The 72,089-nt window shown below is 39.2% G+C and overlaps 2 pseudogenes; both read left to right on the forward strand.

Moving 5' to 3' along the window:
- The first annotated feature begins 39,322 nt into the window (after positions 1–39,322).
- Positions 39,323–40,213, forward strand: LOC125410665 (nucleophosmin-like; annotated as a pseudogene).
- Positions 40,214–69,859: 29,646 nt separating this feature from the next.
- LOC125410666 (large ribosomal subunit protein eL33 pseudogene) lies at positions 69,860–70,221 on the forward strand (annotated as a pseudogene).
- Positions 70,222–72,089: the final 1,868 nt, after the last annotated feature.

Raw genomic sequence — 72,089 nt, forward strand, 5'->3', positions numbered from 1 at the left:
CTGGTTCCTACCATACTTTTCTTTAATGATGGACTACAATATCAAGTATAAACCAGATAAACCCTTTCCTGCCCAGTTTTTTTAGCCATCCTGAGTTTTTGTGTTTACACATGAAGCTAAAAATTGTCTTTTCAAGATCTTTGAAGAATTGTGTTAGAATTTTGATGGGGATTGCCTTGAATCTGTAGATTGCTTTTGGTAAGGTTGTCATTTTTTTATAGCAATAGAAACCCTAACTAGGACAGTGGGGCATGGTGACATATCCAGCAGTTCTTTTATTTTTCTTACAGAATCCAGGACCATCAGCTCAGGGAGAGCACCACCCACAATGGGCTGGCCCCTCCCTATCAATTACTAATTAAGGAAATACCCTTCAACCAAATCTTATTGAGACATTTTTCTCAATCAAGTTTCCCTCTTTTCAGAGGAATCTAGCCTGTGTGAATGAGTTGACAAAACTAGGCAGCATAATTAACCCCTTGTCACCTTGACACACAAACATATCACTGTTAAGCCATAATCCTTCTTTTCCTGTTCATGCCAGGATCACACATGAATATCAACATTAAGACATAATCATTCCAAATTTTAAAGTTCTACAATCTTTAAAAATTCAAACACATAAAAATTCAGCCTAACTAAAATATTCAGCTTCTTTTAAAATCCAAAGTCTTTACAAAATTCCAAAATCTCTCAACTGTGGTCCCTTGTAAATATCAAAATTAAGTTAAATACTTACTTCAAGAGGGAAGAACCATGGCAGAGTCACAATCCAAACAAGGGAATGTCAAACTCCACCAGTGTAAATTATTCACTATCCAGCATCAGGGATTCACTCGTGATTTTCTGGTCTTAGATCATTTCTTTGGCTCTGCCCTAAACTCAGGCCAGCTCCAGCTTCTGTTCTTGATGGTCATCTCCAAAATGCTGGGGTCTTTTACTGCAAATGAACTGCACATTCACCAAGAGCCTCTCAAAAGTTCTCTTCATGGTGTCATACCTCAACTTTTCTTCATGACCTCCTGGGCCTTCAAATGCTACTGAGGCTGCACCATCACTAGCAGCCTCTCTGTCCTCTCACAGTGCCAAACCTCAGCAGCTCTCCATGACCCCTTCATGTCTTCAAAAGCAGTACTACCTGGGTGACTCTTGCATTACCAAGTTTGGGTATCAGCACAAGGTACAACCTTGGCCACCTCTGGAACACAGAAGATTTTGCCTCAATGATGCTGGTTTCCTCTTAGTCACCACTAATTTCTTAGCTCCAGCTAATTAACGTCAATGGTACCAGAAAAGCAATAGTTACCCTTCAGTAGTATTGTTCTCTTATTAATAATGACTGACTCTTCAGCTAATCAGAACCACAGACTCTAATTTGAAAATAGCAAATACACAACAGCTCCGAAAGTCTTGAGTAACTCTCAAACTTCCCATTGGAACCTCACAAGCCAGGCCTCCATCACCTGCATATCTCTCAACATTCTATTCTTCCAAGCTCCCCCAGAACTACTTACCAACCTTTGAATACTCAATGGCTTTCCCAGCCCAAAGTTCTAAGATCCTTCCACGATCGTCTCAGAACAAATAGTGTGCTGTGTCATAGCAATACCTCACTATCGTTGTACCAATTTCTGTCCCAGTTGTGGTTTCTATTGCTGCTATGAAACATCATGGCCAAGGTGTGGTGAAAAGGGTTTGGCTGGCTTACACTTCCACATCATAGTCCAGTGTTGAAGGATCTGAGGGAAGGAATTCAAACAGGGCAGGAACCAGGAGGCAGGAGGTGATGCAGACACCATGGGTGGATGCTGATTACTGGCTTGCTCTTCATGGTTTGCTCAGCAAGCTTTTATATTTTTCTTTTTATTTATTTATTTATTATTTATTTTTATTTATTTAGTTGTTTGTTTGTTTTTTGAGGGAGGATTTCTCTGTGTAACACTTCCAACTGTCCCAGAACTAGGCTCTTATAGACCAGGTTGGCCTTGAATTTATGGAGATCTGCCTGCCTCTGCCTCCCAAGTGCTGGGATTAAAGGCATGCACCACCACCACCCTCTTGTACGTACTTATTTATTTACCTATTTAAAATACCCACCACAGTTCCTCCTCTCTCCTCTCTTTCCATCCCATCCACTCCTCCTCCATTCAGAAGGGGTAAGGACTCCCATGGGAGTCAGCCCATGACTCCCTTTGGAGTCAACAAAGCAAGAATCATGTTGAGGTAAGATAAAGCTCCTCCCTCTAACAACAAGGCTGGGCAAGGCATTCCACCATAGGGAATAGGTTCCAAAGAGTCAGTTCATTTGTCAACAACAGGTCCCGGTCCCACTATTAGGGGCCCCACAAACAGATCAAGCTACACAACTGTCAACCAGATGTTGAGGGCCTAGGTCAGTCCATGTCAACTCCCTTGCTGACAGTTCAGAGTCTGTAAGCTCCCACAAGCTCAGCTCAACCATCTCTGTGGGTTTCACTGTCATGATCTTGATGACTCTTGCTCATAAAATCCCTTCTCTCTTTAACTGGACTCCCAGAGTTCTCAGCCCAGTGTGTGGCTGTGGATCTCTGCATCTGCTTCCATCAGTTACTGTATGAAGGCTCTATGATGACAATTAAAGTAGTCACCAATCTGATAACAGGGAAGGTCAGTTGAGGCACCCTCTCCACTATTGCTAAGAGCCTTATCTGGTGTCATTCTTGTGGGTTATTGGGAGTTTCCCTGACATCAGGCTTTTCCCTAACCCCACAATGACTCTGTCTATCAAGATATCATTCATTACACTCCCCCTCTGTTCTGCCCCCAACTCAACCATTCTGATCCCTCATGTTCCCATCCCCCAACTTTCTCCCCTCCACCCCCACTCCCAGTTTACCCAGGAGATCTTACCTATTTCCTCTTCACATGGAGATCCATGTGTCCCTCTTAGGGTCATCCCTGTTACCTAGTTTCTCTGGGGCTGTGGATTGTAGCCTGGTTATATTTTGCTTGACATTTAATATCCACCTATGAATGAATACATATTATGTTTGTCTTTCTGGATCTGGGTTACCTCACTCAGGATAATTTTTTCTTAATACTCCATTGTGTAAATATATCACATTTTCTTTATCCATTCTTTGGTGGAGAGGCATCTAGGTTTGTTCAAGGTTCTGGCTATTATGTATAATGCTGTTATGTACATATTTGAGCTAGTGTCCTTGTGATATGACTGAGTGTCCTTAGGGTATATGCCCAAGAGTGGTATTGATTGGTCCTGAGGTAGATTGATTCCCAGTTTTTTTTTGAGAAACCATTGTATTGATTTCCAAAGTCACCATACAACTTTGCACTCCCACCAGCAATGGAGGAGTAGTAGCCTTTCTCCACATCATTTCCATCATAGGCTATCATTGGTGTTTTTGATCTTAGCACTCTGAGAAGTGTGAGATGGTATCTCAGAGTCATTCTCTTTGCATTTCCCTAAGAATGTTAAACAATTCTTTAAGTGTATCCTGGCCATTTGAGATTCTTTTGTTGAGAATTCTCTGTTTAGATATGTAACTCCTTTTAAATTGGATTATTTGGTATTTTGATATCTAGTTTCTTGAGTTCTTTATTTATTTTGGATATCACTCCCCTGTCTGATGTGGGGTTGGTGAAGATCTTTACCAATTTTGTAGGCTGCCATTTTGTCTTATTGACTGTGTCCTTTGCCTTACAGAAGCTTTTCCGTTTCAGGAGGTCCTATTTATTGATTGTCAATCTCAGTGTCTGTATTACTGCTGTTATATATAGGAAGTAGTCTCCTGTGCCAATGCTTTCAAGGCTACTTCCCACTTTCTCTTCTATCAGGTTCTGTGTAACTGGATCTATGTTGAGGTCTTTAATCTACTTGTACTTGAGTTTTGTGCAGGGAGATGGATATGAATTTATTTGCATTCTTCTACACACTGCCATCCAGTTATGCCAGCACAATTTGTTGAAGATGTTTTCTTTTTTCCATTGCATATTTTTGAATTCTTTGTCAAAAATCAGGTTTTCATAGGTGTGTGGATTAATGTCAAGGTCTTCAATTCTATTCCATTGGTCCATGTGTCTGTTTTTATGCCAATAACAAACTGTTTTTATTATGATGGCTCTAGAGTAGAGTATTAAGTCAGGGGTGGTGGTACCTCCAGAAGTTCTTTTATTGTACAGGATTGTTTTAGCTATCCTGGGGTTTTCGTTTTACTATATGAAGTTGATTATTGTTCTTTTGAGGTCTGTGAAGAATTGTGTTGGGATTTTTATTGGGATTGCATTGAATCTGTACATTGCTTTTGATGCAATTGTCTGTAACATGAGGGCCGGCTTGTTGGGGTTTCTGTCCTGCCCGGTACCCTACAGCCCGCATGCCCCAAAGAGAAAATCAATCACACAGAGATCTCTATAAGTTATAAAGCTTATTATTAGTACTAATAATACTACTAAAGCTACTTATTAGTTCTTATAACATATATTACCCCATTATCCTTATCTACGTTAGCCACAGGGCTCAGTACCTTTCTCAGCTGGGCAGGTTACATCCTTCCTCTCTGGTGGTTTGGGCAGAACTGGCAGAGGAAGCTTCCTGCTTCCCAGAATTCTCCTGTTCTCATTGCATCACCTCTACTTCCTGTCTGGTTTTCCCGCCTATACTTCCTGCCTGGCCAATCAGCGTTTTATTAAAATACATGATTGACAGAATACAGACAATTCTCCCACACCAATTGTCATTTTTTCCTCCGTTAATCCTACTGATCCATGAGCATGGGAGATCTTTGTTGGGTCCAGTAGGCGCGTAGGGTCACGTGTTCCTGTACTAGTCCCAAAGGGCTGCAAATTCACGGTCCAATGGTCAGAGGAGGAATAAGAGTGTCCCCTATTTTCCTCTGGCTCTGAGATTAGAAGCACGTCTGCTAGATCTCCTTGAGCCTCCAGACTGTCCGGACACCAGACACCAGAACCAGAAACTTACCAATTGGTAACCACAGAATAATAAAGTTTGCCAAAAACTAGAGACTAGGGTGCTCCCTCAAAACCAGGTTTGCGTTCCCTCGTACGGGACAACAAAATGTTGGGTCCAGTAAGGTCGCGCAAAGATGAGAATACCACCAAGTCTAGTAAACCAGAAGCAAACTTTATTCCAGAAACCAGATCCCAGGAAGACCAGAAGCAAGCTGAAAAAATAAAAAGTAAAAGAATAAAACACCGCAGGGTGCAGAAACTTATCACCTAGCTGAGACCACAGGCAGAGTTCAGGCTTCTGACACTGTAGCATGGACTAGTTTCTGACCCCACCTTTTATAGTTAAGACACCAAGCACTAGGTCTGGGTAAAGAAATTTTTACAACCTTGTCCTGACCCTTGGGTTGACCAGCGGAGACCCTAGGGAGGGGAGTGAGTGCTAATGTCAAGAGGGAATTGGGATTAACTGGTTCCTGGGCTGAGAATTTAGAAGAAAAACCTTTCACACTGTTTCTAGGTAAATCTTCAGATACTGACTGCCATACTTTACAGCCTCCATTATTAGAGCTCATTAATTAAACCTTTGTATTTATCCACTGTCTCCTGGTACCTCCAGGTGTAAACTAGGGTCTTATGCCTCTCCTCTGGTGGTGCCAGTTTCCCATAACAGAGACAGTGTCTCACCCAGAGGCCACATATCTCTGTCTCCTAAAGGTTAACTCAGTTCACATCTACTGTTTATTAAGGATGTTCAAGACACTACCCTCAGTTTACAGGGAGATGCTCTGGCCTTGTAATAACACAGTCAGTTGTAATATACCCAAGAGATGCCCTAACATACTACAAAAGCATTTGTTCAACTATGTTCATAGCAGCACTATTTGTAATAGCCAGAACCTGGAAACAACCTAGGTGCCCCTCAATAGAAGAATGGTTAAAAAAGTTGTGGAACATATACACATTAGAGTTTTACTCAGCGGTAAAAAACAATGACATCTTGAATTTTCCATGCAAATGGATGGAAATAGAAAACGCTTTACTGAGTGAGGTAAGCCAGACCCAAAAAGAGGAATATGGTATGTATTCACTCATAAGTGGATTCTAACCATAATTAAAGGTCTTTGAGCCTATTATTCGTGATCCTAGAGAAGCTAAATAAGAAGGTGAACCTGATGAAAATCATGTAGCTATCCTCCTGGAGATTGGAAATAGACAAGAGTCCCAGGTAACCTCGGGTGCTTGGGGGGGGGGGGGGTGGGAGGGTTGTTGGAAGGAGAGAGGGTTAGAGAGAAGGGAGTACGGGAGGAATGGGGAAAGCTTGGTGAACTGGGATGGGAGAAGGGAGGAAGGATGGATATGGGATCAGGGAAGAATATATTTCAACTAAGGGAGTCATTTTAGGGTTTATAGGAGACTTGATTATAAATGGGATCCCAGGTCCAAGGAGAGATCCCCAGATTGTTCTCTGGACAGAGGAGAGGGTGCCTGAACCGGCCTTGGCCCATAACCATACTGATGAATATTTTGCTTATTACCATAGAATCTTCATCTGGCAATGGATGGAGATAGAGACAGAAACCCACATCAGAACACTGGACTTAACTCCCTAGGTCCAAACGAGAAGCAGAAGGAAGGCAACGAGAGCAAAGAAGGCAAGATCAGAGAGAACCTTCATCCGACGATGGATGGCAATACAGACGGAGACCCACATTGGAGCACCGGACTGAGCCCCCCAAGGTCCAAATGAGGAACAGAAGGACGAAGAAAATGAAAAAGGAATTAAGGACTGCGAGGGATGTGATCACCCACTGATACAAGGGGATGGATCTAATGAGAGTTTACCAAGGCCAGTTGGACTGGGACTGAACGAGGACACAATCCAACCAGATTCTATGAATGTGGCCGGATTCTCTGAATGTGGCTGGCCCGGATTCTTTCTGAAAAGCCATTGACAATGGCACTGGGACTTGTTTCCTCTGCATATACTGGATTTTGCGGATCCAGTCTGTCTGGACACTCACCTTCCTGGACCTGGAGAGAGGGGGTAGGAACTTGAACTTCCCACAGGGCAGGAAACCCTGACTGCTCTTAGGGATGGTGAGGGAGGAGGAGAGGGAGTGGGTGGAGTGGGAGGGTGGTGGGAGGAGGGGCGGAAATGGAAACTTTTATAATTTAATAAAATTACTTAAAAAAAAACAGTCAGTTGTAAATAGCTAACGTGATGTAGATTTCCCAGGCATCCAAGAAAGTAAATTCCTGTGAATGATTGATCTGTGATCTGCTGAGAATGTCGTTGGTAGTTTACCTAGGTTCACAGCTTTATGTGTCCTTCTTCCTATATCCTAAACTTCTACATTCTAATCTTTAGTGTCTATATTTCTATTTCTATATTTTTGTTCTTGTTTTCAGACCCTTCAATCTTTGCATTTTCTGATCTCTTTTTTGATTTCTTTCTTCAAAGACTTAAAATTCTTGTCATATAGGTATTTCACTTGTTTAGTTGGAGTTACCCCAAGATATTTTATGTTATTTGTGGCTATTGTATGTTGCTCTGATTTCTTTCTCAGCACCTTTATAATTTGTATATATGAGGGCTACTCATTTTTTGAGCTAATATTCTATCCAACCACATTACTGAAGGCATTTGTTAGCTGTAGAAGTTTTCTGTTAAGATTTTGGGGATCTCTTATATATACTATCACATCATTTTCAAATAGCAGAAGTTTGACTTCTTCCTTTCCTATTTTTATCCCTTTGATCTCCTTTTGTTGCCTTATTGTTCTGGCTAGGACCTCAAATACTATATTGAATAGATATGAAGAGAGTGGGCAGCCTTGTCTTGTTCCTGATTTTAGTGGAAATACTTTGTATTTCTCTCCATTTAATTTGATGTTGGCTGTTGGCTTGCTATATATTGACTTTATTTTATTTAGCTATGTTCCTTGTATCCCTGATCTCTCCAAAACATTTAACATGAATGAGTGTTAGATTTTGACAAAGGCTTTTTCAGTATCTAATGAGATTATCATGTGTTTTTTTCTTTCAGTTTGTTTATATGGTCAATTACATTAACACATTTTTATATGTTGAATCGTCCCTGCACCTCTGGGATGAAGCCTACTTGATCATGGTGGATGTTTTAAATGTATTCTTAGATTCAGTTTGCCAGTATTTTATTGAGTATTTTTGCATCAATATTCATGAGGGAGATTTGTCTGTAATTCTGTTTCTTTGTTGTATCTTTGTATGGTTTGATTATTAGGGTAATGTGGCCTCATAAAAAGAGTTTGGCAATATTCTTTCTGTTTCTATTGTGCGGAGCAATTTGAGGAGTATTGGTATTAGTTCTTCTTTGGAATTCTGATAGAATCTGCATTGAAACCACCTGGCCCTGGGCTGTTTTTGCTTGGGAGACTTTTAATGATTGCTTCTATTTCCTTAAGGATTATAGGTCCATTTAAATTGTTTATCTGTTCTCGACTGTTGTTCAGTTTCCATGAGTTTGTAGGCTTTCTTCAGTTTTTGTTGTTGTTGAACTCTAACCCTTAGTGATCTGATAAGCTACAGGGGGTTATTCCATTTGTTTGTGTGTGTGTCTGTTTTGATTTGCTTTTTGACCGAGTGTGTGGTCAATTTTATAGAAGGTTCCATGAGGTGCTGAGAAAAAGGTATATACTTTTGTATTTGGGTGAAATGTTCTGTGAATGTCTACTAAGTCCATTTGAGTCATAACATCTGTAAGTTTTCTTGTTTCTCAAGTTTCTGTTGGGCAGACCTGACCATTGTTGAGAGTGGGGTGTTGAAGTCTCCCACTATTAATGTGTGGGGTTTGATATGTGATTTTTTTTAAGCTTTAGTAATGTTTCTTTTACCAATGTGGATGCCCTTGTTTTGGGGGCACAGATATTCAGAATTGAGGCTTCATCTTGATAGATTTTTCTTTTGATGAATATAAAATATCCTTCATCTATTTTGATTAATTTTAGTTTGAAGTCTATTTTGTTAGATATTAGGATTGCTACACCAGCTTGCTTCTTAGGTTCATTTTCGTTGGAGAAAACTTTTTCTCAACTCTTTACTTGGAAGTAATATCTGTCTTTGAACTAGAGAAGTGTTTCTTGTATGCAGCAGAATGATAATTCCTGTTTTCATACCCATTCTGTTAGCCTGTGTCTTTTTATTGGCAAATTGATTCCATTGATATTAAGAGATATTATTGACCAATGATCCTGTTATCTTTTGTTCTTAATGGTGGTGGTGGTAGTATGTGTGTTTCCCTTCTTTGGGTTTTGCTATTGTGAGATGATCTATTGCCTGTGCTCTTGTGGATGTAGGTGAGTTCCCTGGGTTGGGGGTTTCCTTCTAGTACTTTCTGTAGTGCTGAATTTGTGGATAGCTATTGTTTAAATTTGGTTTTGTCATTAAATATCTTATTTTATCCATCTATGGTGTTTGAAAGTTTTGTTAGGTTTAGTAATCTGGGCTGACATTCATGGTCCCTTGATGTCTGTAAATGTCTGTTTGGGACCTTCTGGCTTTTAGAGTCTCCATTAAGAAGCCGAGAATAATTCTGATAGGTCTGCTTTATACATTTCTTGGCCTTTTTCCTTTGAAGCTCTTAAAATTCTTCATTATATATGTTTAGTGTTTTAGTTTTGTGGTGAGGCGACTTTTTTTGGTTCAACCTATGTGATGTTCTGTAAGCTTTTGGTACCTTTGTAAGCATGCCCTTCTTCAGGTTGGGATAGTTTTCTTCTATGATTTTGCTGAATATGTTTTTTATGCCTTTGAGTTGGAATTCTTCTCCTTCTTCTATCCCTATTATTATTAGGTTTGGTCTTTTCATGGTATTTCAGATTTCCTGGCAGTTTTGGTAAAAATTTATTGGATTTAACATTTTCTTTAATGGATGAATCTATTTCCTCTATTGTATCTTCAATGCCTGAGATTCCTGCTTCCATCTATTGTATTCTGTCGGTGATGATTGTATCTGTAATTCCTTTTCACGTCCCAAGATTTTCCATTTCCATTTCCAGATGTTTGTGTTTTATTTATTAACTCTATTTTAATTTTCAAGTTTTGAACTGTTTAATTTTTTTCTTGGCTTTCTTTAAGAGACTTGATTTTATCCATTTTTGGTCTATCCTTCCATTTCTTTAAAAGATTTTTTCATTTTCTCTTTAAGGGTCTCTATCATCTTCATGAAGTTATTTTTTTCAAATGTGGAATCTCAAATGGCTGAGAAACAAAAGAAATGTTCTACATCCTTAGTTTTCAGGGAAAGGTAAATCAAAATTACTTTTCTTATACCTGTCAGAATGACAAAGATTGATAAAACAAATGACAGTGAGTTCAAGAACAGACTCCAAAGCTACAGAGAAATCCTATCTTGAAAAACAAAAACAAAACAAAAAACAAGTGACAGTCATGCTGGCAAGAATGTGAAGTAAGGAAACACTCATCCATTGTTGGTAGGAGCAAAAACTTGTACAGCCACTATGGACATCAATTTGGCAGTTCCTCAGGAAGCTGGGAATTGATTTACCTCAACACTCTTGAGCATATACCCCAAGGAAGCATCATCCTACTACCAAGGTGCTTTGCTCAGCTGTGTTCTTCATACACACTCTTTCTGTCTCTCATTAGAAAGCAGACTTCAAAGGGATAATAATATAATATAAAATATAAAACTAAAACATTAGGATAGGGCAAAACAATCCGAAGGAGAAGAGTGAAAGAAAAGGAACAAGAGACAGATACATATCAGAAACCCACTTGTTCAAATGCCAAGGAATCCCATAAAAGCACATGAAAGGGCTGGGCAGTGGTGACATATGCCTTTAACCCCAGCACTAAGGAGGCAGAGGCAGTCAGATTTCTGTCAGTTCGAGGTCAGGCTGGTCTATAAGAGTTAGTTCCAGGACAGGCTCCAAAGCTACAGAGAAATCTCGTCTCAAAAACAGAAACAAAAACAAAAAAACAACCACAAAAACACATAAAGGGAACCTATAAATAACACCCCACCCACACTGACATAAAACAAAATTTAAAAACCAACAGGAAAAAGCTCTGACATGACATAAGAAACCTCCAAAGTTGTCATTGAGTTCATTTTTGTTGGCCATTTACTGTTGGTCATGCAGTCTACCCTTAAGAATAATTTGTTTCCCCAGTGAAACTCCTTTGGCAAAAACCAAATATTCATTTGCAAGTGGTTATCAACTGAAGAAAACTTCTGGGTTAAGGATGGAGGCATATGTCTACCTTAGTTCTAGGATCCATCTGGTGCAGAGCTGCAGGTTTTATGTATGCTGCTTCAGTCTCTGTGAACTCCTAAGTACATCAATCCTGTTGATTCAGAGGACCTGTTTCCTTGGTTTTCCCCATCCACTTTGTCTCTTATACTCTTTCTGTCTTCTCTTCCATGAACTCTGAAGGGAGAGATTAGGGCTGAGTGACCAAGATTTTTCACTCTCTTGATGTCCAGCTGTGGGTTCCTGTATTTGTTCCAATCTACTGCAAGAAGCTTCCCTGGTGATGGCTAGTGTCAAGCTAAAAGAGATCTACCTACCTCTGACTCTCAAGTGCTAGGATTAAAGACATGTGCCACCACACTCAGCCAAGTTCTTCTTCTTTACAGGTTTTTTTTAAAAAAATATACAATATATTTTGATCATATTCTTTCCATTTCCAAAACTCATTGCATAACCTCTTCCTTTCTACCTACTGAATTTTATGCTCTGCTCTCAACAAACAAACAAAACAAAAATGCACCAAGAAAAATGGAGTTCATTTTTTGGTCAACTGTTCTGAGAATGAAGTCTGCTCAGCGGTATTGGTTTTTTGATACATCTGATGCTACTCCGTGGGAGAAAATGGATTTTTCCTCTCTCAGTATATGTCAATTACAAATAGCTTCTTGGCTACTGGTGGGACATTATGCCCACTTTCCGAGATTTTTTTTTCTGGTTTGAGTTTATTCAGGTCTTGTGCACTCTGAGTTCATATATGTACCAAACCTGTGGTGATGACTCCAAGGCAGCACCTCAGTAAATAGTAAGTATGAGAGCTAACCATCAGACTAACTGCAGTGAACAATAGCCAAATAAACATCTGTGAGGGCAGCCAAAACTGAGAGAGAGAGAGAGAGAGAGAGAGAGAGAGAGAGAGAGAGAGAGAGAGAGAGAGAGCGCACAATAGTGGTGGTTTTCACACAGAGAAATATCTATAATTATAACTCAGGAAAAGATGGTAGCATTATGATAACACTCAATCACTCAATTTTTAAGACAAAAATCCATGCACTCTGAGCAAATAATAATGATCGTCTGTCTATATTACTCTACCATATGAATATATAATCCCTACTTTCCTCCAGACTATTTATATGAAAACAGCAGAGGCAATATGGCATAAGGCAAAAATTACAGACATTGAATCAGACCTTGCTTCCTATCTCAGACTTTCCACTTTCTAAATGGGTGGCAATGGACAAGTTACTTAAACTCTATGAACCTGTTTCTTTAGCTACAAAGAAGTTAATGCTACTACTTTGCCAGGTTGTAGTGAAACGTAGAGACAATAATCTGAAACTCAGTACTAAAACCATCTATTAAATGCCTGGCACATAAAAGACATTTAGTAAATGGAATTATTAATGAAAAATCTTTCTACTGAAGTGCCACCATTAAAAATTCACTCCCATGGGTTAATGAGCTACTCACTTAAACAGTCATTTCCAGCCAAAGCTATAAAATACATAATTTGCCTTTATCTATATTTAGAATCTACCGTTTATGCCCTTCTGTCCTAAAATTGGTATTTAGTTAGAAAGAGATATCAGACAATGCTTTGGAAAATTAGACCAAAGAAAAGTTCCCATCTTTTTTGTTTTCTTTTTCAAGACAGGGTTTTTCTGAGTAGCCCTGGCTATCCTGGAACTCACTCTGTAGACCAAGCAGGCCTTGAACTCTGAGATCTGCCTGTCTCTGCCTCCTGAGTGCTGGGATTAAAGGCATGTGTCACCACCACCCAGATAAAAGTTTCCATATTTAAGTCTAGATGTGCGACTGTAGCAGTTGGGTGATAGATGTGACACATAGAAGAACTTATTTTTCCAAAAAATATATAGCTGGATCTGGCAATACAAATTTTCCTACTGTTATGATAGAGTTAGTGCATTCATTTCAGCAGCACTGTTCAAATCTGACTTTTAAAAATGTGTGTGCATCTTCTTTGCGACTCCATGCATCTCCGATTCCCTTAATCATCCATTGCTTTCTCAGACATTGTTACACAAGAGTGAGGAGCGACTTGTTAAGAAAATTTGCAAAATAGACCATAATCACGTGGAGCAACATCAGCTACAAATTTGAAGAATGCTTTGTGAGGAAAGAACATTAAATTGCAAAATAGGGTCACAGATAAACTCTGCAATGCTTCATTCTGCATAGAAATTTCATTACATTTATCTATATAGGATCAGATAAACATGAAATAACTCTCCTCGATTCTTAAAATTGATTTATGTATTTTCATGTGTACCGTGTGTGATCTCATGCCCTGGGAGGCCAGAGGAGGGCAATGACATCAGATATCCTACGATGGGAATTGCAAACAGTTGTGAACTACCTTGTGGGTGCTGAGAATTGAACCTGGGTCCTCTGCAGGAGCAACAAATGCTATGAACTACTGAGCCATCTCTCCAACCCTACTTTGTTTCGTCTTTACTGAGTACAGGCTGCTACCTCCATCATCATCTAATCATTTCCATCACCAGCATTACTGAGGTTCTCATGTGTGAAGAAAGGAATGTGCATGTATGTGCCAGGTATAGCAGAGACTGTTAATCTCAGCAGATGAAGAGAGAGAGGAGGATCTCTGTGAATATAAGACCATCCTGGTCTACATAATGAGTTCTAGGCCAGCCAAGGAGATATAATGAGACTCTTTCTTCTCTAACCAAACCTGTAACCTACTCATTAGTTTTGGAGCATGAGATATACACATTCTGAATATTTTTTCCAGGTCAAACTTTTAAAACCATTCTCAACAAGACAAATGACGTCTACGAATAAATGCCTCATACCACATACAGTTTTCACTTACTCCTTTATTTTTTTCCATTTTAAAATTTATGTTTCATTTTATGTTACACCTTTTCTTACAATATTCAGATATCTGTGATGATAAATTCATTTCAATACTATAATTACTGTGAGAGTTCAATTTAGACTTGGGAATTCTACTTCTTTGTTAGGCCCTACCACTCCCTTTTGGTTTTTGACACCATCTTACCTACTGCCTTTCCATGAGGTCTATATAGGCACTTTTGTTTGTGGCCTATAATGCACGCACACTCTGAGACGCAGGATGAAATTTCACTGCGGCTAAAACATTCATGTCAATTTAGCCCCTATTCTTCCCCTACATCCTTTAATTCAGTAATCCGCTAGCACTGGCAAGTCCTGCATTCTGCCGACTTTTGACTTCTTGTTAGTGCTTTCATCTGAAAGATGCTTCTTTTTGAAAGCTATATCCACAAATATGACTCCCATCCTATTTCTAGTCACTAATGGCTATAGCTTTATCAACTGCTACTGGGCTAGTGAAACTCAAGGGCAGTATGAAGCCATGGCTTCATTGGCTGATTTGGTTAAACAGAAAAACTAACCAGATGCAACAGGTCCATTAGCCTCTGAATCAAGCAAAGCTTTATCGAAACCAACACTACCCTTCAAAATATGTAAGAGTAGACAACAATTAGAACTCCATTAAGATCACTGATTTGAGCAGGAACCTTCATAGCGAATGACCACATAGGGAGATGCAGAGTTCATATTTACTTAGTGTCAAAGTGTTATCCTTATGGATGACTTCTTATCTGAAAGTGGAAGAAGAGTTAACTTTTCAATAGTAAAGCTGACAGTCAACATTATAGCCAAGGCATTCATTAACCCAGTGGCTCATTCACTGAAATAGGAGTCAACCCCATTTTACATCCTTCTCAGTGTGATGCAATATCCAATGTACATGACCTCATCTTCGAATTTATTACACCCATGAAAAACACTTAAGCCGAATTCCTTAAGCTTTAGCTCTAACTTCAAGGTTTTAGAAATATAAAGATCAGAGGAGGCGACATAACAACACCACAAGGAAAATCAGGCAAATCCAATAGTTGATTTCATTTGTATATTTTTAATTTTTTCTTTTATATGTGAGGGTGTTTTTCCTGTATATATATGTTCACCATGTATATGCTTGGTGCCTGAAAAGGCAAGAAGGAGGTATCAGATAATGCTGGAATTGGAGTTATTGATGGTTGTGAGCCACTGAACCCTGATTCAGGTCCTCTGCAAGAGCAACAAGGGTTATTTATGCTGTGCCACCTCTATAGCCCTTAGCTGATTTATTTTATTAGACAGTATTTTCAATTCCTTCAAGAGTCAAAAAGTCATAGAAAGAAAATAATTGCATATTGTGTAAGAAAAGATATTAACACGTATAACGAGCAAATGTATTTTGAAATCAATGAGAAAATTAAAATATAAACTCTATGTGAAATTATATTATGTGGATCCCTGTAATTTGGGGTATAGTCATGGAATTTTAATTATGAGACTAGGAGACTTCCATTATTAGAAACCACATGTCAGGATATCTCTAATGTTCAAATGTCTCAGCCTTAATATTACAAGTATAAATGTAGACACAAGCATGTGGGGACACACAGAATGGTTAGATTTTAACAAAAAAAAATATAGGACTCAGTTTGAAATAAAAGAAGTTTTTCATGTAAGCCAAGAAATGATAATTCACAGAAATAGAAATGATTGGCATACAGTTTAAGTATTTGGGAGTGTAAATATAGGTGACAACTGGTGCAGTGTTCCAACTGGGCAACGTCACCCAGGAACCAATGATAAGTCAAGTCCTCCAGGCCTGTGGAGGGCCCTGACCGACCTGCACATGATCTCACCATGTTCAGCCCTATCAAGGAGCAATTCGGCAATTCCCTTTTTTTCATGTCATTCCTACATGTTTCCACAGGATTCTGTTGTGTCAAAGTATTTTTGTATTAAATTATTTTTTCTTTCTCTCTACAGGACACTATTCTCCCATTCATTTTCTCCCATTTAGAGTACTATTTTCCCATTTATTTTCAAGTTCTAGTATACTTCTGGCACAATATAGGCAGTTATGACATGCCTTGGCATTTAAAATGGAATTTCTCTAGCTCCTGTCAAGAGATTTGGATTCTCATTCATTTTTAAAGATGTATTTATTGATGTATTTTTTTGTAGGTATGTGTGCCTGTGTGAGCATGTGTATGTAGGTACCACCAGAGGCCAGAAAGTGTTGGATCTCCTAGAACTCTAGTTATGGGCAGTTATGAACCACCTGATGTGGGGGCTGGAAACTCAGTCTGGGTCCTTTGCAACAACAGTAAGTTCTCTTAACTTCTAATGCATTTCTTCAACTCCTTGGATCCCAAACCATAATCCTCCTCAATAATTAGGGCCTAGTTACCTAATAAGATTATCTAGGAAGTTGGGCCTTGTGCTGTACACCTTTAATACCAGCACTAAGAAGGCAGAGGCAGGAGGATCTCTGTTAGTTCAAGGCCATCCTGGTCTACAAAGAAAGTTCCAGAAAAGTCAGGACTGCAACACATATAAACCCTGCCTCTGGGGTGTGAGTGGGTGGGAGACTGTCTAGCTATTGGTAAGTCTGCCTTAAAGCTTGCCTCTGAGTAGAATCTCAATAGGCTGCTATGTTCATGTATCAATTCTTGATGATTACTTTATTTTCCAAAAGAGTAAACTCAGTGTCACTATTCTTTTTTATTGCAACAAAATGCTGAAGTTTCCAATGGAAAAAAAATAAATATCAGAGATGCACATTGAAAGGCAGTTCAGTGACACCTTAACCCTCAAGGGCCGTTATCTGAATGGGAGTTAAGTATGAGAGGAGTGGTTCAGTTGAGCTGTGTCAACTGAGACTCTGATGTAGGTAATCATTTATCGTCATTGTCACTGAGCTTTAACTGTCAACATTCTCCTTCTGCAAAAACCCCAGAGAGGCTATCAAATGCAAGCCTACTTTTCAATTGTGACTGGAACTACTTCTGGCCTCATGAACCTCTCTTTGATACAAAGGGGAATTTATTTTAGACCCTCTCATCAAAGGCAGAAATGAGTCGACCTAAGTAAATCAAAAGTAGACTATATTTAGTAATCAGGCTTCCTTTGAGTACATGAATTAAAAACTATTGCTAAAATTAGAGGCCAGTTACCTTCAAATCTACCACTTTTCCAGAAGCATTACAATGTAAGAATTTTTATTGCCTGGCTATTGCATTTCTGAAAGCATCATTAGCATGTCTTTTACGTGGACTAAATGAGGTCCTATAAAGACCTACACATTTCAGGAAATCTCTAAAAGGCAATCTCATACTTATTCTAATGACTAATAAAGGGCAATAACTATTTCATGGGGTTTGAAATGTGAATATTCAGAATGTTTTTTCCAGGACAGGAAAAGATTTTAGGGAGTTTAATCATCCTCAGACTTTCACAAAGAAAACGTATTATTGCTCTTCACCTCACTGGTCCCTGTGGATAATTGTTAATGGGGTTTGCTGCCAAATGATGCTGCAGTTGGCCATGCTGTCGTCAGTATGCTCCAGACTCTTGAACACCTGCCATTCTAGTCTTTAAAGGCAGCACTCAGCATGAATGATCAATCCTGGAACCTGTCAAGCCGGTCCTTTCTGTGTCCCTTCATCAATATACTCAATGTCATATTCAACCAAGGTCTTTGACAGTCACTTAGCTAACCATAGCAATTGTCACTACATCTGTACTTTCTACTGTAATGAAAGCCCCATGTTGTTAAGTTTAATATTAAATTGATTTTACCTTTCAGCTCTTTCCGTCATGTACAACATTGTCAAACATGAAGAAGCCACGAATACATATTTGTGACTGAATAAAGAATCATAAGAACAATATACATAAACTACATTACCATAGTATATACTGCTAAGTACTTAATTTAATCCCTATGCATATTATTATAAAGGAGACACTATAATTATTGTCAGTTTATGAATGAGAAAATATAGGATCAGAAAACTCATTTGTGGGTTGAGATGTATAGACTGTAGTGGTAAAGCAATTGTTTAACATGTATGAGGCCATGGATTCAATCCGAGCACAAGGAGATGGAGGTGGGGAGATCTAGGGATGTAGCTGAGTTGGTAGGGTGCTTGTTATGCATGCATGAAGCCCTAGGTTTGATTCACAGCCCCCAATAAAACTGAGTATTTTTGTTATTGCCTGTAACCTAAGTACTTGGGAGACAGAATGAAAAAGATTAGAAGTTCAAGTCCATCCTTGGTCACCCTAGAATACATGATAGCCTATTGAGAAGAAAGGCTAAAGAATATAAGGGGAGAGGGCAGGGCAAAATGAGCAGAGAAAAAAAAGCTTGAATTACATTCAAAAAGTTTGTATTTGTAATTTTTGTTAATACACCAGTTTTCTATAATGAACAAAATGGAAATAGGGACTTATAGGAATTTAATTTAACCAGAATGCAGAGTGCTTGTGTAAACTTATAATACTTAAAATTCTACAGGAAACATTCTATGGACCAAGCAATATTGGAAAAATCACAGCTATACACAGCTCAGTGTGAAAAGGGGGTATTGCTCTGCTGAGCAAGTGGGAGACCCTAGGACAAGGTCTCACAGCTACTAATAGATCTTAAGTTCAAATTCTGTAGTATGACTCCTGAGACAAACTTCTGTAGACTGCTAAGCCTGGTTAAGCAGAATCACTAAAGTAGAGTAGAGCAGAAAAAAGAGGGAAATGAATATTTGATAATACTAAAAAAATGTAAATATCTTTTGCATAGTTTTAGGTAATTGTCCAAATAAGCAACTATGTTCCACCATCTTCTCTTTATATAAGAGACAAGTCATAAAAGAAGTTCCAGGCACAAAGATAAAGGGCTTGGGAGTGTTTTGATTTCAAGACATCTCTCATTTCTGTTACCCCCTTTCTGCCTAAAGAACTCAGAGAGACATTTTTGCAATGTCTTTCCTAAATGATAGCTTCTAGTATAGCAATACTTACCCACTTACTGAATATAATTTTAATTTTTTATTTAAATTTATACTTTGATAGCTTTATACACACATATAATAAATTTTAAAAGTTGTAATCGGGGCATGAGTCTGGGACCTCTGAGAGGGTAGGCCAGAGGCAGACATCTCTGTTGGACTGGGCCCAAACCAGGGACCTCTGTGGTACCAGGCCCAGGCCAGAGACATCTATAGAAACAAGCCTGAGTTAGCAACCTCCCCCAGAGCAGACCTGAGGCACCGAACTCCCACAGAAGCAGGTGCAAGGGAGCTGCCCCTGCAGGAGCAGGTTTAAGTCAGAGAAATATGGAGGACCAGAAGCAGGCACAAGGAAATCACTGCTGAGGGAGCAGGCCTGAACTAGAGACCTCTGCTGGACAGAGCATGAATCTGTTACCTCTGAGGTAACAGACCTGAGCCAACACCATCTGCTGGAGCAGGCCTGAGCCCATGACCTCTGCCAGAGCAAAAGGCAGCAAGCTCAGCAGAAAGAGCCCCAAGCAAGCAATCTCCATGGTAGCAGGCCAGAATAACAACTGGTATTGCAGAGCTAACCTCGGGAGCACCGAGAAACCTTTAGGAACACAGAGTGACCAACAGGGTGACTGGAAACGTGGCCCTGACTCCACCACAAGGAGCAATGATCTGAGCCTTGGATCCACTAGAACCTGAAAAATTGATCGTCAGAGTCACAAACAGCCCCAACTACACCAATCAGAGGAAAAGATGGGTAGACAAGGTAACAGCACATGCAACACCACAAAGAGCAACATGACACCAGTAAAAAACTAGTGGCCTTACAACAGCAAGACTTGAGCAACCAAATATAGATGAAGCAGAAGAAAATGACCCCACAACATGAGGAACTGTATTACAGTGTTGCAAGCATTAGAAAGGCAGAGAAGCGCTGCTTTATGTATCGTCTCCTAAAAGTATTCAGATCATCCAAGGCAGTGACAGGTATCAGTGACTCCATGTCTTGGATGATAAAGAATTTGTCAGTAAGAGCTTGAATTTCATGGCTTTTTAATCGTCCGTTCCTCTGTTTTAGATGCCTACTGATAAGAAGTTTGAGTCCCTTTCATCTTTTACGTGGGACCTGAGAAATACTCTAAAGTCTGTAATGGGAAAAACACTGGCCTTTCAGCAGGTGAATGTGTTTTTCCTCCAGGATTTCAGAAGTCCCTATAATGTAGGGAGTTTGCCTGAATAAGGGATATCTTTTGCTCCCATTCTTTCACTGTATATTGTGATTGTGTTTATCTATGAAGAGATACACATACATCTAAAAATGAGTACAATGCAATGGCTTCTAGGTACCACTAAGGGTGATCAATATTTTCATCTTAGCTTAGTTTCATTATCTGATTTTTCTGCAATTCTCAGTTTCACTTGTGGAATTAAAGTTTATAAGCTAAATGAAATTCTTTCCCCTTAAATGTTTTTATTAATCTCTAGAAGGTAGATAATGAATAAAAGGAGAGATGAAAGGAGAGATAATGATTGCAATACATGTTTTTAACAATTTTTTAACCTCATAGAGGTACTGTAGAGATGGCTCGGCAGTTAAAAGCACTTATATTCTTCTGGAGGACTTGAATTCAGCCCCTAGCACCATTGTTGGGTTGTTCACAATTGCCTGTAACTCCATGTCCTGAAGACCCGATACCCTCTTCTAGTCTCTGTAGGCACCTACATACACATGGCTTACAAACAACGAGAGAGAGAGAGAGAGAGAGAGAGAGAGAGAGAGAGAGAGAGAGACTGGGAAGAGAGAGAAGGAATAAGATGGAGAGATAGAAATAATTCTTAGGGGAAAACTAGTACATTGGAGAGAACTGGTTGCTCTTCCAGATGACCCAGCTTTTGAGTCCCAGCACTACATGGCAGGTAGTGTCTATAACTCTCTTGAAAACAGAAGAGCTCTGACTCCTGGCCTGTGCAGACACCAGGCACACACATGGTATTCAGCCATAAATTCAAGCAAAACACTCACACACATAAAAATGTATCATTTTCAAAAGCAGTAGTAGGGTAAGTTTCTTTCGCTAGGTGTGTAGAATAAACCTTTGGTCCCAGCACTTGGGAAGCACATGCAGATAAATGGCTTTCTGTGACTCTGAAGCCAGCCTGGTGTAGCCATCCAGGCTACACAGTTAAAGCATATCTCAAAACAATTATTAGTATTCAAAAGCAAACTTCATAACTACTCTTATGAGAAAGATAAACTTGCACACACACCTGCATGCATACCCTTTATTAAAACGTATAGATAAATTATACATTTCAAAATTGAGATCAGTATTTCATAAAATTTTAGGGAGATGCTTTAAAAAATCAATATTCTTCCTTTTCCCTAAGTCTGCCTGCTACCTCAAATGATACCCTAGATCACAGCCTTCGCTCTCATTCACTGTCAAAACTGTAAACACCCTGTGGCTTGACTGTTCAGGTCAACCGTAATCTTCATCTCCTCTATGATTAGGGCAAGCTGGAAGTTCACAGCCAGCATTTAGAATTCACAGCAGGTGAGCACAGCAGACAGGCCAATCAAAGATGTGCTTACACAGTGAATTTCTATGAGGCCCTTCATATGAGGTGAGCTGCTGGTGGTAGGAATCCAACAATGGCAATTCAGCTTTCATAGATTAAAACACAAAGCTTGCAGTGTGACATATTTGGTGATTTCCATGTAACTATGATTGATTTTCTTTACTGAGACTCTTTATTGCTATTTCAGTTCTATAATTACTTCTCAAAAATCTCCTGTCATGCTGATGCCTCCATTCTCCCCTTCTCATCTCAGGCTATTAACAAGACAGCAATAAACTTTATGTTTTAAAAAAAAAAACCGGTTGCTTTCCACTTTCTTTCATTTTGACTTCTAAACTAGGTCAGCCCAAAGTCTGAGATATTTCTTTTATTCCAGGAATTAACATCACTTATTAATAAGCCTTGTATTTTTAAAAGGTTTAGCAAAATGTCAACCCTATCTCTAGTCTATAAAGATAAGAGCTATATTTAGCTGGTTCTAATTAAAAATAGCGAACATGCTGCTTGCTATGGGAGTGCAAGAATCTGTTCAATTCACGTCTCATTTCAGAAACTTTGACATTTGGATTTCTTGAGTGCTGTTTATAGCTTGAATTGATATTTTTCCATTTAGTTTGAAATACAGCTAGCCTCTGGATTGTACTATTGATCCTCATAAAGCATGTCAAGTTCACCAGTCCCACATGCTTTAAATCCCAGGCATGTAAAAAAGGTTTGTGACTCTCATCATTAGGTAAAGTATCCTTACCAGAGAGATGAATTCCAGAGAAATTAAAAAAAAATGCTCCCAAAGGCAAACTTGTCTGTCAGCTTGATATGCAATCATTGCCATTTAACAAAATCTATAAAGTAAAACCTCAGACCCTGAACCAACTGAAGACATGAAGTTCAGTTTTCTATGGGACATTAAAAAACAAAACAAAGATTAGCATGTTAATAAAACAGTATCAGTATATTAATGCCACCCCCATTTGTCTCTTTTAAACATTTCCTCATGACAGAACAAAAAATATGCTTCATGTAAAAGAATTGACACAGTACTAAAGAAGTAAAAGGGTCAAGTTTGTATCTGATTCTCCTTGTGATGAGTGCTCAAACTCCAGAAACTGTATCCTTAGGGTACACTGACATTTCCAAATCTTCAAAACAGTGTCAGTGAAGGATAGAGTTGGGAGACTAGAATGTGGACAACTGCACTCACTTCACATAATAACTAGGCCTCTTAGCTCCACTGAAAATAGAAACCATGAGGAGCCAGTAGCTGAATTCAGGGCTTTCCAATATATAAATGGATGTGCATATTTATATATGCATGAGCTTTTGGCATGGCATATACATCAGTGTCTAGGTATCAGAATGTATGTGAAAGAGGAGCATGAATGTGGATATAGTCACACAAAGCTCTATACTCCTGCTCATGTATGTATATGTCAAGGAAAGCTTCCATGATAAGAAATGGAATTAAGGCATGTGTGGTGGAGCACACCTTTAGTCCCATGACTGTCAAGGTGGAGGCAGGGGGATCTCTATGAATTCAAGATCAGCTTGGTCCACATTGTGAAATCCAGAACAGCCATGGCTATACAGAGATACTCTGTCTCAACAAAAGAAAGAAGGAAAAAAAGAGGGAGGGGAGGAAAGAGAGGGAGGGAGGGAGGGAGAGAGGGAGGAAAGGAAGGAGGGAAGGAAGGAAGGAAGGAAGGAAGGAAGGAAGGAAGGAAGGAAGGAAGGAAGAAAGAAAGAAAGAAAGAAAGAAAGAAAGAAGGAAGGAAAGGGAAAAAACAAACGAAAAAAACAAAAGAGGAAAAGGAAATAAGCTCTGGACATCATCCTTCCTACTGTCTCTGCCGTGTATATGCCTTACCTCTTCTTTGACTGTTAGCCATATTCTTAACATTACTCTAGTTAGTGGAGAGAAATATAAAGGCATAAGGAGATTGAAAAGCATTCCTTTCCTGTCTAGAAGGCCAATTTAATTGACAATCCCTAGCCTGTATGTGCCTGTTGAGTTATCATAAGCAGTAAAGAATATGTAACAGGGAGGTAGAAAAGGATCTGCTTACATATTACATGTTCCCAGGGTCTTGATGTGGGATTTCCCTCTGTATGCTGTGATTACCATTAATGAATAAAGAAACTGCTTTTGACCTATAGCAAGGCAGAACTTAGGTAAGCAGGGAAAGCTAGGATGAATGCTGGGAGAAAGAAGGGCGGAGCCAGGAGAAGCCAGGGAGTCACTGGAGACAGATGCCAGCTGGAATCTTGCCAGTAAGCCACTGCCACATGGTCATACACAGATTAATAGAAATGAGTTAAATTAATATGTAAGAGTTAGCCAAGAAGCTGCTAGAGCTAATGGACCAAGCAGAGATATAATTAATACAGTTTCTGCATGATTATTTTATTTTGGGGACTGGAGATTGAGCACAGAGTCCCACACATAGACAAGTATTGTACCTCTGAGCCATATCATCTGCAGACATTTTTTAAAGCTTTTTTTTGGGGGGGGGGTCCAAGACAAGGTGCCTTAATATAGCAGTCCTGACTGTCCTGGAACTTGCTTTGTAAACCAGGCTGGCCTTAAACTTACAGAGATCCACCTGCCTCTGCTTTTCAAGTGCTGGGATTAAAGGCATGTGTCACCACCGCCGGGCTCTTATTTTTATTTTGAGACAGTCTTAACAAATTACCAGGGTTATCTTTCACTTGTCCTGTAGTCCTGGCAGCCATAGAACTTGGCACCCTCATGCCTCAGTCTTCCAAAAAGTACTGTATATGTCTTCTAAGAGGTCAAAACTTCTTTCAATTTAGATGAAGAAAATATGTCAGCTTCTGGAGCACAGCTTCATATTTTGTGCTTTACTAACCAGACAGAGAGAGAACAGGCTATTTCCTAGAGTGGTATAAATCCCCCAGTGAGCTGGCCACAAAATGAGTTGTTCTGGGTAAGTTTGTATCTTTTCCTTTGAACCATATGTCATCACTTGTTTCATAGACAACTGCATTTTAAAGAGAATAGGATGGAATGAGAAGAGGAAAAGGTGAATTCTCAGCAGTTTCTTGACAATAATACATTTGTACCAACATTGAAAAAGCCCACAGGGAACTACCAATGGAAATTTTCTTCATCATGAATAGAAATAGCCAGAAATACCTAAATGGTGCTTCAAAACTTGTTGATTTTCCCCCATGTAAAACAAGAGAGTGACATAGTGTGGATGCAGCCATTCTCTGCTGCCGGGTGGCCATATCATTGTGTAGCTTCCCCATCAGAACACCAATCACTTCTGCTTGAGGTTTGAATGCTCCACTAATTTTGAATAGGAAACGGGTGCTGTAGTGTGGATCAGAATTTCAGTAAGAGTTATTCACCTAACTTGCCCTCAATTTGCTGCTAGTTATCTTCACAACAATTTAAAGACGCTGTTCACGCTTAACTGAGCCATTTAAAGAAGGATCGTATCTTGCTGAAAAATTTGACACCAAGTGCACAATGGTCCTAACTTTTCATTAGAATATTTTACGTAGTGCAGTTAATGCTTCAAATATTTAAAGCAGATTAAGAATAGAACAAAGAAATGAAGAGCAACTGTGACTATGACAGGGTATGAATATTAATGATGCTTTCCCCCATTCCTTTCCCCATCTAGTTCAAGCCTCTGTATTTTTTGATTCAAAATCTTCAACTTGTATTGAGACACTAAATACTGGCCCCTTGGTGCTCTGTGATATGATACATATATAAAGATGCAATTAATCTTTAGTCTAATATCTGTCTAAGGGATAAGGTGCTAAACCTCGTTATTATGGCTCCCCACTGCCTTGGGGATAGAGTCCAATCTCCTTAGCTTGACATATAAGACTCTGTAATCAATTTTTTGAAAAGTCATCTCTCATCATTTTACATAAATCCTTTAGTAGGGCCACTGGAGTCTCTTCATTGTCCCCTAAAATGTCATGCTCGGGCTTCTCTTTGCATATTTACTCAAACTGTGTTCCTTATTTTCTCACATTTTCCAACTTCTATTTCTTCCTCTAGCTCAGCACATGTTCTTAAATACTGGGTCAGTCATTCCAAATCACAAGGTAACCCCGTTTTCAAATTACAGCAGCTTTGTGATTTACAATCCTGTAAAAAGAATATATACCTCTAGCTGTAAGCCTAGGGATAATGATGGTGCGAAAGAGAAAGGCTCCCATAGGTTCATTTATTTGGATGCTTGAACCCTAACTGGTAGAACTATTCTAAGAAGGATTATGAGGTATGACCTGGTGGGAGGTCACTGGGGTTGGGCTTTGAGGTTTCAAAAGCCCATGCTAGCCCCATTCCCCATTGCTCCCTCAGGCTTGTGGGAGCTACTGCACCAATGCCATGCCTGCCTGGCGGCTGCCTTCTTCCACATCATAATGGTAATGGACACACCCTCTGAAGCAATAAGCAATCCCCCAATTAAATGCTTCCTTTTATAAGCATCTTTACACAATCGAAAAGTAACTAAGACAGATGGAATACAGGGTATGTTTGATCTGGTTTCTATACTGCTTACTAAATTAGCATCGAGATAGACTACCTGAACCATTTACAGTGTGAGCAAATGGAAAATTAATAGTTGTAAGGAGCTCTGTCATTCCTTCTTGGGTTTTTTTCCCATTGAAGAAGCCCATAGTTTTTGACCTCTATTGTAAATGTATTTCAGCAGTCCAACTCGAAACATAAGTCAAATAATCTAGACACCCTACATCTTTATCTTGTGATTCCTATACAGTAATGCCAATTGATTTCCAAGGACACTGTGGTGATGGATACTAGGTGAACTTGATATATAACCTTACTTTCAATAAAAAGGTTCTAAATCTTAGAATCTCTAAGGTAGTTCAGTTACTAAAGAAAATGAAGGCAACTATGAAAACAGAGATACTTAGCGTTCAACAAAAAGTAGGTAAACTGAGTAAGAACTTCAAGCTCCTGGCTTTGAAATTTGCCAGTGACACACAGCCTACATTTAGCACATCATCTGTCACTCAATTTTCCACAACACCTAGAAAAGAACATAATGAAAAATGTTCACATCTTTAAATTCTCAATAGCAAATTAATGAAATGCTTGTATTTGCCATGAAAAAAACCTTAATTCTTAAAATACGGTATTGGAACTCCCCAACTGATGTTTCCTAGATGCCACCTAGCCTTAAATTTTTGTCTGAATTCAGAGAATATTGCTATCCATTTGTGCTTACAGGATACCAAACTTTGTATCTACTAGCCCAACTTTATTTCAAACCAGTTAGTTCTGTTTGTTCTTGACCCTCCCCTTGTACATGGTTCTAAAGACACCATTTATGTTTCCATGTATGACTTTCATAATGCTTATCATATTTCAAACGAGCATTTTCAATAGTGAGCTCATAAGCTCTTTAAAGCCAAAGAATCCTCAACCAAAGGAATCTTGGGTACAGAGAATACTGGCTAGCACCTAAATAAACACAAATGGCTCACGTGCTGACTGCCTGTCATTTTCTCATCTCTATGACAAGTGATGTAACATGTCACTCTAAAACTGCATCTTTCTCTCAATCTCAAGACAATTCATTATATAGCATTTGCAACCTGTCTTCCACTATCCCACTTGACACCTCAGCTTGTTCCAGCCAGGTGGGACCATGTCCTACAAATGAAGTCCCACTTCCTACTCCTTCCGTGTCTTCTACATGCCATTTTCTTCTCTGATCATTCAGTTCTCTTATTCTTTTCCTTTTGAAAACATATTAAGCTGTCTTTCCTTGTCTAAGACTCCCCTCCATAATCTAGGGCATAAATTACTTCAAGTACCCATTGAATTCACTATTACTCACTCTGGTACTAGATTCTCTTTATAACCAGCTATACTACCACTGCCCTCTCTTGGCTTCTTAGAGAGAGTAGACTGAATAGTAGTATCCGATCAAATTGTACTTCTTTGAATCAAAAATGTTTATTAGGTATTGAGGAGCCAACAAATAAAATCTAAAATACCTTTATTTTCTGAAAAAAAGAAAGCATTTCATTGGTGCTCACTTACAATTTCAGAGTTAGCCTATAATCATCATGGTAGAAGCAGACAGGCATGGTGTTGGAGCCAGAGCTGAAAGTTTTATATCCTCATTCTCAGACAGCAGGCAGAAAAGACTGGACCTGTCAAGGGTTTTGGAAACCTCAAAGCCCACCCTCAGTGACACACTTGCAACAAGGCCACACCCGCTAATTCCTCTCTAATAGTTTCACTAACTGGAGACCAAGCACTGAAACATAGGAGCCCATGGGAGCCATTTTCTTTCAACCACTACAGCAGGTTTAATCCATGAATTGTTTTCTATGCTTGAGTTAGCCAGGGAGGAAATTCTAGGAATTGCCCAGCACCTGCCCAGGCCTGTGGGGCCTCTACTACCCCTGTGCCCTGTTAACTCCCTGAAGAGAAAATTTGGGAACTCAGTCAGAAGAGTGTGAGAAGAGCATTCTGGTAACCTCCCTCTGAAAAACTCACAACTTTGAATTTTCAGGTCTTTCTTCAAAGCTATGGATGGGTTTGTAGGTCATCCCAGCCCCTTTGCCTCAGTCAAGGTACCCTGGGTAGAGATACTTATCCAAGTTATTGAGCTCATAATCCCCAGGCAAGGCATATATTTTCACTAAGCTATCTATGTCAAAGGACACAGATGACCAGGGAAGCTGGGCCAGTCCCAGGCTGGTTTGGTAGATGTCCAAAAGCTCATGATGCTCCATGGACCTCCCTGCAGAGGTCACTGTTGTCTAAATAGTTGAGCATAGTCAGTCTTTGCTGCGAAGATCTCATCATCTTTCACGGATTTTGCCTGATTGCATGGGCTCCTCTCACTGGCTTGGCCTAGTTAGATGATGCACTTCTCACTCTCTTGGCCTGACCAGATGATGCACCAATCTCTCTCATTGTCTGGCTGGATGATGCACACATCTCTATCATTGCCTGGATGAATGATGCACCTATCTCTATAGTTTCCTGGTTAAATGATGCACCCATCTCTATTGTTGCCTGGTTGAATGATGCACCCATCATATCATTGCCTGGTTAAATGATGCACCCATCTCTATCATTGCCTGGTTGGATGATGTGCCAATATCCATCGTTGCCTGGCTGGATGATGTAGCCATCTCTATCATTGTCTTGTTGAATGATGCACCCATCTCTATCATTGTCTGGTTAAATGATGCACCCATCTCTATCATTGCCTGGTTGGATGATGCGCCCATCTCTCTTGTTGGCTGGTTGGATGATGTAGCCATCTCTATCATTACCTGATTAAATGATGCACCCATCTCTATCATTACCTGGTTGAATGATGCACCCACCCATATCATTGCCTGGTTGCGTGATGCACCCATCTCTCTTGTTCTCTGGCTGGGTGATGCACCCATCTTTATCATTGCCAGGTTGAATGATATACTCATCTCTCTTATTACCTGGTTGAATGATGCACCCATCTCTTCCGTTGCCTAGTTGAATGATGCACCCATCTCTATTATTGTTTGGCTGAATAATGTATCCATCACTATCATTGCATGGTTGAATGATGCACCCATCTCCCTCATTGCCTGGTTAAATGATGCACCCATCTCTCTCATTGCCTGGTTGGATGATGTATCCATCTCTATCATTGCCTGGTTGGATGATGCACCCATCTCTATCATTGCCTGGTTGGGTGATGCACCCATCTCTATCATTGTCAGGTTGAATAATATACCTATATTTCTCATTACCTGGTTTAATGATGCACTCATCTCTATCATTGCCTGGTTGAATGATGCACCCATCTCTATTATTGCTTGGTTGAATAATGTACCCATCTCTATCATTGCCTGATTGGATGATGCATCCATCTCTCTTGTTGCCTGGTTGGATGATGTGCCCATCTCTCTTGTTGTCTGGCTGGATGCTGCCAAAGGTGAACACTGATGGGTACCCTGTTGTGTCTGCACTTGGTCTTGCTGGCTTATAAACCACATCTCTACCACCATGACCATAAGCTGGAGCCTAGAAGCCAGTTCCTAAATTTCCTGCTCTGTTGGAAACATGTTGCTGTTGAAGGCCTCTTGCAATACCCTGATTTGTTCCAGACTGATTATGGTGCAGTACTGATGATCTTGCTGGGACTGTTCTGACATTGAATCCCTCCTCTGGGCTGCAGATTCTGCCCAAGACTTTGACCGAAGCAATACAGAGCGTGGAAATGTAAACACAACCATCTTCTCAAACCTTTTCTAATCTCAGAAGGATAATATTTTCCAGTGCAAGCTCTGAAGAACTCGTTCTGACTTGCTTTGTTCCTTAGGAGGCAGGTCAAAAAATGTAAACTCTAGATTTGTTGAAACTGTGGAAGAACCAAGAATGGTAGTTACATAAGCAGAAGAAAGCTACAGTCCTGTGTGGTACCCTATAATTACTATGCTGGGGATGCCAAGGCAAGAAACATAAGGTCAAGGCCCAACTGAGCTACAGAGTGAGGTAGCCTGAGCTCTTATGTTGTCAAAAATCCAAAACTTTCAACAAAGCATTAAAAGCCCTCCAACAGTGCAGTCTAGTGAACCTTACCAGCTTTGTCTTTTCTTTAGTCTCTTTAGGATGGCCTAATATGCTTCCAATGGTTGAGTGACTTAAAAAATTAGTTTAAGAGTATATTAACCATACAATGAGAACTAGACTCCTGGCTTGTGGACAGCTTCCTTCTCACTGTGCCCAAAGAGAAAATGAGCTCCCTGAATTTCTCTGTCTATAACGCTTCTAATTCTATCATGGGGCTCTCATCTTTATGATCCTATCTAAAATATCCCCTAAAGATTTTGCCACCAAATATTATCATTTAGGGGTTTCAGATTCAATATATGAATTGGGAGGGAGGATAATCTTTGATTATCTGATATGCCTCTGTTGAGTGGATAAATAGTGGATAAATAGAAAGTAGACTATGTAGCTTTCAGATCCTGCCACTTTTAAGCTACATAATCTTGGATGTAAAATATTATTTTGAGTTCTCATTTTTTTTCCTACAACGTGAGTCAGAAAGATGACTTGGGATGAAAAAACGTGGCTACCTGTCCTCAATCCCCAAAACCCACAGACAGGTTGTCCTCTGATCTCATTAAATGCATTGTGACACATATGCCACACATTAGGTCCATGCACACATGCTGCACACACACACACACAAAATCACAATACATTAAAATGAGGTTAAAAGTCAGCCACTCTGGAGGCAGAGACAGGTGGAGCTATGTGAGTTTGAGGCCAAGCTAGTCTTCATAGAAATTTCCAGGCCAGCTTAAGTTAAATGAAATAAAATGAAGATAAACATACTAGAATTTCTGTGATTTCATAGGATTACTCTGAAGAATAATTTGCCCCAGATGTAAATATTCAAAAACTAGGCACTGAGCTGATGATTTCTTTACCTAGAATGTTTTCTCCCCAGCCATGTTTATCCCATAGCTTATAATCAATTCTACATAGCCCCACAAAAATTGTTATCTTGTCTTCCACAAACCTTTTTATTCTCCTGAGTAACAATTCTAGTATCCTTCCAATATATTGAGTTCATACCTCTAGTATAGATAGCACTTACCACAGGTTTCCTTTATTCTACTAACATGAGACATTTAAAATCCAAAGCAATGAACAAATAACAACACTCATGGATTGAGAGTGTCCAAGATATTTCATTGCCTGCAGTGGTCATTCATGTAGTAGACCATATTTGGCTAAGAGTCTGCATACCATGGCTTTAATTCTACTGGTCTTATCCATTTACTGGTGCTATTTTAAAAGACTCATTCATATACTGTTGCCTCAATTTATTTACCAAGAAAATGAGAAGTTATTCTTGAATATAAATTTCTTTCTAGTAAAATATGTGTATTATGGTGCTTGATAGACAGCTCAGCAGTCAAGAACTTGTGTTGCGAAGGACCTAGGTTTGGGTTCCATTATGCCACACAATGGTTTACAGTCACCCTTAATGACAGCTCCAGGGTATACAGTGTCCTTCTCTGAACTTGCACTAGGCATTCATGCAATGCACATATACGCATGTAGGCAAAAACTCATGCATATAAAATAAAAATATGTTTTTGTTTATTGAGGCAGAGTTTCTCTGTGTATCCCTGGCTGTGCTGGAACTCACTATGAAGACAAAACAGGCCTTGAACTCACAAAGATCCACTTGCCTCTGCCTCCCAAATGTTGGTAGTTGGTGTGGAACAATTCTGTATTCTGTCAATTACATTTTAAATAAATGCTAATTGGCCAATAGCCAGGAAAGAAGTATAGGTGGGACAACCAGACAGGAATTAGAGGCGGGGCAATAAGAACAGGAATATTCTGGAAAGAAGGAAGTTCTCTCCCCAGTCCTGCCCAAGACCACCGAAGAAGCAAGATGTGACCTCCCCCACTGAAAAAGGTACCAAGCCATGTGGCTAACATACACTAGAATAATAGGCTGGTATACATTATAAGAACTAATAGGAAGCCTGAACTAATGGGCCAATCAGTTTATAACTGATGGAGAACTCTGTGAGATTTTCTTTGGGACTTGCTGGTTGTGGGGTACCGGGCAGGACATAAACCCCAAGAAGCAGGCTATACATGTTACAGGTATTAAAGGCATGTGCCACCATTATTGACCTAAATGAATTTTTTAACTAAAACACATACATACAAACATACATACATACACACACACACACACACACACACGCACACACACACACACGTACATTGCAGCAACTTCATGGGATTTGAATACAAATCCTGTGTCTATTAGTTACTAGTTGTAGTACCTTGGACAAGTCTTTTAACTTCTTTGCATCTCAGTTTTTTTTCCCATGAAAAGATGAAAAATTTGCCAAGTGGTGGTGGCACAAGCCTTTAATCCCAGCATTCAGGAGGCAGAGGTCGAATTATCTCTGTGAGTTCAAGGACAGCCTGTTCTACAAATAGATTTCCCAGATAGCTAGGCTACAGAAAGAAACCTTGTATTAGAAAAAAACTAAAAAAAGACGAAAATTTTGTTTAAGAACTAAAAATGTGTATTATAAGACATGTAAGGACTCAGTAAAATTTACTAGGTGCTGATTTCTTCTGTCATTCCTTATTCTAAACTTGGGCAAGAATAAAGTCTCCCAGCCATGCTGTCATACCAGTCTCCATTGTCTCTGGTGGGGAATATTCCTGTGTATGCCATTGGCTACTTCCTTGCCTCTGTTTCTTCTCTATACCTTTTGGTATTCTGCTGTAATGCCTATTTGTATCCCTCCATTTCATATCTTCTTTGCATTCCTATAATCACTTGCAATAGCCTGGAGCCATGAAAGCCCTAGACTCTGCTAGATTACTACTTGGAGGGGTAATAAAGTAAGGCTTTCTCCTGTACTATGGAAGTTTTAGAAGGAAGGAGGGTGCTTCTAGACTCTCTAAGTAAACACGGGAATCAGAATCATGGCTTTTTATGGTCATTAGTGTCTTTAGTGCAATTAAGACAGCATATTTCAAATGATGGTTTTCATAGACTTTAATGGGTGGCCTGGTAAAATCATTACCATGGATACCATTGATTTCTACAGGAAAAAAATGAATCCCATCTTCTAACTGACTAACACAAAAATAAAACGTGGAACATGAGGCACACAGGACTTAAAACTTTCTGTATTGCCTTTATGCTTTTAGGAGGTTTGTTTCTTTTTTAAATTATGTGTAGATTTGTGTGTGTGTGTGTGTGTGTGTGTGAGCGCGCACGCACACGTGCATGTGCATGTAAGTATATACACACAAGTGCAGGTTCTTGCAGAGGCCAGAAACATCAGATCCCCCAGAACAAGAATTAGACAATTATGAGTTGCCCTAGGTTCTGGGAATTGAACTTGAGTCCTTGAGTAAAACAGGAAGTGCTCTTAACTACTGAACCATCTTTCTAACACCTCCAGCTTCCTTTATACCTTATAAAACATCAAAACCAGAGCTAGCCATTCCCAATTGCTTACTACTTACAGAAACTGGGTACCTAACACAACCACAGGTCACCACCTACCCACAGCATGTTCTCTTTCCACCATTCGAAATACCCATTATCAGGATCACTTTCCCTCAGCTCTCATAGCCTTTACCTTCCCAACCTCCCAAGTTCACCTCAGGCTTCAGCCTTTTCTCAGTCTTAAACTACCCCCCCCATTCACATGTGTTTACATAGTTAGACACTCTTCATTGCCTTCAAGAATCCACATTTACACCATTCCCAGAACTCCTATCCATATCACAGTGCCAATACCCAGATACTTGTTGAGCTGTTTTGTCCACTCAAAGACAGGGACTTTTGTATTGTCAGTGTATAGGACAGGACTAGACATTTAGTAGACAGAGAGGTAGTTTGCGAAAATCACTGTGGTTAAAAAAAAAAACAGAAACAAGAGATGTAATAGAAAACACAAAGGAATTAGCCCTCATAAGAATGAGGAGAAGGGCCAGGCAGTGGTGGGGCATGCCTTTAATCCAGCACTTGGGAGGCAGAAGCAGGTGGATCTCTGTGAGCACAAGGCAAGCCTGGTCTAAAAGTGAGTTCCAGGACAGTCAGGGCTACACAGAGAAACCATGTCTTGAGAAACAAAGAAAGAGTGACTGGAGAAATTGAATACGGCTGTGCTCAAAAGCAAGGAGTTGAAGCACATGCACTATGTGGTTTAACTGCTCAAATGTCTTCCAAATACTCCTACTGGCCAAGTGTTCAGTGTAAGAGGATGTGCTCATAAGTTAAAGAATCTGTTTTATGATGAGAGAACTATCAAAGAAGCAAGAGATAAACTTATTCTCAATTATTTTTCAAAGGTAAAAAATAGGAGCAAGGATTTGCCATTTATGATTCAAAACAAGTATCTGAGTGCTCTCCTGCACCCAATAGCTCCCTTCTTGACCTACAAGCCAACCAAGCTCAGAAAACCATTAAGTTCAAAGAGCACACCAGATTCTTAATTGTTCTAGCTGGATTTTTTTTTATGACCATCTCTGCATCAGCATCAATAGACAACCAGGTTTATAGAATCTAAGAAAGACAACATCTCTCTAAGATGTAAAGAGTACCTCATAAGCATCCATCTCAAATGCATGTATCAGTGCAACTACACCATGATATTTCCAACAAGTTCCAATTATATGCTGTAAAATAATTATATTCATGCTATTTTCTTTTTCTTACAAGTATTGACAAATACACCCTTTATGATGATAACATTCTATAAGTATGCTCATATTGGTACATTTTAGAGAGCATGGGTATAATTGCCAATACATGGTTCTGGTGTTGGTTGTTTGAACACAAATGGTTAGATTGTCAGAAGTCAAACTTTTCTTTGGGGCATTGATAGAAATTTCCAACAGCAAAAGTAATCCCGACCATTGTTTTTTGTTTTGTTTTGATTTTACAAAAGAAGTACTTGAACCAGGTGATGGGAATTTTCTAGTCAAAGTTGTCAATGAGTGACTTGCAGCAATCACTTAATGGCTGTATCAGTTTGTGGGTCCATTCCATTTCACTAATAGTGAATGGTAGAGCAAAAATAGCACTAGACTAGGAGTCAAATGATCTATCTTTTAATATTAGGTCTGCCACTGACCAGCTGTCCTATTCTGGGCACATCACTCTCCCAACAATAGTATCAGTTCTCCTGTGAGTAAAATGAGCAAACAAAAACGGGCCAGTGTTCCTTTGGAGCTCTGTGCTAACAATTTTATATATTCTAAGTATGATTTCATTTGCCAGAAAAAGCTCCAATGCTTAAAAAATGTTCTCTAATTCCTGAACTGGAACTTTTCATGGTTACTTCCTGCTTAATTCATGGCCCTGCATTTTGTTTTTAACTGTGCAAAGACCTAATGGTATACCAACTTCAATACATGGTGAGTTTCTGTAAACTGGCTATCAAACAAGAACAGGATTCATTCTGAGTCTAAAACAAAATAATGAATAGGACAGTCCACCTTACAGAATTCTCATGATATTAAAAGATAGTTTGTTAATGTACTGCTGAAGAATTTCCAGTATCAATCCATTTTGTGTCTGGACACATTGTAATTATATATAAGCTACACTCTATGACAAGTAATATCATAATAAAGAAGGGTGGAAGAGTATTTTAGGGATTCTAGAAAAAAACTCATATGTGACAATGTGTCAGGTGAATCAATGTTCTGATTCTAAAAACAAATTCAAGTTCTCTAGGCAGGAATATTTCTTTAGAAGAGAATAACAACATGTTATGTATGCTAAATTGGCTTGGAGGGCATGTCTCCTGAGAACATCATGTTCCCTTAGACATACCTCTGCACCCACAAAGTCATGTGCTGATATGTCATTTCATTTCTGGAAACAGTTCTTACAAACTGAGAACCTGGGTCTGGTTAGATCAATGGTGTCTGAATTTGATGAGGATGGGCATATTGAGAATATTCATTTTGTATCTGAGAAACCGAAATCCGACCCCAGGGTCTGAAATGACCGCACCAATAAGGATCTTCCTGAAATGGCCATTACCTGAGGAACTCCTCCCTTGTCCCACCCCTCACCAAAACTGCAATATAGCAGAGTTATATAGTTTCTTCGAGTTCAGCATCAGTAACATGTGGACGCTTTCCAATTCTGACACATTAACCCTAAAATCCTTGTTCCATTTAAGGCCCAGTAGTTTACTTAACTAACCTGTCCAGTAGTGATTCAACATCAATGATTAATTGATAAGTACCTTCTTTGTAAATGGCAACAGCTATAGGGGAAACACTATGGAAACAAAGAGCCTTCATTAGCATTAATCAACAAATAAACTACTGAAAAGAGAATGCAAAGTTCTTTCTCCTAAGGATAGGTCCAGGACTTATTTCAAACTTCCAAGAACATTACTTATGATTTTGCATGCTATCGCTGATCCCTGCATACCTACCTGACCTTCTCTAGCCAGCCCCTCAACTGCTCTATTACTCCATGATATTTTAGCAGTGACCTGTGTGCATACTGTAATGAATTAAGCAAAAATGCTGCAGATCCCCAAGTGGCTGCAGCAGCAGAAACGCCACAGGTGAGGTTGGATATTTATTTAGTGGGTTATGGAAGAGAAGGGGAGAAGGGAGAAGAGGGGAGAGGGAAAGAGAGAGAGAGAGAGAGAGAGAGAGAGAGAGAGAGAGAGAGAAAGAGAGAGGGGAGGGGAAAGGGGAGAAGTGGGGAGAGAAAGAAGCTGCCTCTTGGAGAGGGAGACAGAAAAAGGAAGAGTCTTGGGCTATAAGCAGGAGGGAAGATCTGCCTGCCTCAGTGAATGGGGAAGGGAGTGGGTGGGGCTTGGCTCTTAAAAGGACAGAACAGATTATTACACACATAGCATGTTCTTTTATACACTTCTGCTTTTATATACATAGTTTCTTATATGTATTAATAGCCTCATTACTTCTTTAATTTTTTTGATATAGCACAACTATTCTTATCTCTCAAACTTTCACTGATAATGGTTACATTGTTCTGTGTGTCTTCATAAAGTCTGGCTAAGAATGGCATTAAAACAGTTGTTACTGCACTATAGTTACTGATTTTCTTGTCTCCCTTCATTTTCACAATATCACAACTTGAGGGATAAGGTGTAACTATGAGGAGCTATCAACTCAAGTATTAGAAATTTTACGTGATTACACACTGAACTTTCTAGAGTAGGTTTTTCATATCTCAAGCTTCGTCTTTACCATTGAGTACTGTATTAAGTCAGTAGTAATCTGAAATTTTGTTATAAACCATTGGTCACTTTCTTAATAAAACTCAAAACAAGTCATTTTACTAGGAGCATGATGAGGCTTAAAAGAAGTAAGTTAAAAGAAAGAAGAGAAAATTAATATCAAACCAATACAAAAAAAATGTTACAATGCCTTCTCATTCTTTCATATCCCATATTCATCTTTCCTACTGGACATTTGAAATAAAGTCAGACTAAGTAATAAGTGTCAGGTGAGCTGAAATATATCTTGGTAAGAAAACAGCATTTCCTATACAACTTTAAAAAGTCTATTGGAAACTTCCAACATAAATGTGACTTTGGAACATTTATAGACCTCAGGCAATGTTACATTTTCTGTGGAGGATAGAGAGCTTTTCTTTTCTTGTTCTTTCTCCAGTTTTTCAGCAAATATCCCTTCCTCCTTTCAGTGATAGCATTGTGTTTCAGCTTATATTTTGAGAAAGAGGGGGGTGGGGAGAGATAGCTCAGCTGTTCAGAACATTAGCTGCACTTCAGGAGGTCTCAGCTTTGTGTCTCAGTTCCCATGTGGGGGCCATTCTCAGCTGTAAGTCCTGTTTCAGGAGATCTGTCTGTCTTCAGGTCTGTAAGGGCACTCCATACATATGGGGTGCGGACAAAACACTTACACACAGAAAATAAGCAATTTTTGAAAGACAATAAAACAGGAGAGAAAAAATCAATTTAAAATAGCCAGATAGTTATTGTTTTATGTGGTCCCAGGGAGCCACTATCATCTGGTCTATGGCAAACTGTATGTCTCCTTTTTTTGAACAAATATCTTTTTCCATCCAGCTCACTATTCTTCTCTCTCCTTCCTATGCTTTCTCCTCCATCTTCTCTCTTACTTGTCTCTGTTGTTGTTTTCCAGTGTCCTTAAATACTCTGCAACATGACTTCTGTTAAAATTATTGAATTGACTTTTGGTGCTACTTATAATTTTTGACATATAATGACTTAAGTTGTAGGTGCTTAATTCCATACTATTATAGATAGTTTCATTTTAAACTTTAAAATCAAAGCCACATGTTTTGGCTATAGTGTAGATTATTTATTATTTGCCTATTATTTCATTTTTATTACCCTTAAGCACACACTGTGTTTAAAGTAAAATAGCATGAGTGATGAACATATACCTTGGGTAGTCTCATAGCCTTAGAAGAAATTTTCTACAAAAAGCAGTAGAAACTTCTACAATTTGAAAGTCTTTCAGAGGCCAGGTATAATAGTATAATTCCAGCCCTTGAGAGCAGAGGTAGGAGGATATCTGTGAATTCAAGGCCAATCTAGTCTGCTTTGCTGAGTTTCAGGACAGTCAGGGCTGTGTAGAGAGACTTTGTCTCAAGAAACAAAGAACAAACAAAAGAGTCTTTTAGAATCACAGCATTGGATTAGATACCAAAAGGTTTTCAACATACTAAGGCACTTCCTTTCACTTAGTCCTAACAAAAGCAGAAATCCCTCCTGACTGTATCTGGGATGTCAGTTACCTGTTTCAGGTAGATCTCGTGCGGAAAAAGGGCATGTATTTTCCTTACTTAACATGGATCTGAAGACTAAAAGGACAACCCCATGTACACCTTTTCAAGCCTCGAAGTATCCTCCTGCATTTGTCGTAATTTTTCAAGAGTGAGAAGCATAAGCAGAAAAAAAATTATTGTTGGAAATTAACAAAATTGGCTGTTAAGCACGGCTCTATACTTTGGGGGCACACATTCAATTCCCCAGAGCAGTGATTCTCAACCTGGTACCAGATAGCCTGCCTATCAGACATTTACGCTACAACTCTTAACAGTAGCGAAATTACTGAAGTCTGCACGCCTCCACCTCATGGAAGACTCGATGGACATGTACCCTCTTAGGCCTCAGAACTTCCTTTCCATTTGTGAACTAAAGGCTGACAAAGATCATCACTTTAAGGTGGATAATGATGAGAATAAGCACCAGTTATCAGGAAGAATGGCTAGTTAAGGGGTGGGGGCAAAAGACATTCATTACACATCGCAGAGGCAGAAGGAATGAACTATGAAGGCAGTCCAATTAAAGTAACACGGGCAACTTTGAAAATGTCAGTACAACCAATAATTTCTCTTCAGGACTTTGAAATGACACAAGCTGTGGTCTTAAGGCTGAAGTGTGGTTCAGGGTCTGTGCACATTAGTGTACAGCATCTAGTAGCTGTTGTGGAAGATGCAGGGTCAGAAGCTGAAGATCAGGAAGATGTGAAACTCTTAAGTATATCTGAAAAGATATCTGCTCCTGGAGGTAGTACAAGGAAAAACTAAAACTTGATGAAGATGATGAGAATGACAACAAAGATGATGAGGATGATAAGGTTGATGAAGACGATGATTTTGATGAGGAGGAAGCTGAAGAAAAAAAAGTTCCAGTGAAGAAATCTGCATGAGATACCCCATTCAAAAATGCACAAAAATCAAACCAAAATGGAAAAGACTTTAAACCATCAACACCAAGATCAAAGGGTAAACAGTCCTCCAGAAAACAGAACAAAACTCCTAAAACACCAAAAGGACCTAGTTCTGCAGAATACATTAAGGCAAAAATGCAAGGAAGTATAGAAAAAGGTGGTTCTCGACCCAAAGTGGAAGCCAAGTTCATTAATTATGTGAAGATTTGCTTCCAGATGACTGACCAGGAGGCTATTCAAGATCTCTGACAGTGGAAGAAGTCTCTTTAAGAAAATGGTTTAAACAGTTTGAAATATTCTGTCTTACTTAGTAATTTCTGTAACAGCTGATATATATGGCTGTCCTTTACATAATACAAAGTGAGAACTTTCTCTACTGTGTTTGGTAAATGTTGTCCAGGTTCCATTGCCAAGAATGTATTGTCTAAATGCCTGTTTAGTTTTCAAGGATGGAACTCCACCCTTTACTTGGTTCTAAGCATGTCTGGAATGTTATGATAGGACATAGTAATTGTGGTGGTCAGATGTGGAAATGGTAGGGGAGACAAAAAGATAGATGTGAAATAAGTTCGGCATTTTAATAAAGTAAAAAAAAAGATGGTGCAGTCACAAATATAAATACAGCCCTACTGCTGGCCATTAAAAGATAGACATCAGAATAATTCACTGGATCCTCATTGAATATTTTTTTATGTTGCAGGAACTTCCTAAGTACTGGGGAAACAACCAAGGACACGATACATCCCTTTTCTTTGTGGAGCTCATATTTCAGTGGGAATAAAAATGCAGTTAGTCATTTCTAAAGCATATCTGATTGAAAGTAGTAAGTACCATGAAAATAACAGAGCAGGGAAATTATCTCAAAACTTTGAAAAGTTCAAGGAGAAATACATTTTTCTTTGTACGATGATGACTTCAAGCCTTAAACACTCCTTGAAGTCCAATTTGTAAGCCTTCTGATTCTGCAAATTTGTCTAAAAATTGATGTTCTTAGCATTAGTGATGGTTGCTGCAACCCTTATGACCATTGTGCTAAGGTCAGCAGCATGGCTATATGGGGGAGGTCACTGGAAAGAGACAGACAGTAGGAAACAAAGGGAAGACAGTATAATTAACTGTAAATTAACTAAATATAATTAAATAATAATATTATTTAATATTTAATTAATTAATTAATATTATTAATTATTTAATAATAACTAAAGTATAATTAACATTTCCCTCCAATTTGATTTTGGTTTTAAAATACCCATCATCGGGCTGCTGTATAGGGAAGGCATCCTTTACAGCAAAATCCTGTGGGCCCTGTGGTACCTAAACAGGGATGGCCCTAGTTCATACTGGCATCTACACAGAGATAAATATTTGAGCACAACCCAAGTTGTACCAATTCTTCTGTACTTCTAGTTCTTATCACTACAGGTGTCTTCCATTTCCTTGCTTATCTCCAACTATCTGGGCCTCCCTGGCAGTAGCAATTATGTTTCTATGAAGCTCTCATTTCCTGAGAAGTAATGCAAATCTGCCTTTAAAGCAGATGCCAAAGTGCTCGAACATTTTTTTTTTTGTGGTATTTCTGGAAAATGAAATAGTGTAGTTGTATGTTTTAATGAAGGAATGTGTGGCACTGTTATTATAGGCTTAGTTCTACGCCTCAAATCTTCACAAAGACATCAATAGACTGCTAAATCCTCAGTGACAAAGGAGATGTGTGTTTTGAGCAGACTACAGTCAAATTGTCATGCTGATTGTTTTTACATAAATATTCTGATATTAAAGTCAGATTTTCATATCTTCAGGGGGAAAAGAAAGAGAGGCATTTGTTACAAGGGGAAAAAACAAAGAGGCTCTGGATACCTGAGAACAGTTTTTGCTTTTAAAATCACGGTGTGGTTTTTAAATCAGACAAATAATGTTTCTAAATTACCTCATAATATGCGTCTGAACATTTCTCCACATAGTTCTTTGTGTTCTTATTAGGTTTTATTTATTCAAAATGGAAAGCAAGGTCCCATTTCCATGTCAATCTCTTTAAGATGGGAAAACTGGGAGGACCTCTGTGGCTGTCTTTAAAATTCAGTTCCTCATTTGCACTTCAGTGGCTTGGGGCTGAGCCCTCAAGGGTAGAATTAGCATGAAAGTGTTAAGAAGTAGTTTGTAATTATTCATTTCCTCCAGCATTTCTTTACCTTCCCTACATTCATTTAGAAACACATTTAACACAAGGACTGAACATTCATTTCAGAAAATGGAAAGCTTACTACTTATCAGAGAAAAGAAAAACTACACCACCTTATATAAATATTCTTAATATTTCAGTGTACAGACACAGAGGGCTATAACAAAAATGGAATTGTCCTATTTTGTAAACTATTTCTTCACTCAGGTCTATAGGGAATATTCTTGTATTAAGAATTTTTCTATATGCTATCATGAATGGATATTAGATGTACAGAAAAGGATAACCAGGCAACAATCCACAACCCTTGAGAAGTTAGGTAACAAGGAGGCCCATAAGAGAGACATATCCCTTGGGAAAGGGGAAATAGACAACATCTCCTGAGAAAATTGGGAGTGGGCAGGAGTGGTGAAGATGAGCAGGGCGGGGGAGATGAGGGGATGGGATCTTTTTTAATTGATATTTATGGAGCTCTACATTTTTCTCTGCCCCCTCCCTGCCTCTCCCCTCCCCCCTTCAACCCTCCCCCAAGGTCCCCATGCTCCCAATTTACTCAGGAGATCTTGTCTTTTTCTACTTTCTACTTCCCATGTAGATTAGATCTATGTAAGTCTCTCTTGGTGTTCGCAGTTGTTGTCTAAATTCTCTGGGATTGTGGTTTGTAGGCTGGCTTTCTTTGCTTTATGTTTAAAAACCACCTATGAGTCAGTACATGTGATAATTGGAAAAGATATCTTGATAGAGAGAACCATTATGGGTTAGGGAGAAATCTGGTGGTAGGAAAACTCCCAGGAATACACAAGAATGACCCCAGCTAAAACTCCTAAGCACTGGGCCAAGCTCCTAGATTCTAGTCAAAGAAAGGGAAGAGAGATCACATGAGCAAAAGGGTCTGTTTAAGAATCAATGAATAGCTGGCAGTGGTGGCACACACCTTTAATCCCAGCACTCTGAAGGTAGAGGTAGGCAGATCCCTGTGAGTTTGAGGCCAGCCTGGTCTACAAGAGCTAGTTCAGGACAGGAACCAAAAGCTTTGGAGAAACCCTGTCTCGAAAATCAAAACAAAAAAAAAATCAATGAATAGAGAGCCAGGTGGTGGTGCCCAGGCCTTTAATCCCAGCACTGGGGAGGCAGAGGCAGGCAGATCTCTGTGAGTTTGAGGCCAGCCTGGTCTACAAGAGCCTTGTAGGACAGGCTCCAAAGCTACAGTGAAACCTTGTCTCAAAAACAAAACAAAACAAAGATAGGGTCTCTCAATTGCCTAAAGATCAGCTGACTGACCTCCAGGATCTGCCTTTCTCTGCCTTCACTCACTTTGGGATTACTTTCAGGCCTGGAGCACTTTTTATTTTAAGGTCAAGGAAGGACAATTTTGCAAGTGGTAAATCTCCTGGGCAGCTGCCCAGATGAAGAGGTAAGAGATAAGAAGAAAGAAAGCCACAGCCTTAGAGAGGAAGGAGCAGGTGAAGTTTCAAAGAATGAATAAGAAAGCTCAGTTGTTAAGACTAGCACATTCAGAGATAGAAGAAAAGGAACTTTTATTGTTGTTTTAGATAGGGTCTCTCTACATAGCCCTGGCTATCATGGAATTTACTATATGGACCAAGCTGGCCTCAAACTCCCACAGATGTGCCTGTTACCCTCCAGGAAAGATGCTCATTTGGAAGAGAATAACAAACTAGAGCTCCTTCTACCATCCCCAGCTGATAAATCAACAATATTCTTGGAACTGTTGCCTTCAGGCCTTCTTTTTTCTAAATCTGCCTCACCCATTCTCAGCATGCCCTCTCTGAAGAGGTAACCTACCAATCATTTAGGAAGTTTGGAAGGGGTGGGGCAGATGGTAATTTGCGCAGTTTTTTTTTTTTTTTAATTGAGCTGTGTCAACCCATCTGAGTTTCATATGGATGCTGGGGATTGGAATCAGGTTCTCATGATAGCACCGCAAGCACTTTTAACAACAGAATGGTCTTCTGTGGTAACTAAAGTTATGTTTTGTTTAAATTATTGTGCTTAAGAAATCTATAAAACAAACACGCCTCAAACCTGTAAGTCCTACTTCCATTTACCCAAGGGCCAGTAACTTCCTGAAATGCTGGGGGGCTGCAGGTCATATAAGATAACAGGCCAATTGCTTCCACCTCCATAAACAAGCATGGTTGCCCCAACTGCAGGACGTGCTTGATCAAATGTAAACTGGAGGTATTTAGGCAGGAAGTGCATTGGAATCTTTGCTTGCTCCAACTGGACAAAGGCGGGAAGTATGTAGCCTTGTGGGTTTTGTCTTTATAAACACCTGACTAAAGTATTTTGGGGCCAATATGCTGGTAATTCTGGGTATGAATGGGGCCAGTGTCCTGGGCGGTATTTAAGAAAGCTTGCTTCAAATTTGACTCAAAAATTGTGGTAGTGGTCTTATTCTCTTGTAGTTGGCATTAATATTCCCCAGCGCCAAAACAATGCTTTAAATATCTACTATGTATTAAGCATGTTGTTAGGCTCCTAAGGTTACAAAACTTAGTAAGGTTATGATCACAAAATATTACTGTTTTGTGGACTTTTGGGGGATGAGCAAAAGTGTCCAATGACAGACCGAAGTATGATTTCTCCAGAGTCCAATTTGAGGAACCAGTGAGCTCATTGAACTTATTTCCAGAGCACAGGTGAAGCATTACTTATGGGAATATGGGTGATATGGAAGCAGCGGTATGACCCCCCAAAATCTCACTTCAGCATGGATGATAGCTTTGCCATAGCTGCACAGATGGAATTCTTCCCTCGGTAAACTGTTCACACTCCATATACTCTTTCCTGAAACCACATGAAGTAAGGGAAGAATTACAAACAAGTTAGCAGAGGAGTACAAAAGGGAATGGATGCGCTCTCAGGTGACACTATGATGGCTGTCCCCAGCCCTTCCTCCAAAAAAGGAATGTCAACTATTTCAAGGATGGCTCACGACTAGTCACAGCTACTTAGATGCAGATGGTCATATGTGTTATGTTTGGAATGTTCTACAAACTAGTGTATTATTCAACCATGTTCTCAAATGATTAGGACCTGAGACTTGCTCCTGTAAGACCCATAATGAAGTATAAATTGGGACTGGAGAGACAGCTAAGCAGTTAAGAGTACTTTTTGCTCTTTCAGAGGATCCCAGTTTGATTCCAATAGCCCATATGGTGACTCACAACCATCTGTAACTCTAGTTCTGGGGAATCCTAGACACTCTTCTTGCCTCCATTGGCACTAGGCATGCATACAGCACATATACATATGTGCAGGTAAAACACCCAGACACATAAACTAAACAGTTTCATTTTAAAGAGTATAAAGTCTATGAGGGATGCACCAGGGGAGTGCTTCCCCAGTCCATTTCAGCACACACATACATAGTTTTACTTTCCGTAATCTGATAGAATCCCATATTTCAAAAATCTAAGTCTTTCAGTACAAATTAATTAAAAAGTTCCTAGGAGAAAAGCAAAGAAGTGCCACCAAATTAGATCTGCCAGAAAAGAAGGATTAAGAACGCCTGGCTAGACCGGGAAATGCACCTGCCTACCTTGCAGAGGAAACCAAATGAGCTTCCAAATTGCAGGATCTGTTACGGAGGAAAGAGTAAATGGCAGGGCTTCTACAGGAAAGCTTCCTTCTCATTTATTTGCTTACTTGTTTAATTTTAACTCCGATCTTTTCTTCACTATGTCCGTACCATTTCAGTACACAGAGAAAGGAAACTGTCTCGGACCAAGGAGAAAGTGTTTCTAAACCTAAGTTTGTTCTTTCTCCCTACCACTCTTAGGGATAGACAAGAGCAGTATCACTTCCTGAATAATACCAGTGCCAAAGTTTCTCTGCACATTATGTCATTACGTCTTCCATGTTGTCTATAACATTAAATGTCCATATACAAATTGTGAATATTAAATTCGGAGAGGTTAGGATATCTTATTGTGTGAAATGGAACTTCTGAATTTTCTTTTTTCAGGGACAAACACTATTTGGTTGTATTTTTTTAGAATAATTTCTAGTGCAAGAAACAGCCTACAGACCATTTCTATGAAAATAAATCTTTCAAGAATCTTAACTATTTTGGAGTCATTAGCATTTTCTCTTTGGAGTTACAATTTTTGTCACTTATTTTATTTGGTATGTGTGTGTGTATGCGTGTACGGTATATTTGTGGTGGTGATGGTGATGGTGATGGTGGTGTGTGTGTGTGTGTGTGTGTGTGTTGCATGCATTGATGGTTGTGCATCACATGCATGTCTGGTGCCTGGGGTCAGAAGCCAAGGCTAGATTTCCCTGGGACTATAGTTTTAGATGGTTATGAAACACCAAGTGCATGCTAGCAGTTGAGCCCAGGTCTGCTGCAAGAGCAACTAGTACTTTTAACCACTGAGCCATCTCTCTAGTCCCTGTAGTTATTGACAGCATATTACTACAAAATCAGGTGACATTTTATGAAAAAAAAATCACAAATTTGTATTCCAAGTCTACTAATAGTTCCAGTAAGGCGTTTTGCATAGGTGACTTGGACTACGTATGTACACATACTGAATTAGAAAATTGAAACATTAATATTATACTAATTGAAATATTTTTGCACATTTCTCAAAATTCATATGACTCACTTGGGGGCCGAAATAATCCAAAATTTCCTCAACTTTTGAACTGCATGGAGGTATAGACAATTGTAGAGCATGAATTCCGCACCTAAAAATCTGTAGGTTAATGGAGAATTAACTGTTCTTGCTCCTTATGCCTGTAGTCAAAACCGCACATTTGTTATATAACTTTGCCACAAACATTGTCAAATAAAACTAGGCCATCTTTAGAGCTCCTTAAAAAGCCTTCGCTTTATAGTAAGGTCTTTTTGTTCAGCTTCATTTAAAAAAGTCGGTGATTCATTTTATTTACAATGGAATCCTCTTGCATACGTTTTTTTCTCTCCAACGGAATCACTGTGAGTTAAAAGTCATTAGACCCAGATTTTCCATTTGTATACTGATAAGCAGTGAAGACACTTGAGGACTCCGCCTTATTCTTTATGACCGCAAACCGGTTTATGGCTATTATCAAGCCATGTGGGCACTGCTCAGCATTCTCTTCTTCTAGAGCTTGCAAGCCCTTTCAGAGCCTTATATTTGCATTGAAAAATTCAAATTCAAGTGACCATCCCCTTATCTATTATGTCTTGTGAATCAGAGCCAACTTGTGCAAATGGCAAGGTTGTTTGCCAGGTGCAAGAATTAATTGACCTGACAAGCTGGGCAAATGTTACCAGCTACTCCATTGACTGGGCTGGAAGAACCTGGTTGTCTCTTCCTCCGAACAAATCCCATGTAGGATTGTTATCAATGTGACTGAATAAAAAGGAGGAAAGAAAATGAAGATATTTGGGTTGAAAGCAGACCTTACATGTTCAATGAGAAGACATTATCTGTAAATGTTTGTAGCATTCAATTAGTTAGAAATATTAAAGCAAACAAAGTTAAATGAAATAGAGATCTTCAAAACTGTCGCTTACAGGCACCGGGTGTGTTCCTTCCACAGTTGTTTGTATGTTTTGGGGAAAGATCCATATAGCTTATACCACAGAGAACTCTTCAACACTCATGTGCTAACAAGAATGGATGAACTAACTTGATCCGTTTGATGAAGCAAATATAATATTCAATAAACAGAGAAAGAAGATGATCAGAAAAGAAGAAAATCCCAGAGAAATGTCCCCAAACTTAAAAGCAAAAGAGAAAACCACTGTGGTTTGTAGAACAGCAAGGATGAAAGAGGTTTGCATGACCAACAGAGGCACCAAGGTTCAGCAGAGGAGACAGAGCAACAACAGAGCAAACAAAGGAGGCAAAAGCATCCCACTGACTCCCACACTTACACCTTCCAATACAGCAAGAGCAGGTGAAAAAGACTAGGCACTCTGCAAGATCCCGCAAGAGCCTGCTGCCACACAGGTAAACAGCGCTACAGGAACTAAATGTGATTGCATGCAGAAGAGGCTGCACCAGACAAATTCAGCAAACATGCTGTGGCTCCTTGCTCAATCAGATCTTTCCTGCACAGTAATTACTTGCTGTGTACTTGCCACTTCTGCCGTCCCTTTGTCCTTTTCATAAACACAGATCCCATTTACTATCATTTGCATCTCCTTCCTGCTTTCAGTAATTCCCTTGAACATTTCTTAAAGTGAAACCCTGTGAGGGACAAGCTCTTTGAGCATTTCTATGTCTAAAATAAGCTTTGCCTTCGCATTTGAACGATGGTTTCATTACATTTGTTTTTGTCTGTTTGTATGTTAGATGGGATTTCTGTGTAGCTCTAGCTGTCCTGGAACTCACAGATCCCCCTGCCCTCTGTCTCCTGAGTCCTGAGATTACAGGAATGCACTACCATGCCCCCCAACCCTTTAAAAAATTCATTTTATCTGCATGGTTGTTTTGTTTCCATGTATGTCTGTGCACCATGTAAGTTCAGTACACGCGAAGGCCCGAAGGGGGCATCAGATCAACTGGTTGCATACCATTGTGAGTTGCCAGTGAGTGCTGGGAACCGAACTCCAATTCTCTGAAGCAGCAGCCAGTGCTCTTAACTGCTGAGCCACCAGTCTAGTTCTGTGGAAGATACTTTCATTGACTATAAAAATGTAGGCTGTGGGGCTGTCTAGCTTGTTTGGTGTTCATTTGCTTGTGTAAGTTAAACATGCTTTTCTTTTAGTTCTTGCCCTCATGTCTCTGATGAAAAATCTATCCCAGCATTCAGTAGTTCACACCTTTAATTCCGACATGTAGAAGAAGAGGTAGGTAGATTTCTGGGGGTTCAAGGCCAGCTTAAACTGCAAAGTTCCAGATCTGCAGAGAGAGATCCTGTCTTTAAATAAATAAATATAAAAACAAACCAAAATGAAAAGTCCATCTTTTTCCATTGTATATAGTATGCTTTTTCCCTTCAACTGGTTTGCAATTTTCTCTCTTGAAGTATTTGTTTTAAACAAATTTATTCTATATATTGGTATATTTCCTCATACTCCTTTGTGACTGGGATATGTTGAACTCATTGAACTCAAACATATCAGCTATGAAATATTTCTGGCTACTAGTCTCTTAAATATTTTTGTCTACTCCTTTCTAAGATCATATGCTTATTGAGTTAATTGATGTGGTCTTTCAGTTCATTGGTCATATAAGTTATTTTGGAGTGCCTATGACCAAAATTCTGCCAAAAAGAACTTAAAGTGAGAAATTATATATTTTAGCTTATGATTTTAGAGATTTCAATCTATGGTTTTCAACTGCATTGATTGTGGGCCCACTACAAAGCAGAATATCATGGTGGTTGGAATGTATAGATGTTGTCCACATTTTGGGAGACAGAAGTCAAGAAATGAGAGTAAGGGGGCAGGAAGTAGGTGCAGCTTTCAAAGGATATCCTCTGGGATCGCATTTCCTCAAGGAGATACTACCCCATAATGTCCCTGCCCTTCTCAAAACAGCATCACCAGCTGAGACTCAAATGTTCAACAAAAAATTTCATATAAAACCAAAATATGTATATACTTTCCCCTTTTTAACTATATAAATTCTTGTTATGTTTCATTATGGATAGTAGATATTTATATATCAGCTTCCCCAATATCTACTATTTGGGTCTCAGCTATCAATATCCTCAATACATTTTAAATCCCAGACATGGGTTTCATCTCCAGAAGTTGAACTGGCTCTACTTTTTTACTTTGTATATCTGGAAGTTTTTTTTTTTTAAAGATTTTGCTGTGGGATGCCCTTCTGCATGCTGTGAATACGTCTTATTAACATTGGTTAATAAAGAAGTTGATTTGGCTAATAGCCAAACAGAAAACAGAGTCAGGCAGGAAATACAAGCAGGGATACAAAAATTTTAGACTCACAAAGATGGGATAGATGATAGAGTATTTTCTTTAATTTTGCCAAATACAAATAGACTAAACATTATAACTCTAATTCTTGCTTGATTCCTATTTATATGTACTTTTACAATGTTAAAGTTAAACCCTTCCATTTTAATCATACAGAAAAGGGGAGATGATATGGAATACCCTTCTGTATTCTGTGAATATGTCTTATTACCATTGGTTAATAAAAAAAAATGATTTGGCCAATAGCCAAGCAAAATAGAGTCAGGCGGAAAATCAAGCAGAGATACAGGGTAAAAGAAGGCAGAGAGGGAGGGATATCATCCAACTGCCGAAGGCAAAAGATGTCTGAGAATCACTAGTAAGCTACAGTCACATGGTGACACACGGATTAATAAAAATTGGTTAATTTCAGTTGTAATAGCTAGTTAGGAAAAGCCTGAGCTAATAGGCCAAACAGTTTGTAAGACTCAGAGTGGTTATTTGGGTTATTAGGTGGGAGAGAAATCTCCAGCTGCAAGGTTTATTTTTACTTTATGTGTATGAGTGCTTTGTATGCATGTATGTCTGTGTAGCACAAGTGTGCTATAGATGAAAGCCAGAAAAGGGTATCAGATCCTGTGGAACCAGAGTTACAAATGGTTTGAGGCAACCATGTGGAAGCTAGGAATTGGACCTGGGTTCTCTAAAAGTGCAACAAATTCTCTTAATCACTGGGCCTTTGCCCCAGACTCCCTGTCTAAATATCTAAATATATGAAATATACTTATACTATTTTAATATCTTATTCTCCTAATTATAATCTTGGCCTCAATTTTGTTTGGTGTTGATTGACTAATTTCATTGTTTTGTATTGACATTTACAGTTTTTATATTCCTACTAATTTTTAAATGGATACTAGACATTATATTTTCCTCGTCTAAAACAAGCTTGGCATGTTTGTTAATAATTTGGAATTTTTCTGAGTCTTTCTGTTGATGCTACTAGTTATGCAATATTTAAGTAGTGGCCAGTTTAGTAATAATTCCTTACATACAAATATAAATTAGTATCCTTTGGAATATTCATAGGGGACCCTATACAAATCTCTACACTTTTGTCTATATATAGATAGCTCTTTCCACACCATAGTACTTTACTATGAACTTCTAACTTTGTATTTTACACTGAGTTTTCCAGGCCTTACCTGAGTTGTCCCTTCATGCAGCATGACCTGAAAGTTCATAGCCAAAAGAAAAGAACTTCATTTATTTTACCCCTTGTATACTCATTTCAGGTGGGAAAACAAATCTCCTGGTTGATAATCTTTGTTGCCCATGAACAGAAACCTTTCCTTCTTTGTGAAAGTTTTAATGCCATGCTATTTTTAGGGAAGTGAGTGGTATTTATTGTGAAAAGCTGTGGTTACCCAAGGCTCAGGGAATCATGGGAATAAAAGGTAGAAATATTATAAGAGCCAGAAGACCAGTAAACCTGCTATGAGATAATGTCTCCTACATATGACAGAGAAGTTACAGCATGATACCTCAAGGGCATGATTGCCCAAACAAGGACTGAATACAGAAAACACCAACAGACATGCTAATGCAGAAGGGAAGAACTCATGGAGTCTCTTGCAGCTATGCTTTTTACTGCTGTGAAGAAACACCATAACCATAGCAACTCTTACAAAGAAAACATTCAATTGGGGTGGTTTGCTTATAGTTTTAGAGGTTCTGTCCATTATCATCATGGCAGGGAGCATGACAGCATGCAGGCAAACGTGGTGCAGGTAACAGAAAGTTGACTGACTGTCACACTAAGGGAAGATTGAGCAAAAGAGACCTCAAAGCCCACCCTCACAGTGACACACTTCCTCCAACAAGGCCATACCTCCTAATAGTGTCACTTCACTTTCTTTTAAACCACTACAAGTTTAGTCTTCCCCAGGGAGAAGCCCCCTAATTGGTAGTCAGCTTTGAAATTTTATATATGTGTGTGTGTGTGTGTGTGTGTGTGTGTGTGTGAAATAATATATATGAAATAATATATTATATATAACATCATGTATATTATCATGACACACACATATATACAAGCAGCACTGAACAGAATCAGCAGGTTGTATTTCTATACCACTAGATTTAGATAGATATGAAACAATAACAATAAAAAAGAGGCCATAGATTTGAGAGAGAGGCATGGGAGGGGTTGGTGGGAGGAAAGTGATGAAGGGAAATGACTTAATTAGATTTTAACTAAAAAAAAGAAAATTAATCCTTAAAAAGAATAAAGCTGCAGTCACTCAATAATCTTTCATTTATTTATTTATAACTATTTTATGTTTATGTCTACATGTGGGTACTTGCATATATATATATATATATATATATATATATATATATATATATATATGTACCATGTGTATATCTGGTGCCACAGAGATCAGAAAATAAGACTGTATCAACAGAAACTGGAGTTACAGGCGGTTGTGTGCTGCCATGTAAGTGATGGGAACCGAACTCAGGACCTCTGTAAGAGCTGTCAGTGCTCTTAACAACTGAGTCATCTCTCCAGCCTCCTCAGTGATCTTTTGAAACCTATGGCACTAGCATTAAGTTCATGAATCATGAGCCCATGAAACCACAAAGCAGTCAACACAAAAGAAGTGGATACCTATTGCTGCAGCAACATGATGGAGGGTTATTATTGCTGATAACATTGCTCTGCTCGGGATGTAAGTCATGTATCTACAATACTATCCTCTAATTTGGGAAGCCCCTTTGGTCCCGGGGCTGAGACAGACCTAGTCCAGATGGGGAGGTCTTTTCAGTAATAACCATCACCATTTATATGTCTATATATTTTTAAATAGTTTTCATAGCTGTTCACATTTTATTTGACCCTTTATGAGTTAGTCAGGCAGTAGAAAATTAGATATTGTCAAACCCAGGCACAGAGAGATTAAATGATATGCCTGATCACATCAGTAGCGAGTGTCAGAACAACGCCTGGCACTCAGGTTGCTGAATTCCAAGTACAAGGCTCCGAACTCCTATCTTATGACTCATTAGTGGCCTGGAAAGATAGAACTGCCATATCAGAGCCAAGTCAGGGAAGTTAAACAAAGCAAAGGCTAGAATCCACTGCTGCAGCATTCCCATGGAAACATGGGGGAGTTGTCCTCGCCTAATATATTTTAATATAATGCAAAATCAGGCCCCAGCTGGATGGGAAAGCTTGTTTTCCTCCTCAGCCATCATGCATTATTCATGAGGAGTGACCTCACTTACATGTCACAGGCAGATTGTGATGACAGAAGCTCCTTTGGTGCTGGCACATAAGAGACCCGCTTTCTTGTTGTCTACATAGGTCTACAGCCCCTGCTTTACATTCTGTTGTCGGGATTGTCACTCTCCTGTGGTAATGAGCTAAAACGGGCGTTTAATCACTGCAGTTATCCCTCATTTCCAGCAATGCCTTTATGTACTCAGCCTTGTCTTCTGCCTTCGCAAGGAATCGTGGTTAATTTGCTGAATCCAGGGCTTCCATTCCTCATTGTCTCTTATGCTTGGTAAGACGTGCAGCTCAGGAGATGGCCATAGGCTAAGTGATTGATTTCTCCATCAGCTGATAACTGCTCTTACGTGAATGATCCAACACTCATTCTTGGAGTCAAACTAAGAGGAAGTCTGACTGGACCGCTTCCGGATCTGTCTTTACCACTTCTTTCTCTTTTCTTTCCCTGATTCTCTCCTTTAAAAAGCTAGACAACACAGTAGAGAATCAAATTACCTTCCAGGTAGCCTGAAAATGTCTAGCTGCCAAAGACTTCTTCACCTTAAGAGGAGACAAGGAAATTTTTGACAGAAACTGTTTGTAAAACTGGACATCACAAAAGGAGACATTGATTAGGGAATTTTCTTCAGAAGGATGCAGTACTAATAATGCTGCCAAAGTTACTATGGTGGACCAAATGTCCAGAAAGTTTTCACAGATCTCTTGTCTGGTATTTTGAGGAATATCTGAATATTTTTAGTGGAGTCCTGAGGCTGTGCATACAAACAACTGACTTGGTCACAACTTTTAAAATATGTTTTCACCTAAACAATACTCTAAAATAAGACAATGCCACTTGTTTTATGCAAAGACTGAGCCAGGTTTCCTATATAATTAAGCAAACAATCTTTTTGCAGCGCTAAGGCTATTGTTTAGTAAGCATGGAAGGCACACAGCTCAAGGGTTGTCCTGAAGATTTCTGAAAACTGAACTCTTTAACCTAGATGATAGGGGAGTTCAGTCAATCACATCCTGTTCGTGGGGCGTGTTGCCCTAAGGCAAAAGTTTACCTATAAACCTGGCGGGTGAAAGCCCCCCCCCACCTGGCTCCTGCGTCCAGACGGATCATTGGGATTCTGGTGTAAGTCTTCCTTCTGTTTATTAAAGCTGTATATTTTGTATTAAGCTAGTCTGGCAGATCATTAATTACTGATCGCACCCTGCCCCTTCACCTAGAAAACAACTTGATTACCTGACTTTCCCCTTTATGCTTCACCTTGGTTTCCACAGCTGTAATGGAATGACTCTCTTCTTCAGTTATTGCTGGGGCAGACATTTTAGAAATGATTACAGTTATTTTCTCATGGAAAGGAAGAAGGCACTAGCATCAGCTTTATGAAATAATATACTGGGGTTGGGGAGATGGCTCAGTGCTTCAGAGCACCGGCTACTTTTCCAGAGGACCCTGGTTTGATTCCCAGCACCCGCATGGCAGGTTAGAACTATCTAACTCTAGTTCCAGGTTCCTGACATGCTCTTCTGACCTCCACAGGCACCAGGCAAACATATGTTGCATAGACTTACATATAGCCAAAACATTCATGCACATAAAATACATTTTTTAAATTAAATAAAGCAGAAATAAGATGTCAGGGCACCACCTCAGCATACAGCACTGAAACTTCTAGGAGTGAGACCCAGAGACAGAAAGACAAATATATAGATTATTTTTAATTTTGAGAATTCTATGCATGTATATAATTATTATCATACCTACTTCCTTTTCCACTTCAACTACCCGATATTATCCACTAAATCCCCATCCCAGCTGCATGCCGTAAAAAACAGTTACTAGGTGCAATCAGTGCTGACTGTATGTATATAGGTATGAGGCCATGTGTTGGAGCATTTTGGAATATTGGAATCCTACCAGTGGCTACACCCTCAATAAAGAATAACATCACCTCCCCCAGCAACTCTTCACTGCCAATAGCTATTGTAGAGATGTTTTACTCTTTTGAGGGGCCCACCACCCAGCTCCCAAGTAAATTACACATGGAGACTCATTCTTACTTATGAATGCCCAACCTTAGTTTGACTTATTTCTTGCCAGCTTTTCTTAAATTATCCCAACTATCTTTTGTCTCTGGGATTTTATCATTTTCTATTTCTGTATATCTTTCTTTACTTCTTTCTATGTGGCTTGCTGTACAGCTGGGTGCCTGGCCCCTGACTTTCTCCTCTCCTTGTTCTCTTGCTCCTCTTCTTCCGTGTTTCTCCTTCTATTTATACTCTCTGCCTGCCAGCCCTGCCTGTTCTTACTCCTGTCTTGCTATTGGCTGTTGAGCTCTTTATTAGACCATCAGGTGTTTTAGATAGGCAAAGTAACATAGCTTCACAGAAAGTTAAACAAATACAGCCTAAACAAAAGCAACACACCTTAAAATAATATTCTCCAACAAATAACTCCTCAGGAAGGGGAAAGGCCTGGAGATCATCTACCCTATCTAGGCAGAGATTTGGTGTGGCTTAATCTTGTTCAGGTCTTATATGGATAACCACAGCTACAATGGAGACTCGGCTATTCTGCTAGCAACCAATGAAAATGATTATCTTTTATGAGAACTTAAAATGAGGAGACACTTCAGTATGTTAAGTGATGAAGTTTATAGCAATTTCCTACTGCACCTATAAAAATATCACAAGCTAAGCAGTTTATGCAACATAAGTGTGGCATTTAACAGCTTCTGAGGTCAGAAGTTTAAAAAGGATTTTGCTGAGCTAATATCAAGATATCAGTAGGGCTGTATTCCTTTTTAAAGGCTCTCGGCAAAAAAAAAAAAAAAAAAAAAATGACCCTTCCTTTCTCCAGAACCTAGAGGCTTCCTGCATCCGTTTGCTTGTGGACTTTCCAGCCTTGAAGCTAGAAGTAGATGTTTAAATTCTTTCCCATGAACACATCTATCTGATTCTGCCTCTGCTTCCTTTTGGCTTTCCTTTTCGTGAAAAGGTCAAACTGCCTTGATTAGTCCAAACTAATGTCTTTAATACTACCTAATTAGCAACTTGAATTCCATCTGTGTCCTCATCTTTAAGACACTGACATCTTTGGAGGATCATAACACTGCCTCGCACAGAGGTGGCTTGTTTCAACAATTTCATTTGACAGATGAGACGTAAGAAGTAAAAATAAGTAGACTCTCTAGTTAATGATATTAGTAGTTTCAGAATCACTCTGTTCCCTTTGTGTTACCATTAAAATCTAATAATAGCAATAATATCAATGTCTCCATGAGGCCCTTCACATCCTCTTCAGTTCAGATTCAGTCTCTCAAACCTCATCCCTAGCAAGTGTCTGATACTCCAGAAGTATATGTGCATGTACCAGAGTTAAAATGCTCTTTCCAATACCAGTTCAAAAAAAGTCCAAGAACAACGTAACTCCTGATATAAATCAAGCCACTTCTGAGGGTACCATTGAGATTAGGAAAGAACATGATTTGGGATGTCTAACCCTTCATCCAGCAGGTGTTTTATGCTCTCTGTGGGTATGAACCCTGAAAAGAAGCTGTGCCATTTCCCCAAAGCCTTTGTCTTAAAACCTGTCCTGTGTCCTGACGATGCTCTTAATATCCCAGCAAAAAAATTCCAATCTTGGTTCCTGCATCCCAGTCAAACTGTGCACAATTCGAGGTTGAGATCTGGAATTGGTCCAGTTTCTACCTTTGTAACATCGAAACTGCACTCTTCTCCGTGATTTCCGTCTCCATTCTTCTTATCTCTCCACCCACTCTTTCAGCTTGCTTTCCTTCATATTGACATTTCTTCTCCAGGCTAGAATAATGCCTTGCCAAAATAAATCATGGCTTAATACTTGTAGATTTAGCTAATAAATGTATAAGAGAATGACTGACTGAATGAGCTGGTGAGATAACCCTGTATCTATCTTATTCATTTGTCTAGTATGTCCTTGAGAGTGTGTGTGTGTGTGTGTGTGTGTGTGTGTGTGTGTGTGTATAGGTGTTCCCTGCATATATGTCTGTGTACCACATGTGTTCCTGGTGCCTGCAGAGACCAGGAGAGAGCACTGGCAATGCATTCTTTGGAACTGGGTTACTTAGAGCTGCGAGATGCCACTCTCTTGGGCTGGTTCCCCTCCCTGTTAGCAGCTTTCCTCATCAGGTATCCCACAGCTCTGGCATCTCCAACATCTTTGGGTCTCTAAGGCCATCCAGGCTTCAACCTCATAACTTCATGCAATGACCTCTCTAGGTCTCCATTCAGGGACACTTCTGACACATGCCTGGCCTCAGTGGATTTCCTTAGGAGCAGAGGCAAAGTCCAAACCCATTTCTTTTATCCTTAACTCTAAAGGGAGAACCAAGTGGCTGAAGCTGACATGTTCTGCTGCTTGTTGAGGCTGGAACATGCTCCCCTTGTTCAATTACATCTTCACCAACTTTCTGTCCTTCACTGCCTAAACTTGGCAGCCCTGAAACTTGCTCTGTATACCAGGCTGGCCTCAAACTCAGAGATCTGCCAGCTTCTGCCTTCCAGGTGCTGAGATTAAAGGTGTGTACCACCACACCCGGCTCCAAACTTTCCTTTAGTTTCTTTTTACAATTGGGAAACTTAGCTTGGTGGGATCTTGACCTTAGGTCACCACTCTGTTTATTCCATTTTTAATCCATTTATCTCCTTGAACTTGGGATGGAGCTTCATTTTACTTAACTCCATTCCTTTATCCTCAAGTGTTACATTTTATAATCTACCTTGCTCAGCTTGCCCCTTTTCTTTATAAATCTTCATTAGAGTTACCACTAACAACCACATAACAAAGTCTATATAGGCTATTTTGAGATTACCTCTGCCAACAGAATTATTCTTAAACTCTTCACTTTAGCCTCAGGTAGACTCTTCAGACAAGGGCAAAAGGCAGCCACTTTTTTCACCAAAATATCATAGGAATGATCTCCAGTCAATATACTAAAATTCTTTTCCTCTGAAACTTCTGAGTGAGCCCCCACAGTTTTAAATAACTCAACACCACTGTCATCCAGGCTTCCAGTAGGTACAGTCCATTAAGCAATACTTAAAGCCTCTACTGCTTTTCAAACCCTAACTCCTAATGTCCAAATTCCCCCAAATAAAAACATGGTCTGACCTATCACAACAATACCCCAGTCCCTGGTACCAACCTTTGTCTTAGTTAGGGGTTCTATTGCTGTGAAGGGGCACCATGGACCACGGCAACTGTTACAAATGAAACATTTAACTGAGGTGGTAGCCTATAGTTTCAGAGGTTCAGTCCATTATCACCATGGTGGGGAGCATGGTGGCATGTAAGCAGACATATGGCTGGCAAGGTAGCTGAGAGTTCTACATCTTGTAGGCAACAGGAAGTCACTGGGAATTATCCTGAGCATAGGAAACCTCAAAAACTGCCCCCACAGTGACACATTTTTTCTAACAAGGAAGGCCATATACACACCAACAAAGCTATGCCTCCTAATAGTACCACTCACTATGAAATGATGGAGGCCAATACATTTAAACTTCCGTAGCCAGTGACCTGGAAGTATCAGGTGAAATAAACCTTTTTTCTTCCCCAAGATAGTTTGGTAATTGTTTTATCACAGCCACAGAGAAGCGTACAAAGGCACAGCCCTCTTCATTCTATAGCTATAGCTAATGTTCCACAATCCCAGGGTACAATCTCTTCTCTATGCCTCACTAGTTCACACACAGTTTGGAGCACATCTTTGTCCCTTCCATTTTTCTATGACCTATGTATCGGACATATTTCAAATTCTAACATTTATACCATTTCCTTCATGAATCGCTCCCATAGCATTCTGCGGATCTCATGTTTATATCTTCCACAGGCTTGCATCTAATGTGTACTTACTAAATAATTGCCAATGTTATAATAGAGCTATCTTTAGTCTCTATTATGATTGAATATCTTTATGAAGATATCTCTATTATGATTGAATCATATCTCTATTATGATTGAATATCTTTATGAAGAGAGAATAAATCTCTTCATCATGAGATTTATTTCTGGCATTAGGTTGTGCTATGAAAGAAGTATTTCATATATCTTAGAGAAGATTTTTTTCCCTAAAAAAAGTAAAAGCTTTCCAGGCAACTACTGGTTAATCAGAAAAACCAATTAACCAGAAGATCCATTCCTTGCTCTCAATTATACACACCAGTGGAAGGAGCACTGAGGCAGATGATCTACAGGAGTAGATAATCAAAAACTCTGCCTACTGACTTACAGGTACACCCCATACTCACTTTCCTCTTACTGCCTACTACTTTGCTCTTCCTGGCTTCTTATTTCTTCTTGGCTTGGGTTATACAAAAAGCACATTTCATTCTTGGTGCACCTATTTATTCACCTGAAGAATTATACTGGCCATCTACTATTTACCAGACACTCTCCTAGGCCCTAAAAGTAAAGACAGACAGACAGACAGAGACAGAAATGATAAGGACATGGTACCTTCCTAAAAATAATAGATATTTTAATAAAAAATAATTTTAGTCTAATTCAACATTGAATTTTTTTTGTCCCAATTCACTTAAATTTGACACAGTACCATTAATTTCATTGGCATACAAAAGTCACCAAGATAAGAAATAATAACATGATGTACTAACAAAGTCATAATTATAACTCAAGCATGCTCCGTAGTCACAGTACTTGTAGCTGGGGGCAGGTGGAGGTAGAACAATGAGTTCAAGGGTAGAACAAACACAACTGAATTGCTGGCTGAACCCAGACTAGTGAAGAGTCAAGTACGCCAAATTAAAACATTTGGATTTGATCCTGGAGGCAACAGTGAACTGGCAAACGGAATGGCATTGCTTGATGGCAGAAGTGACTGTAGTCTTGGGAAGGAACTCAAAGCCTAGATTGTCCATTTCAACCATGAATAAATAATCCACAGAGAAGAACTTTATTAGAACATTTAAATATTTGTTTCTGGGATCAATAGGGAAGAAAAAGTAGAGTGTCACTGGATGTATCAACTACACTCCAGGGCAAGTCAACTACTATTGGCCAACACAAAATTGACTTCATGTGATTTTTGTTTTGATTTTGTTTTGTTTTGGGGTGTGTGTGTGTGTGTGTGTGTGTGTGTGTGTGTGTGTGTGTTTCATTTTGATTTGCTTTGATTTTTTTTTAACCTTATTGGTTCTGCTTGTCTGTTTTGATCTTTTTTTTTCCCCAGGGGGAAGGTTTGTGGACTTTTTTTAAAGACAGAGGAAGGATGAATTTGGGTGCATAGAGTACTGGGAAGTATTTGGGAGGAACTGAAAAAGGGGAAAGAATTTGCTTAAAATATGCAAAAAAGTTTAAATAACAAAAAATAAATGTTTCAGCCCGTGTTAAAGAAAAAAATCATTTTCAAATTCTTACTCCCCAAGGATTTATATCTGTTATCCCTGCTAAAGAAATAACAGAGGCGTATCTAGCTCAGTGCCTTCCACCTAGCAGTCCTTCAGTAAATGCCTCCTTGAGTTCACTAATATGAGTGGGGAGGCTATATGAGAAGAAATAGTAATAAAGTAGCCACTATAGTTGAATTCCAAAAGGTTCACTGCTAGACTTTGTCTCTGTGGTACTCCCCATAAGCAAAGTGACTTTTACACTCAAGAACTGAACGCAAATCAAGGTTAAATGCCTCTACTCTAAGCCCTACAGTGGCTCCCTGCTGAAATCAAGGTTAGGGTCTGACTAACAAGTGAAGGCTACAAACATTTCTCATGATTTTATCCTACCCTGATTTTCCATCCTTATCTCCTAGGAATCCCCAAAAAACCACATACGAAAATTATACAGTCCCAAAACAGCACTAGATAAATGTCAACCCCAGTGGGACCTTAGACTTGTTCTGTAATTTCTATTGTCTTGATTCTTCTGGAAATGGTGCGGTAGCCTATGCTAATCAATTATTATAGTAGTCTTTAAGAATGCAAGCTTCATAAACACAGTATCTAATGTGGTGATGGTTACACTGTAGGACTAAGCCAACTCTTTTGCCTTGAGTGATACTTGGAATTACTTTTGAAATACCAAAATATAGGATTATAAATAGGCAGAGCCCTTGGTACACTTGCCTAAGCATATACACATGTTCAAAATCAATTCTAATGATTTTTTGTATATGTGCTTATCCCTTAGAAGACAATAATACATAATGATACTTGTAGTATAAACATTCCACAATAATTGTAATGATCTGGAATATATTCATTCCTTTAAAATGTTCCAAGAAATAGTTTTCAGTTGCATTTATATTTTAAAGTATATCATAATAATGAGTCAATTTATTTAACTATTTTCCTTCCATGCACTTTAAAACTGAGTATATACTATGTACCAAGTATTTCAATATGGGCCATTTCTTTACCATGTAAGTGTCTCTGATTATGTATTAGCAACTAAAATTTTAACTGTATACTCTTTATTTGACTAAATTTCTATTTCATTTAAGCAGTACTGTTGCTGTTTTTAGACAGGGTCTCACTATGTATCCCTGGATGACTTGGGACTCCTTATGTAGGCCAGGTTGGACTAAAACTTATAGATAAGTCTGCCTCTGCCTCTGCCTCCTCAGTGCTGGGATTAATGGTATGCAGCATCATGCTAGGTAAATGTTAATAAGTTACCTGGTCATTTGAGAGCTAACTTGGGAAAATGCTCAAATCTGTTTACTTCTGTCTGTATCCATCACTACCACACTAATGGGCATGAAACACTGCCAATTTTTGCTGACAATATTACAGAAACCTCCTTTGTGCTCTCTCATCATCTACCACTGTCCCTTTCCATCTGCTGCACACAGACCAGCAAGAATCACCATCTTCAAATGAAAATGAACATAGAGGAAATCATGTCATCTCTTGCTTAAAAGCTTTTAGCAATTTGACACCACATTTAAAAATAAAAATCAAAAATTTTGCAATGATTACAAGGACCTGCATGATCTTCTTCAAACTCTAAGATGGCTGCATTCAAAGCCTGGAAAGCTACTTGTAGTTGATTGCAGACTAAGTAGTGGCCTGGTGCCCAGACACCCAGATCAAACTATGATAGGTCATCTGAAAGTTTGAGATATGGGAATGTAACAATGAGGGCCCGCTTATTGGGGTTTCTGTCTGCCCGGTTCCCCACAGCCGGCAAGCCCCAAAGAAAGTCACACAGAGAGTCTGCATTAGCTATAAATTGATTGTCCCATTAGCTCAGGCTACTTATTAGCTCTTGTAGCTTATATTAACCCATTGTTCTTATCTATGTTAGCCACATGGCTCAGTACCTTTCTCAGCTTGGCAGCTCACATGTTGCTTCTTCGGTGATCTGGGCTGGACTGTGGAGGGAACTTCCTGCTTCCCAGAATACTCCTGTTTTCATTGCCCCACCTCTACTTTCTGTCTGGTTGACCCACCTATACTTTCTGACTGGCCAATCAGCGTTTATTTAAAATATGATTGACAGAATACAGACAATTTTTCTGCATCATGTGAATAGTCATGAGAGTGATAATTAAGACACTGTAAATGAAATAAAGTTAGTCATACATAAAAATACTTAAGTTTTTTTTGCATCTTCAGAGAGACTCAGATAGGTGAACCCCTACTGTGCTCTCAATGTCACCTCCTGTTTTCCTATTCAAAAATGTTGATCTTATAATTGTGCTATCTTCTACAAGCTCAGTTTCTATTCCACTATTTTCTGAGTGGAATCACTGCATACTAATGATGCATGCCTTTAATCCCATCACCAGGCAGAGACAGGGAGATCTCTGAGTTTGAGGTCAGCCTGGTCTACAGAGTGAGTTCTTGGACAGCCAGAGCTACAGAAAGAAACCCTGTCTCAAGAAAGAAGACCCCTCCCCTAAAAAGAAACAAAGTAAAAAAAACTTAATTTTCACCTGTTCTGTATATAGTTATCTACCCTTATCTGAGGAGGATATATCCCAAAGATCTTAACATAGGATTAAAAGCTCAGCTTGCAGCACAACCCTAATTTGCAGGCCTTTTCCATGTTGAGTACTTATGCATCATGTTACAACTGTTGCTGTGAAAAGTAACAGAAAAACCATTATGAGTTTCTCTTTTTCTTCTTCACTTCGACAGATGATTTATTCTTGCCATAGATCTTAAAAATTTCATCACTTCTCCCCTTTATGAATTTGGGAACTTTCACCCTTTCACTTAAAGAAACCCTTGGATAGCTTGTCTTTCGCATACCCAAATTTCTTATATCACAATGTTTGAGTTCAGGGTCCAGTATGAAGTAAATTATCATTGAGCACAAACTATGAGGTTAAAGTGATAATGAACATAACAACTAAGTAAATAGCAGGCAGGTAACCTATACAGCACAGATACGCTGGACAAAGGGATGGTTCATGTTCAGTGATTTCATTACACTACTTAGGATTGAATGTATTTTAAAACACATAAATTGCTCATTTCTAGAACTTCATATTTAATGATATTTCGAGCTTACTGGCCCTCAAGTAAGTGAAACAGTAGAGAGTAAAACCATGGATAACGATGCCTGTTGCTTTGATCTCTTCCCCAGTAACATTTCTTTGAAGAACCGTCTATCTTTCTCTCTCTCATCACTATCTTATTTTCTTTTCAACCCATTTGATTGGGACCTGTGCCCACACTATTACCACTGAAACCACTATGTTCGAAATTCCCAGCAGCACTGGAGGTAGTAGTATCCAATGACTGGTCATACTCTGATTCTACTGGACATCGCAATAGCATTTGACACAGTTGGCAATATTCTCTTCTTTAAAACACTGCCTTAATACTATGTACTGTATTCCTCCTATTATTCCAATTATCCTCTTTTGCTTGATTTCTCAGTGTTTTATTGTCTAAAGGGTTAGACCGAGGTGACACTGTTTAATCTAAATTCCCTCCAGAAATCTTACATCATATGGATTTAATTTCAGTAATAAAATAAGGATTATCAAATTTGCATATCTATTCCACAGTCACTCCCTGTGTTGATTTGAAAGAAAATGGCCCCCAAAAGAAAGTGGCACTATTAGAGGAAGTATGACTTTGTTAGAGTAGGTATAGCTTTGTTGCCGAGAGTGTGTCTCTGTGGAGGTGGGCTTTGAAGTCTCATATATGCTCAAGTCATCTACAGTGTCTCAGACCTCAGACAACTTCCTATTGCCTGTGAGTCAAGATGTAAGGACTCTCAACTGCTCCTCCAGCACCATGTCTGCCTGAACTCCATCCACCATGTCCCGCCATGATGATAATGGACTAAACCTCTGAAACTGTAAACTGCCACCTCAGTTAAATGTTTTCCTTTGTAAGAGCTGCTGTGGTCATGGTGTCTCTTCAAAGTAATAGAAACCCTAAGACACCCCATTTCACCTATATTTGCATATATGATGCACACCTCAAATTTAACATATCCAAAAAGTCTCTTCTCCCTACGCACACATATATGCTCCCCAAATCCCCACCTCTCTCTCTCCCTTAATTCAAAAACAACTATCACCATACCTATATGATAATAAGCCCTAAATCTATTTGTTTCTGAATAAAGCAATCTCTCTCTCTCTCTCTCTCTCTCTCTCTCTCTCTCTCTCTCTCTCTCTCTCACACACACACACACACACACACACACACACACACACACACAATCAGTCCTAACATCCAGAACACAATGAAGGTGATTGTACTTCTCTAACCATTCATATCTATGCTCCTCTTTCACCTATCATATAATTTTCAAGCCACTCTTCTTTCTCTTTTCAAACACACTAACTTGCCATTGACCTGCAATCCCTACACCAACTCTTCTCTTCCTCCTGGTTTTCATATGCCTGGCTCCTACATTTCTTTCAAGTGCTAGTTTGAAACCTACCTCCCACATAAAATGTGTCTCTGACTGTCCAAATAAAGACAGCCTTTCAGTTTCTCTGTGTACTGTCTTTTAATTCATTGCATTCCATGTACCATCTCCTGAAGCTTTCTTTTAAGTTTATTATTTTAAGTTTTTGCACATGTAAATATTGTACCTTGACCATATACCCTCTCATATCATTCAACACCCTTCCTTTTTCAATTCCCCTTCCTTTTTATTGCTATTTTTCTTTATTTTTCTCTGATAATTTTTTATTACTTTATAAATAGGAATAAAAAATTTCCACTTCCTCCCCTCCTCCCACTTCCTTCCCGCTCCCCCACTCAACCCCCCTCCAGTCCTATGAGAGGGCAAGGTGCCCTGATCTGTGGAAAGTCTAAGGCCCTCCCCTCTCCATCCCTGGGCAGTGGAGGAGAGGGTGCCTGAACTGGTCTTGTCCTGTAGTCAGACTGATGATTATCTTGCATATCACCATAGAACCTTCATCTGGCAACAGATAGAGATAGAGACAGAGACCCACATCGGAGCATTGGACTGAGCTCCCAAGGTCCAGTTGAAGAGCAAAAGGAGGGAGAATATGAGCAAGGAAGTCAGGACTGGGAGGGGTTGGTCCACTCACTGAGACAGTGTGCCTAAACTAATGGGAGCTCACCAAATCCAGCTGGACTGGGACTGAACGAGTATGTGATCAAACTGGACCCTCTGAATGTGGCTGAAAATTGGGGCAGACTGAGAAGCCAATGATAATGGCACTGGGATTTGCTCTACTGCACGTACTTCCTTTTGGGGACCCTATTCTATTTGGATGCACACCTTCAATTCCCCTTCCTATTTGTTCCCCTAGATAATTTTATTTCTATTTTCATGTCATATATGTGTACATGATTTTATTTATCTATATAAAACCTACAAATTCAAGGCAGTTAAGAAATCCAGCATTTGGCAGGGAGGAGCTCTCAACTGTCTACCTCCAGCTGAGGCCCCTTTAGCAGATATAAGGACTAACAGAAGTACAGTTACTTTCCTTTGGTGCACGTGATCACAGACAGGTGGCTATTCATTCGCTAATGGATGACTACATATTCATGCACACATGTATCACTAACTGGACGCAGTGAATAAATGAATTATAATAATTTATTATATTAAAAATAACAAACAAGGTAATACACATATTATACTCTTCTTAATAATAAAAGAAGATATGAAGTTGATAAGGAGATGTGTTGAATCCTGTGGGAGTTTGAGGGGGCAATAGAGGAGTGTACAATCATGATATGTCTTATACATGTATAGAAATTTTAAATACTAAATAAAATACCATTAAAATCTAAACAAAATCTATAAATCACCAATCACTTGCTATTTGTTTTTATACATTTGCTATTGCTCATTCCTTCCCACCAAGAACATAATAGAAAATGCAGATCATACATTCCCTTGCTCAAAAATATATTCCCAGTACTTATAACAATTCTTAGCACATAACAGTTATTCAGAAATTAGTGAATTCATGGATGAACATGGGAGCATCAGATATTTAAGAACTGCTTGTCTGGTACTACTAGCAGAAAGGAATACAATGGGCTAAGAAAGCTAGAAGAGAGTCTAAGGCTGAAACCCTGTGGACTCAAAATAGCATCTACCATAAAACTCAGGCATTAAGAACAAAAGTTACAGGAATGAAAGAAATCTAAACTTTTGGACGGATTCATAAGTTCAAATCATGATGAGGATGCTTAACTACTGCCCTGAGAACCTCAAATTCACTATCTTAAATAGGAGACCTAGGGTGAAAGTGTAGGTGATTATAATTGTGAGGACTGGCATGTTCTGGGGACAGAAATTGAGAGAACATCCAGCACATTGTCACTGAGTATGATGTAAGACATATCTTTGTGGCCAAGGCTTTCTTGGATGATTTAAATTGCCCAACACGGGTGTGAGATTCATTAGTGGTTGAAGACACCTAATTATGTTGGTGTGAGGCCATGAGGAATCAGACCTTAATTATGCCTAACCACCTGCTCTCCCATAAGTCCAGCCAAAATTCAAGATTCTCCTTGGATTCTCATGATTGTCCTACGGCTTCTGGGAACCCAACAGCCAATTGCTGACACCAACAGATGAACTGTCTCAGAGTAGGTAGAGTGTTAATCTCCAAAGGTTTTGAAGTGTGAGCTACAATCTAGTGCCTCTGTCTACTAAGCTATAAAATGTTTCCTTCTTATCAAGGCATCTAAGTATGCATTATAAATTGAACCCTTCCTCCACACACTGACATAGACAGCATATTGAAATGCGTACAGGCAAGAAATAAGAATTTAATAGGTTTTTTTTCTTTCAGCATGGAAGTAGCATGTGTAAGCTTGTTAAGCCTTTAATCCTTCTTACTTTGCAGAATCAATATTTGCATTTATCCTGAAACAAGGGAGTGATTATGATTATTTAACATGCAGGATATTTGATAGGGGTAATAGAGTTGTGCTAGGCAAAAGAAACCTTAGATGTTAGATGTATTATATAGTCGACCTGCCATTTTGGGTTTGTGAACGCATTTTGGAGACTTTAAACAGCCATTGCACTAAACTGCCACCTATTCTTAAAGACCTTGTTTTTGACAAGAACTGGTTGTTTAAATCCTTGAAATGCAAAACATCTTTCTGGAACCTCAATGATTTCCTGTATAAAAAGCAGTAAAAATATTATGAGGTACCCAATCATCTCTAAAGCACAAAGGATTTTTCCCATGATTTTCCTGTTTGCTGTGGTCATTGGTACACTGTGTGAAGGCATATTCCTGTGACTGGTATAATAAAAAGCTGAGCAGACAATAACTAGCCAGCAGATACAGGCAAGATTTCTGGGTAGAGAAAGAAGAGGAAGAGAAATCTAGGCGCACGGGGATGCCAGAAAACACAGAGAAGAAGCAGAAGGTGCAAGATGGAAAGAGGGACAATGCCCCATGATAGAACATAGAATAATATAAATGTTTAATTTAAGTTATAAGAGCTAGTTAGGAACAAACCTAAGCTAAGGCTGAGCTTGTATAATTAATAATAAATCTCCATGTTGTTATTTGTGGGCTGGTGGTCCTGAAGAAAAAGGACTTCTATCACTGATCATATATTATTATCTCCATTTAGTTTTGATGTAAATTACCACAAATCATTGGCATGAATTGTCTTCAATAGATGAACTGTTAGATCATATGCCTCTTTTAAATTCACATATGACTTCTTCAACATACCAGTCTAGCCTACATGCAGATAATTTGAGGGTTACTTTCCTGTACTCTGACAGGTTCTCCAGGGCACACTTGCACTATAGAAAATAGCATACAATCTTGCATTCATTGTCTGACCTCTGTGTTGTCTACTCATACCCGATTCTTAAGGAGAGAGAGACAAATGTTTTTTACTTTCATTTTTACAAGATTTATTAATTTATTTTTATTCTTCTATCGTATATTATAGCCCAACTGCAGTTTACCTTCCCTCACCTCCCCCAGTCTCTCCTCTACCTCCTTTCTCTTCCAGATCCACCCTTCAGTTCCATCTGCCCTCAGAAAAGAGCAAGCTTTCCAGGGACATCAACCAAAAATGGCATAATATGCTACTATAAGACGAGGCACATACTATCAAAACAAAGCTGGATGAGGCAACCCAATAGAAGGAAAAGAGTCACATAAGAAGGCAAAAGAGTCAGTGACTGCTCCTGTTACCAGTGTTAGGAATCACACAAGACACCAAGCTACTCCGCTGTAATATATATGTTGAGGACCTAGGTCACACCCCTGCAGGCTTCCTGATCTCTATGAGGCCCCATCAATTTATTCTGTGCGTCATGTCCTCATGGTGTCCCTGACTCCTCTGGTTCCTCTGATTCTTCCTCCTTCCCTAGGACTCTCCAACGTCTGCTTAGTGTTTGGCTGTGGGGCTCTGCATCTTCTCCCATCAGTTGCTGGATGAAGTCTCTCTGGTCTATTTGATGACAATTCCATTTGAGGCCTTGCTTAGTTACAGAAGATGGCTGGTTCAAGCTCCATGTCCTGCCAATAGGACAAAAAGGCAGCCCACAGAACGGGAAAAGATTTTCACCAACTGCACATGTGATAGGGGGATAATATCTAAAATATATAAAGAACTGAAGAAACTAGACATCAAATAACCAAATAATCCAATTTAAAATGGGGTACAGATATAAACAGAGAATTCTCAACAGAGTAATCTAAAATGACCCAAAGACATTTTAAGTAAATGTTTAACCTCCTTAGTCATCAGGGAAATGCAAATTAAATGACTCTGAGATACCATTCTACACCTGTCAGAATGACTAAGATCAAAAACAAAAATATCTCATGCTGGCAAGAATGTGGAGCAAGAACACTCCTCCATTGCCTATGGGAGTGCAAACTTGTACAGCCACTTTGGAAATCAATATGGCAATTTCTCAGAAAATTGAGAATAGATCTATTTCAAGATATAACTGTACCACTCTTGGGCACACACCCAAAGGATGCTCTACCCTATCACAAAGACATTTGCTCAAATATGTTCATCACAGTATTATTCATACTAGCCAGAACCTGGAAACAACCTAAATGTCCCTCAATTGAAGACTGGATAAAGAAAATGTGGTACGTCTTTCGGCCATCTTGGCGTCTGTGGAGGCCTGCTGGGAACAGGACTTCTAGAAGACACTATGTCTGGAAGGCTGTGGTGCAACGCCACGTTTGCTGGCTATAAGCAAGGTCTCCGGAACCAGAGAAAGCACACGGCTCTTCTTAAAATTGAAGGCGTTTATGCCTGAGATGAAACTGAATTCTACTTGGGCAAGAGATGCACTTATGTTTATAAAGCGAAAAACAACACGGTGACACCTGGAGGCAAACCAAACAAAACCAGAGTGATCTGGGGGAAAGTTACTCGGGCCCATGGAAACAGTGGCATGGTCCGTGCCAAATTCCGAAGCAACCTTCCCGCAAAGGCCACTGGACACAGAATCCGTTTGATGCTGTACCCACCTTGGATTTAAACCAATGAAAAGTAAATAAATAAAAGTGGATTTGTGAAAAAAAGAAGAAAATGTGGTACATTTACATAATGGAGTATTACTCAGCTGTTAAAACTATTATATCATAAAAATTTCAGGCAAATGGATGGAACAAGAAAAAAAATCATCCAGAGTGAGGTAACCCAGACCCAGAAATACAAACATGGTATACACTCACTTATAACTGGATATTAGCTGTACAGTGAACAAAATAATCATGCTATGGTCTAGAGATCCAAAGAGACTAAGTAACAACAAAGAGGGCTTAAGAGGGGACTCAAGGACCTCCTTGGGACAAGGAAAAAGATTAGATCTCATGGGTGGGGGTGGGTGGGGGTGGGAAAAGAAGGGATCAAATTGGGGGAGTACTGGAATTTTGGCGCATTTGGGAGGCAGAGTAAACACCTAGTAAAAGGAAACTCCATGGAATCTATAAGAATAACCCTAACAATGACTCCTAGTAATAGGCGACAATAAATCCTTACCTGACACATGTGCCAGGATCTGCCTAAGCCGGGTTTTGCGTGTGCTCTCTCTGTCTTTTCCTTGCCATGTTCCTAGCCACCCAAGTACAGCATTCATTAAATGTGGGCATTTTTGATTTGGTCTAATTTGGCTTGATTGGAGTTCCTTGCACCGGTGGAGAGGCTCATCTTAATAAATATTCCTAACACATACAAAGCCCAAGATTTATTTATTACATACTAGATTCTGTCAAGGTCTAAAACTATAAAATCATAGTCCTTTCCATTGAGAAGATGGTAAAAAGACAAACAAGAAAATGGATAATATTCATTATGGACCCATTATCAGTGCCATTAGAATGCTCTCTTTTGATGTCTACTATAAAGACACATTTCCCCATGTTCACAGTGCGGAATTTGTGCAAGGATAATCCCTGTTGCAATGTTCATAAAAACAAAACCCAGGAGCCAACCTAAAAGTCTTTCGATCCTGGAATGTATATGTAAACCTAAAATAGGGCTATACTGTGAACCAAAAATGGAAAGGAATGTGAAAAATATGTACTGTTTGTAGTAGATTTTTCTTGGAAGATATGACAAGAAAATATAAAGTAGATATATAAACAATGCCATTGGCTGAAGAGATAGAGGAAGGGTGGCTATGAATCAAAGAACATAGGAAGTCTTAAGGCTACAAAAGGCAAGGAAATTGATTTTTCCCTTTTGTTTCCAGAAAGAAAAGCAATCCTGTCCCCATCTTAAGTTTATCCCAGTGAGATTACATTAGAACTATAGAGCTATAAGATAATAATGAAATCTTGCCTAAAGCCATTGACTAGGATGATAATTTGTTGCAGCAAGATTAAGAAGCATAGGCAGAGAGATGGGGCAGAAGTCGGGTCACAGTGGGATGAATGGTGACTGGAAGGTAAGAAAACGTAGGTGATGAAGAAGTCTAGCTTACTCAAAAATTTATTTCATTGCAATTGAAAAGAAAATACTAAGAGAAAGAGCACAGAGGTTTGGGGGAGAAGTTTAACAACAATTTTTAAGAAGGGTGATATATGGGCATACTTAAATGCTCATAGGAAAGAGGAGAGGTATGAAAAGCAGACAAAAGACAGGATGATGGTGGAAGAGGAGTCTTGGGAAAACGTGGGTGGAGACTAGCAGAAACAATAGGATAGTGAGAAATATGAAGTAACTGAATTTCAGACGGCAAAAGGGAACTGAGGGAAGGGTGGGGGTGGGAGTTTCCAGACCTAGTCTGATGGAAGAAACACAATACTGTCATCCCATATACTCCTGACAGCTAAATTTTTCTTAAAGGCTTTGAAAAAAACAGTGTAGGTGATTTAAGTTCAGGGAAACAAAGTGACTTGCTAA

The sequence above is a fragment of the Myodes glareolus genome, chromosome X, assembly GCF_982192425.1.
Source record: "Myodes glareolus chromosome X, mMyoGla1.1, whole genome shotgun sequence".
Taxonomy (NCBI): domain Eukaryota; kingdom Metazoa; phylum Chordata; class Mammalia; order Rodentia; family Cricetidae; genus Myodes; species Myodes glareolus.